The sequence below is a fragment of the Pelophylax lessonae genome (assembly GCF_965119305.1).
Source record: "Pelophylax lessonae genome assembly, chromosome: 12".
NCBI lineage: Eukaryota > Metazoa > Chordata > Amphibia > Anura > Ranidae > Pelophylax > Pelophylax lessonae.
The window spans coordinates 199,639,518-199,700,465 of NC_138779.1; the positions used below are offsets into that span (position 1 = coordinate 199,639,518).

Here is a 60,948-nt window from a genome sequence, read left to right on the forward strand (position 1 = left end):
ATGTATATGTGTGTATGTGTGTGCGTCTATGTATATGCGTGTATGTATGGGTATCTGTCTTGTATAGGTCTGACAGTTTTATTCCCTCTCTCTTTTCTTTTTCTTCATCTCTATTGTCTTTAAAAAAAAAAAAAAAAATGGGGATTTTTTGTCTCTGTCTCTCTGTCTCTCTCTCTCTCTGTCTCTGTCTCTCTCTCTCTCTCTCTCTCTCTCTCTCCCCCTCCTGACCCTGCTGCTCGTAAGCCATCATGAGTCACTCATCTTATGCAAAAGATCCTCACACTTCTGATAGGTATGGGACCAACTTTACGTGAGTATTAAAAAAAAAAAAAAAAAAAGAGAGCATGTGCCTTTGAGTGATGGGAATTTTCCCTCTCTCACCAGCCCTGCCCATTCCAAGAGATCGGAGAAATCTTCAAGATATCGAGATGACGAGAGTCCATATAGATTCCGATCCTCACAACATAGATCTGGAAGATCAAGATCAAGGAGGCGGGACTATTCCCCATCTCCCCCTCCTCATACTTCCAGGAAGAAATGCTGGGCTTGTGGCGCAAATCCCCTCCCGGATAAATTAGTCTGCAAGGACTGCTTGAGAGATTATGCGGCCAATCGGGAGCAGGAAAGCAAACAAGTAGTAGACTTGATCAAACAGACGGTTAAGGATTAAATTTCAGAGCTAGCATTGGCTCCGACCCAATCTGTTTCCGAATCTTCTGCTCATGTTCTAGATACCGAAAGGCCCTGTCCCTCTGCAACTATTACTCCTTTACATCCGGTAGAGCATCCAGCCAGGGAGTCAGACTCGGTGGGATCTTCAGATGAACGGGATCCATCTGGGTTCCAGTATACCTTGGTTCAGCCCTTCATTCAGGCGGTCAAAGAAGCTATTGCCTGGGAGGAGGTAGAAGATCACACTCCTCAAAAATCCAAATCCTATTTTCCATTCCTTAAAAGGAAACAGATCTATTTCCCTTTAATGGGAGAAATTAAGGCGGGACGTCCCAAAGGAGGACATAATCAAAGCCCTGGAAGAGCTCAAGATTTTGGCAGATTTTGTGGGAGAAGCAGCAATTGATACCATCCGCTGCTCAGCCAGAGCTATGCTCCATTCTGTGATGGCAAAAAGAGCTTTATGGCTTAAACCATGGATAGCCGATCCTGCATCCAAACAGAACTGGTGCAAGATTCCATTTGATGAGAAGAATTTGTTTGGGGAACAACTAAATACAGCCATCTCGAGAGTGTCGGGCGGAAAATCGGGTATGCTTCCACAAGACGGAAGGGCTCGCAAGTCAAGGCCATTTACAGCAAGATTCCATCCATCTAATGTGCGGGATTACAGACAGCCAAAACAGGCCAGAGAGGGCAGGAGACCCTGGAGAGGCACTTAAGCTTCCTTCCTAAATTCCAGAAAAAATAAAGTCCTTACCGCTCCCCAAGAGGCGCCAACACCTTTTTGACGCCAACTTAGCCTTGTCCCTCCCAGTGGGGGCCAGGCTAAAACAATTTTTCCAATCTGGGCAAGCCACTGCCAGGATCCTTGGGTTCTATCGACTATTCGTTGGGGCCATTTTTGGAGTTTTTTGGGTCATCCTCCTCAAGATTCGTTCCAACAGACAACGTGGCCGACCTCCCATCAAAAGGCACAAGCACTGTCTCATTTCCTGTCATCTCTCCAGCTTCAGAAAGCGGCAGTTCCTGTTCCCTCGGAAGAGCGCTTCAAGGGATTCTATTCTACCCTTTTTCTGGTCCCAAAGAAAACAGGAGGCTGGAGACCTGTTATAGACCTAAAGAAGCTAAATCGACACATTATTCTCAAAAAGTTCAAAATGGAGTCCCTGCAAACGATTATCCATGCCATCCAGCCAGGGGACTGGATGATCTCTATAGATCTGCAGGATGCGTATTTGCATGTCCCTATTCTCCCCTCTTTCCAAAATACCTGAGAGTCGCAGTGGGACAATTGCACCTCCAATTCCAAGCCCTTCCCTTCGGCTTGTCCACCTCTCCACGAGTTTTCACAAAGATACTGGTCTCATCCCTGGCTCCACTTCGAGAGAGGTCTAAGAGTCTACCACTATTTAGATGATATCTTGCTTCTGGCCTCCAACCCAAACCAGCTCATAGTCCACAAGGAAATGTTAATGCAGGAATTAACGGAAATGGGATGGTTGATAAACCTACAGAAGAACCAGTTAATACCTACTCAAGAGATGATTTATCTGGGCGCCTTATTCAACACGAAACAAAGTTCAGTTTCGTTGCCTCCTCAGAAGAGGGAAGCCATTATTCAGAAAAGGATCCAAGTTCGGCGATGTTCTTTCCTGACAGTATCTCAATGCATGAGTCTAATAGGCACTATGTCGGCCTGCATCCCTTTAGTCCCCTGGTCTCATTGGCATCTGAGGCATTTCCAAGTAGCCTTTCTGGCACAGTGGAAGAGACTACATCTTTCCCAAAAGATCAGTCTGTCAGCGTCAACAATCAGAAGCCTACACTGGTGGACAGACGCAACGAATCTTTCCAAATCGCATCACCTCGGCTCTTCCTCATGGATCACAATTACGTCCGATGCCAGCGGACAGAGCTGGGGAGCCCATTGCGGGGAGACAAGGGTACAGGGAAGGTGGCCTTTCCCTACCAACGGGATTGTGTCAAATATCCTAGAAATCAGAGCGGCTTTTCAAGCATTGTTAGCCTTGACTTCCATCATCAAGGGTCAGAGAGTGTTACTGCATCTGGACAACAGAGCAGCAGTGTCTTATCTTCAGAGACAAGGGGGCACACATAGCAGATCCCTTCTCAGGGAAGTGGAGCCAATACTCTTATGGGCAGAGAAGAATCTCCTCGGCCTGAAAGCTGTGTATCTTCCAGGCACTTTGAATATGGAAGCAGATATGCTGTCCAGGAACTTCACGGACAGCAACGAGTGGTCTCTACACCCCCACATCTTCCAGCAGATAGTCAATCTCTGGGACTATCCTCAGGTAGATTTGTTTGCCTCTCCGAGCAACAACAAGTTGACCCGTTTCTTCTCCTGCTTTCCTCACCCATCGGCCGAAGCAGTGGACGCTCTGGTATGCCCATGGGTCTTCAAGACGGCTTATACCTTTCCACCTCGCCCACTGATTGTGAGTTTTCTCTCAAGACTTCTGAAGGAAGAAGTCCAAGTTTTGGCAATTCTACCCTATTGGCCGAAGAGACCATGGTTCCCTCTAGCCATTTATCTCAGCCTGGAACCGCCGACGAGGATCCCCTCCTTTCCTCACCTGTTATCTCAAGGCAGGATGTTTCACCCGAATCCCCACAAGCTGGACCTTCGGGTTTGGAAGCTGAAAGGCAGAGGCTGCTCTGCAGAGGTCATCTCAACCCTTCTAGGAGCGAGAAAGCCTTCCACAAACACAGTTTACAATAAAATCTGGAACAAGTTTCAAACCTTTGCTTCTGGAAAAGGATTCAACCCGATCTCTCCTTCTACGATTGACGTCCTCAGTTTTTTACAGACGGGTCTAGATTTGGGTCTTGGTCTGAGCTCCCTAAAGGTTCAGGTAGCAGCAATATCGGCCGCATCCAATAGAAGATGGGCAGAAGACCCCTTTAGTAGTGACCTTTCTGAGAGGAGTATTAAAAATCCGCCCTCCAGCCAGGCGCTCCTTTCCAAAATGGGGTTTTTCATTTGTTTTGGAGGTCCTCTCAGATTGCCCCAGTAGAGCAAATTTCACTTGGAATCTTACATTAAAAACGGTCTTCCTCTTAGCCATAACATCTGGAAAGATAATTTTGGAACTCCACTCACTAGGAATTGGTGAGGAACACATTTCCTTTTTCCCGGATAGGGTGGAACTCAGTCCAATTCATGGCTTTGTCCCCAAAGTGGTGTCATCGGCTTTCCTAAGAGAACCCTGGGCATTGCCAGTTTTTACTGACATGGATTCCGATACTTGCCACGAATTAGACATCGCCAGAGTGCTGAAAGCCTACTTGGCTGCCACCAAATCTTTTAGGATATCGGAAAGACTATTCATCATCCCTCACGGGAAAAATAGAGGGAAAGATGCCACTAGCAGAACTCTAGCCTCCTGGGTAGTGAAGCTAATCAAAAAAAAAAAAAAACGTACATATTCAAGAAGTTGGTGCCTCCAACACAGGTGAAAGCTCATTCCACGAGGGCTGTAGCAGCATCTTGGGCAGCTAGAGCCAACGTCTCCTTGGAGACGGTATGCAGGGCAGCATCCTGGTCTTCTTGCCATACTTTCATCAGGCATTACAGAATTGATCCAGGATCCCTTTCAACTGTAAACTTTGGAAGGAAGGCACTAAGCTTGGCCATGTCCTCTTGTCTGAATAAAATTTATTTTTTTGTGTGTGCATTATCCCACCCGTGTCAGCTATTTATTTATCATTGGTATGCTGCCATGGAGGCACCAGGAAAGCGGGAAATTGTATCATACTTACCGTAATTTCCCTTTCCTGGTGCCAATCCATGGCAGCATACGCTCCCACCCTCGGTATTCTAAATTACAGGAGAATGCTGGGGGAAGGGACCTTCTTGTCTTTTATGCTATGCACTAGTCCTGAGGGAGGAGTCGAGGCGGAGCTCTATCATTGGTATGCTGCCATGGATTGGCACCAGGAAAGGGAAATTACGGTAAGTATGATACAATTTCCCGCTTTATTTGTAATGGAATGTTAGTTTAAATCAATGCCTTGTAAAGGTTCTTAAATTCTCTATGCATTTTTATAGTATTTAGAGTGGTTCACGCCCGAATTGCACAGAAACACGGTCTTCGTTCCTGTGTGAGTCCTGTGTGATTTTCAGCCTATTCTCTTCAATGGGTTGAAATCGCACTGGATTGCACAAAATTGAGTGCATGCACCACTTTTCAAAAATGCACCGCACAAAATCGCATGCCACTGCAGTACCATGCAAACCGCTGCAGGAAAACCCACTGCATTTGCAAACTGCATTGGGGTGTCATTAAGAATATATTGACATATGCAGAAGATCACACACAATGCGTTTTAAACACACAAAGAACGCAGGTTTCCCAAGCCATGTTCTGGTGTGAACAAGCCCTTATACTGGTATGATAATAATATTAAATTTTATATTTATTTATACATGAATAATATATAAAATAGTTTTGTGCCTGAAATAAGATTAAAAACTGAAGTATCATTCCTAGAAAACATGACATCAGCTTCAGCACAGGTGGCACTACTAGACCATAGCAGAGACCCAATGGAAACATTTTATGCAAGTTACCGCCCTAGTAAATTTAAGATCTGAACAAGGCTTGTGCGATGACGCCATTGCATTTTTCTAAATGGCCACTAGTTGGCTTTTTTCAAAATTTGACAAGTATATCCCTGTTAGAAGAGTCCAGCTGTCTGCAGCATGTAAATGGCACCAGATATATTCTGCAACATTGATAATCTGATTTTTGAAAAAAAAAAAAAATGAACATTATCTAACTGAATGACATTTTGTTTGCAGACATTAAAAAAGACAAAGTACACAAGTATTTATATTTATAATGGGATGTTATTTTATTTGTCTCAACCTCATACGTTTTATTTTTACATTATCTATGCATTTTGTATTATCCCAGTAAAATAATAATAATAATATATTTTTATAATTAAGTATTTATTTATTCATGGACACTACATTAAAATAGTATAGTACCTGTTCAGTTATAATGGATTAGCCACCATTAAGAAAGACAGAGCACAAGTATTTATTTATATTTGTAATGGAATGTTGTTTTAATTGCCATGTAAAGGTTATTATTAAATTCTCTAGAAATTATAAATTTTCTCTCAGCTTCAACCTCTCATCAGCACAGATGGCGCTAGACCACAGCAGAGACCCAGAAGAAACATAAGGCTTGTGCAATGACGCCACTGCATTTTCCTAAATGGCCACTAGATGCCTATGTTTTAAAAATTGGCAAGTATATCCCTGTTAGACAGAAGAGTCCAGCTATCTGCAGGATGTAAATGGCACCAGATATATTCTGCAACATTGATAATCTGATTTTTGAGAAATATTTTTTTAACATTGTAGGTATGGTGAGGTAAAGTGGCGCTGCCTAGTGGTCTAAAATTACAGTAAATGCGGTTGATTTGCGTGAAAAAGTGCTAAATGTCTTAGAAATATCAGATTAAATAAATATATTAGTGAGGGTGTATTTGAAGTGGTAAAGTGCAGTGTGCAAAAAAATATATATAATATTGATTGAAATCCAAATAATAAATATAAATAAAAACAGTGATCTTATAGTATGAGCTGCAAATATATAAACATAGTGCATTCACAATATTAAATACAAACAACTTTAAAAGGTGCTCATGCAGTGAACCAAATAAAAGCAGTCCAACAGTTGATAAGTTGTTGAGTGAATCCGTGACTAAAATATATAAAATTGATCACCAATAAATGTTCAAGTGAAAATAAAGTGTTTGTAGTGCTCTTTTAGGGAGTGGGGTGGGTGGTGGGCAAAAAGCACGCAGGTGCACCCCTCTTATTCCTCCCGCACTCACCGGAGGTAAGTACCCCTACAGGGGTAATGGACCTTATTGCAGCGTAGTCTGTATGGCTTCCGGGACGCTGTGCGCACCTGATGACGTCAGCTCTGACGAAACGCGTCGTGCGCGATTACGTCACTTCCGCCCTACTGGAACGCAGATCCGGTCGCTGAACCGCACAGCGTCCCGGAAGCGACCGCTAACGAGGAACTCGCGGCCCCTACTGCTTGGATACCTATTGTTTTTACTAGTTATGTGAGTACCTGACTTATTTCTGATTTAATAAAGCATTTTATATTACGGTACATCACTATATCGGCACTTCTTTCTTTTATTACCATCGTACACATCCAAGAGGAGTCTTCTACTACCTGGTCAAAAGTGGGAGTACCCCCTCCCCCCGTCCTTCCATAGGAGCCATACAGACTACGCTGCAATAAGGTCCATTACCCCTGTAGGGGTACTTACCTCCGGTGAGTGCGGGAGGAATAAGAGGGGTGCACCTGCATGCTTTTTGCCCACCACCCACCCCACTCCCTAAAAGAGCACTACAAACACTTTATTTTCACTTAAACATTTATTGGTGATCAATTTTATATATTTTAGTCACGGATTCACTCAACAACTTATCAACTGTTGGACTGCTTTTATTTGGTTCACTGCATGAGCACCTTTTAAAGTTGTTTGTATTTAATATTGTGAATGCACTATGTTTATATATTTGCAGCTCATACTATAAGATCACTGTTTTTATTTATATTTATTATTTGGATTTCAATCAATATTATATATATTTTTTTGCACACTGCACTTTACCACTTCAAAGACACTCTCACTAATATATTTATTTAATCTGATATTTCTAAGACATTTAGCACTTTTTCACGCAAATCAACCGCATTTACTGTAATTTTAGACCACTAGGCAGCGCCACTTTACCTCACCATACCTACATACTCTGATATAGCCTTTGGGCCATATTTTGAGGTAGGCTGCAGCCTTTGCTAATTGTCCACAAGCGCGGATTCCTTTTTTCTATTTTTTTAACATTATCTAACTGAATGACACTTTGTTTGCAGCCATTAAAAAAAAGACAAAGTACACAAGTATTTATATTTGTAACGGGATGTTATTTTATTTGCCTCAACCTCATACATTTTATTTTTAAATTATCTATGCATTTATATATAACTTATTGTGGCAAAATAATAATACTATATTTTAATAGTTATGTTTATTTTTATTCATGGATACTACATAAACATAGTTTTGTCCCATTAAATTTAATGGACTTGCAACCATTAAAAAGACAAAGTACACAATTATTTATATCTGTAATGGAATGTCATTTTAGTTGTCTCAGCCTCATACATTTATTATTAAATTATCTATGCATTTTGTATTATGTTTTCCAGTAAAATAATAATAGTAATAATATATTTTTATAATTAAGTATTTATTTATTCCTGGACACTACATAAAAATAGTTTAGTCCCTGTTTAGGTATAATGGATTGGCCACCAATAAAAAAGACAGAGCACAAGTATTTATTTATATTTGTAATGGAATTTTGTTTTAATTGCCTTGTAAAGGTTATTAATAAATTCTCTAGAAATTATTAATTTTCTCTCAGCTTCAATCTCCCATCAGCACAGATGGCGCTAGACCACAGCAGAGACCCAGAAGAATCATTTTATTCAAGTTACCAGTAAATTTAAGACCTGAACAAGGCTTGTGCAATGACTTCACTGCATTTTCCTAAATGGCCACTAGATGGCTTTGTTTTAAAAATTGGCAAGTATATCCCTGTTAGAAAAGTCCAGCTGTCTGCAGGAAGTAAATGGCACCAGATATATTCTGCAACATTGATAATCTGATTTTTGAGAAATATTTTTTTTTAACATTATCTAACTGAATGCCATTTCGTTTGCAGCCATTAAAAAAGACAAAGTACACAAGTATTTATATTTGTGATGGGATGTTATTTTATTTGCCTCAACCTCATACATTTTATTTTTAAATTATCTATGCATTTATATATAATTTATTGTGGCAAAATAATAATACTATATTTTTATATTTATGTTTTTTTTATTCATGGATACTACATAAAAATAGTTTAGTCCCTGTTCAGGTATAATGGATTGGCCACCAATAAAAAAGACAGAGCACAAGTATGTATTTATATTTGTAATGGAATGTTGTTTTAATTGCCTTGTAAAGGTTATTATTAAATTCTCTAGAAATTATTAATTTTCTCTCAGCTTCAACCTCTCATCAGCACAGATGGCGCTAGACCACAGCAGAGACCCAGAAGAAACATTTTATTCAAGTTACCGTCCCAATAAATTCAAGACCTGAACAAGGCTTGTGCAATGACTCCACTGCATTTTCCTAAATGGCCACTAGATGGCTTTGTTTTTAAAAAAAATAGCACCAGGTACATTCTGCAACATTGATAATCTGATATTTTTTTAATATTATCTAACTGAATGACATTTAGTTTGCTAAAGTACTTAAGTACTTTGCATCATTAAATTGTTTAATTATACTAATTATATATATATATATATATATATATATATATATATATATATATATATAATTTTTTTTATTGTTTTATTTTATTTATTTTTTTAGTCCTTTGTTGCATCCATAGGCATGCACACACCCTAAACACCTTGTGTGCTGCAGATTCCCCCTGTTTAAACCCCTGATATTTCAGCAAAGCCCCCTAAACAGGGCTCCTAAAAAATGTGTAAAAAAAAAATTGTAAAAAAAATAAATAAATAATAATAACTAAAAATGACTGACACCATCCACTGCCCTACTGACACCAATCTCTGCCCTACTGACACCATCCACTGCTCTATTGACACTGTCAGTATACTGTATATACTAATGCTTGTGTTTAAACTTTGAGGTGCACACCCTAATGCAATAGGCTTTGCATACCTGTGGTTACATTTCAGTGATTCTGCTCTTCTTCAGCCTTTTTACAGCCACTTACCATCTACACACACTGTTGTGATGGCTGCAAGGCATTTTTTTTTTTTTGGCAGTTTGCTGTAATTATGTCCTAGGCTGTCCTACTGACACCGTCCACTGTCCTACTGACACCGTCCACTGTCCTACTGACACCGTCCACTGTCCTACTGACATGGTCCACTGTCCTACTGACACCGTCCACTGTCCTACTGACACCGCCCACTGTCCTACTGACACCGTCCTCTGTTCTACTGACATGATCCACTGTCCTACTGACACCATCCACTGTCCTACTGACATGGTCCACTGTCCTACTGATACCATCCACTGTCCTACTGACACTGTCCACTGTCCTACTGACACTGTCCACTGTCCTACTGACACCGTCCTCTGTTCTACTGACATGATCCACTGTCCTACTGACATGGTCCACTGTCCTACTGACAGTATCCACTGTCTTACTGACACCATCCACTGTCCTACTGACATGGTCCACTGTCCTACTGACATGGTCCACAGTCCTACTGACACCACCCACTGTCCTACTGACACCGTCCACTGTCCTACTGACATGGTCCACAGTCCTACTGACACCATCCAATGTCCTACTGACACCGTCCAATGCTCTACTGACACCGTCCACTGTCCTACTGACACCATCCACTGCTCTACTGACACCGTCCACTGTCCTACTGACATGGTTCACTGCTCTGCTGATATACAGGGAGTAGTGAGAGGCTTCCATGCATATTTATCAGATCTTAGCCAATCCCCAGTAGTGGGCTGGCAGGAGGTAGAGCTTACCTCATAAATAGACATGAGCCATGCCAGCAGGGGCAGTCAGGTGGAAGATGGAGAGATAGTGCTGTGGAGGCTGTCGGTGGCCCTCTGGGGTGCCCCAGTCTGGGGGGATGACCTTGGGCTTGGACTCGGGTGCTCGAAGGATCCTGTCAATACACACGGAGGAAGCCCTTCTTGGACGCAAAGGAGCAACAGAGAGGCCAGTGTGAGTAGAGAAGCACTATGGGTGACTTACAAGGGTAGAAACTGCCAATTGCAGCCAGTTCTCCCTGAAGACCATGGTGTGCCAAGACTTCATCCCTTCCCTGGGAGATCTGCAGCCGGGTGGGCTGGTGAAGATTCAGTCAGGTGAACTGGTCTAAAGGGGCAGATGCAGCCAGGTGGATTGGCATTGCCTGGAGATGTGGTGCTGGGCTCAGTGACCACAGGGAGGAAGTAGTGTGAAAGTCTAAGCTGTGTCACTTCTGTGTCCTATTGCCAAGGGACTGCAAGTTCCTGTCTGTAAAGGGCTATTGCTAAGCTAACAGTTAGGCCCTGTCATCTCCCCTAAAGGAGTGAGCCAGCTGGAACCAAGTGTGTGCAGGAGGCTGAAGAAGAGGAGGCTGTATATAGAGACTGTTTGAAGGAAGTTGTTCCTGAAGTTTGTTGAAGTCAAGTAGGCATCCCAGGGGCGTAACTACAGGGGTTGCAATTGCAACCGGCCCCATGCTCTAGGGGGCCTGTACGGCTCCCCTGTACACCTGGATAAGAGGGGCAGCGGGGGCAGCATGTAGAGAAATCACTGTCCTCCTTTTTCCTCCTGTAGCTGTAGTTCACACTTGCGACCGGGCCCTGGCATTCCACCACCATGGGGAAGCCCCAAGATGGCAGGAAGGGCGCCCACTGCAGAACTTGTGAAAGGGTCCTGCTGCGGGACCGTAATAAAGGTCCCCGCAACAAGAGTAAAGGGCCCCACGATCAGTGTGAAGAGCCCCAGGCTTGAAGGGAAGGGCCCTGGCCAGGGGTCCAGGGGGCCCTTCATGGTTTCTTGCACCGGGGCCCTGAAGGTTCTAGGTTCGCCTCTGAGGCATCCCATAATCTCCCATCCCTATCCAAGTTGAAACTCCCTAATAAAGCATAAAAACAAAGCTATGGACTGTTCTCTGTCTCTGGAGTGCTGGGGAAGATTTGATGTGCCTGGCTGCGCAGGAGTGGGGGATTCCTTTAAAATGCAACTCCTACGTAGGGTGTGTTACATGAGCTTATATTGGATTGTCAAACATAACTATAGTTTGTATTCCCTAATCAAATGAACGATTAAGCTAAAAGAACAAAATAATGTGAGCAGTGCAGAACAGAGGTCTGTCACCTAAGATCAACAAAGTCTTATGTGGTAGATACAAAATATGGTTGGCCTGTGGAACAATACCAACCAGTACAAGAGACTGATCAAATAAACAGTCAATAAATTAGTGCAAAAGTGAATACACAATAAATACCTGACCACTTAAATCAGTAAAAACCAACAAAGGAAATACTGGTCAATATGCAGCCAATGAAATATATATGTGCATACACATAAATAAATACAGTTGCGTAAGGTGCATAGTCCAAAAAGTCTGTGGTAAAATAAAACACATTCAATGTGATTCCAAAGTGAGGATACACAGCAACTGGATGTGCGATATACTCCCACCAACGTTAATGGGCTGGCTCCCTTACCAGAGGGAAAAAACAAAAGGGCATGTGAAAGACCAGATCTACGATGGAAGTCTCATGCTGGGGTGAAGGAGAGGATATAGCCAAAATCCCCTCTCCTTACCAGGAATGGGTGGATAAGCCTCTTACTAGATATATACAATGTGAAGGCTGATGTCTTAACTCCACTGTGAATAAATATCCTCCTCTCCTCCTGGCCTTGAGCTGGATCGGTCACCTCTGGTTAATTAGTGTGGATAAGATCCTCACGGTATACCATGTAGGAAAAAGGAATCGACTAATAGTGCATTATCCTATGGACCCGTTTATTATGTAAAAAAGGATAAACTTACAAGGATGGTCACATCAAAAGGCATAAATGCATCCAAAGGTAAATTGAAGACCGTGGCTGCCTGCAGCGCGGACCGCGGCGATGAATGGTGACGATGCGGCGCTCCTCCCTGACGCGTTTCCTCCTAATGCGGACGTCAACTGAGACAGGAGATCTGAAGAGAAGACAGTAAGGAGCTCTCGCACATGTTGGGTGTGGTGCAGCCTTTGGCCACAGCTTCTATTGTGTTATCAACTAAAACAAAAGGAGAATGAAAGCAAATTTAGAAAATAACAATTTGACCTGCAGTCATTTCTACAGAATTTACAGCAGGGATCCTCAAACTACGGCCCTCCAGCTGTTGCAGAACTACACATCCCATGAAGCATTGTAAAACTCTGACATTCACAGACATGACTAGGCACGATGGGAATTGTAGTTCCTGAACAACTGGAGGGCCATAGTTTGAAGACCCCTGATTTACAGTTTATAGGGATATGTACAAATCAGCCCATGCTTGCATAATAAAAATGTATACATACATCAAAAATCCTGTGCAAACGCAATACCGTGTGATCATATAGGAGCATGCTATACTGGAAAAAAATCCTATAACTTGTTGATGGTGAGCTTGTCTACAGATTTACCCATACCCCCTTTGAATACAGAGACAAGGTTTTAGGGCACCCAAGACCACCTAGGTGCTGAGATGGGTGGAGTTTGAACAGCTCCACATACAATGGCCCAGGACATCAAATGACAGCCTCTGCCCACCAGCTACAGGGCTTTTTAATAAATACATTTTGAACCCCTTCACACCGACATAATGCATATATGCAGCCTTCTGTTTCAAGCAATTGTACCAGGGTGATGCCTGCAGCCCCTGACGATGTCAAACATAGGATGAAACGCGTTGGGGGGCCAGACCTGAGGTCACCAAGCTTATTGTTTGTTTCTATTTATTCTATGTCCATCGCTGCAGCTCTCTTTGTTTTTACATGCTTCTTTTTAACATGGATGATGTGAGAGTACTTGTTTTCTCTTAATAAAATTGTTTGTATACAGTATCACAAGCTTTTATATCCTATATATACTTACTTCATCGGGAGTGAAAGTCCAATCTGGAGAATGCGAAGAATAACAGTATCTATGAGCAAGTGTTTGGGAAACCTATCCCTAGGGCTCATTTGGCTTTTCCATTAATTTGGAAGCCAATATGCTTTGATAAGCACCCATTTATTTTAAATGGTGTCAATCTACCAAGAAGTCTTGGGAAGCTGGTTTTTCCTTTTGCATGCAGCTACAAAATCTTTTTCGAATTTCTCAATTCTCATCCTTCTTTCTTTTTTGATTTTTTTCCACCTGTATGGATTTTTTTTAACTGTTTGAACTTATTATTTGGACATATGAATTCATTGCATATTTTGTCACATATATAAATTTTTTTTTTTTTTTTTTTTTGCACTGTGGTGTTGGCACACGGCACTGAGTAAGACCATTTTGTTGCAATTATGGGGTATATCATGTTTGTTGATTAGAGCAGCACTTTGTATACACATATTTTTGGGTTTATCTGTTGGCATGTACTAGCAGCTGTCACATATTTTTTTCATGTATTTAGCGCATATTTTGAACAAAAAATTTTTATTAAAAAAAATTAATATATATATATATATATATATATATATATATATATATATATGTATATATATATATATATATATATATATATATATATATATATATATATATGTATTTATTATTATTATTTTTTTATATATACAGTGCCTTGTGAAAGTATTCGGCCCCTTGAGCTTTTCAACCTTTTGCCACATTTCAGGCTTCAAACATAAAGATATAAAACTGTAATTTTTTGTGAAGAATCAACAACAAGTGGGACACAATCATGAAGTGGAACGACATTTGTTGGATATTTCAAACTTTGTTAATAAATAAAAAACTGAAAAATTGGGCGTGCAAAATTATTCAGCCCCTTTACTTTCAGTGCAGCAAACTCTCCCCAGAAGTTCAGTGAGGATCTCTGAATGATCCAATGTTGACCTAAATGACTAATGATGATAAATAGAATCCACCTGTGTGTAATCAAGTCTCTGTATGAATGCACCTGCACTGTGATAGTCTCAGAGGTCCGTTTAAAGCGCAGAGAGCATCATGAAGAACAAGAAACACACCAGGCAGGTCCGAGATACTGTTGTGGAGAAGTTTAAAGCCAGATTTGGATACAAAAAGATTTCCCAAGCTTTAAACATCCCAAGGAGCACTGTGCAAGCGATAATATTTAAATGGAAGGAGTATCAGACCACTGCAAATCTACGAAGACCTGGCCGTCCCTCTAAACTTTCAGCTCATACAAGGAGAAGACTGATCAGAGATGCAGCCAAGAGGCCCATGATCACTCTGGATGAACTGCAGAGATCTACAGCTGAGGTGGGAGACTCTGTCCATAGGACAACAATCAGTCGTATACTGCACAAATCTGGCCTTTATGGAAGAGTGGCAAGAAGAAAGCCATTTCTTAAAGATATCCATAAAAAGTGTTGTTTAAAGTTTGCCACAAGCCACCTGGGAGACACCAAACATGTGGAAGAAGGTGCTCTGGTCAGATGAAACCAAAATTGAACTTTTTGGCAACAATGCAAAACGTTATGTTTGGCGTAAAAGCAACACAGCTCATCACCCTGAACACACCATCCCCACTGTCAAACATGGTGGTGGCAGCATCATGGTTTGGGCCTGCTTTTCTTCAGCAGGGACAGGGAAGATGGTTAAAATTGATGGGAAGATGGATGGAGCCAAATACAGGACCATTGTGGAAGAAAACCTGATGGAGTCGGAGATTTGTCTTCCAACAAGACAATGATCCAAAACATAAAGCAAAATCTACAATGGAATGGTTCACAAATAAACATATCCAGGTGTTAGAATGGCCAAGTCAAAGTCCAGACCTGAATCCAATCGAGAATCTGTGGAAAGAACTGAAAACTGCTGTTCACAAACGCTCCCCATCCAACCTCACTGAACTCGGGCTGTTTTGCAAGGAGAAATGGGCAAAAATTTTAGTCTCTCGATGTGCAAAACTGATAGAGACATACCCTAAGCGACTTACAGCTGTAAGGTGGCACTACAAAGCATTAACTTAAGGGGGCTGAATAATTTTGCACGTCCAATTTTTTTAAAAATTTTGTTAAAAAAGTTTGAAATATCCAACAAATGTCGTTCCACTTCATGATTGGGTCCCACTTGTTGTTGATTCTTCACAAAAAATTACAGTTTTATATCTTTATGTTTGAAGCCTGAAATGTGGCAAAAGGTCGAAAAGTTCAAGGGGGCTGAATACTTTTGCAAGGCACTGTGTATATATATATATATATATATATATATATATATATATATATATAATGTTTTTTTTAATATGTATAATGTTTGGGGGTTCATTTTCTAGCAAAAAGAAAAATTATTTTAACCTGTAAGCAATAAGCGTCAGAAAAAGGCCTCGTCTTCAAGTGGTTATTGTGAAGAATAAATAAACTCAAATTGAAAGAGGAACTTCACCCAGGTTCGGGAAAATTAGTCAGCACCTCAGTGCAGCCCGATGTGGCAGGAGTCAACTTAAGGGGGCCCGTGGAACCCAGCTTCCCTTCGAAAGGTCGAGAAATCCCTCTCTCAGCTCCCTAGGCCCCTCTTATGTGTAAGTCACCTTGTGTCTATTAGGGACACAGGGTGACCAATGAAATGATGGACAGCTACTTAATGGACCCTGAGAATATGGTTTGGATTACTCAAATGGGACAGTAATATTTGTCAACATCATATCTCAAGGAATATATTCTTCCAGTGAGCTGCCTCAGCTCTGATAAGTGTCAGAAATGTGCACCAGCCCATTCCTGGCACTCATTTGAGCTGAAGAACCTACCTGGATGAATAGCACACCATCTTCACCATGACTGAGGCTTTGCAGATGCTGAGGCTGACTTACCTTTCGAAACTCAAGGCCATAAATATATGTACAATCGCAAACCAGCTGTATCTTCCATAAACTTCAATATTAAGGCACCCAGCTGCTACTACTCCCCCTTGGGGGCAATTTACTATCAACATACCCAGGGGCAGGCTGGCAACTTTCAACCCAGGGGGCAAGTACAAACCAGAGGCCCATGGTGCAGTGACAATGCCCCCCTCCCACTCTCCCTCTTCTCATCTTCCATCTGACCCCAAGCAGGGGGATGAAGCCAGCATCCAGTCTAGAAGCACTCCAGGAACGGTAGCCTCTTGAAGCTTGCAGATCCAGCCCCTCAAAAAGACCCTCTCTCCAGGTCTCCAGACTATTTATAAGCCTCTCAGCCACCATCTGGTCACATGTCCCCAGGGATTGGCTAGGCCCTGCTCAATATTCAGGCTGATCATTTAAATTTTCCCTCCCAAAGCTCTAGAAACTTCCTCTGGAGGCAAGGGGAAGCAATCAAACTCCTAGTCTGTGAAGCCCAGAACAGACCAGACCAAACAATTACCGCTCCTCTGATTACAGAAGGAGACAAAAACTAAAATTTCCTAGCAGCCTTACAAGGAGGGTGCTATACTAATAATGCACACAGTGTAGGGAAACATAATAGTCCTTGCATGTAAAAGTGACTCTATAAGATGCTACAAGAGGAAGGAGCCACCCTTAAACAGGAAACCTGGGGCAGTGGTCTTGTTGGTTGATTTGTGTGTATTGTTTTTTTTTTTCTCTGTTGGTTTAACTGGGTGGACTTGTGTCTTTTTTCAACCAGATGCAAACCCAGTAAGTGATTAAATCACTTGAATGACATGAAATTAATTGAATTAAATAAAAGTGATTAAGGGTTTAATTTCACTTTGAATTTGAAAAGTAGTTATCAATGTTTGAAGTGGTGGAAAAATGCAACTGGTTCATCCAGCTTTACAAACCACAATATGCTACTGGATGGTCATGGTCATATTTTTTTTTTTGCATATAGTGAACATGCATTGTAGTACAATATGTTGGTGGGCAATATAATACTAAATAAATAACTTACCTGCTGCAACAAAAGCCATGAGACTGAGAAGTATGTCAGACCTCTGTATTCGGTGTTACCAAATGAGGCACAAAATGACCTTCAAATATGAGTCCCTTCACCTTATGTCACATATTAGTCACTTAAGTATCACCACTCCCTGTTCTTCTGCTGAGTGACAATATAATGAAAGGAGCAATTAATTATATGAAAAGCTGCTTTGTCTGGACTGTCTTTTATGAGAATATTGCCAAGTGAAATAGATCCACATTTACCATAATGCATTAGTATCCCTAAACATGTTTTTACCTGCAAACAATAGAATATCAGATTGTTACTATTCAGCAATTATTTAAAGCGGAGTTCCACCCAAAAGTGGAACTTCCGCTTTAGGGAGTCCTGACCCCCCGACATGCCACATTTGGCATGTCATTTTTTGGGGGGGGAGCGGGTACCTAGTTTTGACAGGTACCCGCTCCCACTTCCGCTCGGAGCGCCGCGGCGCCCTGAGCGGAAGTTCTCCTCTCCCCCTCCCTCCCTGCAATCTTCTGGGACACGTCAGAGGTCCCAGAAGATTGCCGGCCAATCACGGCACGCAGCGCGACTCGCGCATGCGCAGTGGGTACCCGGCTGTGAAGCCGCAAACTGTAACAGCCGGGTGCCCACGCAGTGATGCCGGTGCCGAGGGAGAGGATCGAGGCTTCCGGCGGCTGCATCGCTGGACCGTTGGACAGGTGAGTAAATGGCTGGAACTCCGCTTTAAGGATAGCACTCCAACTGACAGCATCAATCTACACCTGGGGTCTCCAAACTTTCAGGACTAAGGGCCAGTTTACAGTTGAAGGTTTTTTTTTTAAACTAGGTGTTGGGGGTAGGGTTCGGAGGAATCGACAGCTGGCAGTGAGCAAAAGACAGAGGGTAATAGTGGTGTCAGTAGTGATAATATAGCCGTAACACCTAATCCCAGGGTGAATGAGTGGACAAATCATAAAACAAAGCCCGATAACACATAAGGATAAATTTATATTCACACATACAACACAGCATATTCACAAATGCCAGGAGCCTAGCTATCAAAATAGATGAACTGGAGCTGCCTATTCCTCGAAGGAGGATGTAGACTTTGTGGGAATAACAGAAACTTGGTTTGACAGCTCACACGACTGGCTAGCAAATATTCAGGGGTATTCCTTGTTTCGGAAGGACAGGGAAGGTGCAAGAGGGGGGAGGGGTGTGTCTATATATCAAAAATGATGTAATGGTGGTAGAGAGGAGTGACATTGTCAATGGAGGGCTTCAATTATCCTGATATTGACTGGGCCAAGGGGACAGCTCACTCATTAAAGGCCCTTCATTTCATTAATGTCTTACAGGACAACTCAATTGGGGGATTCCCCGACTAGAAAGAATGCATTGCTAGATCTATTAATTCCGAAAGATCCAAGTCTGATTTCATGTGTGACAATACTGGACAACTTGGGATCTAGAGATCACAGGATGATAACATTTAGCGTTGGCTTTGTCGATCTGAACCACATCAGTGGCCCGGGACTCCCTCCGGGCACCCTTCCTCTCCCGCATAACCCCCCCCCCCACTGTTTTGCCCTTCCTCTCCCCCCCGTCCTTCTTGCCCCCCTTACTCCCTTCTTTTTCTCCCCCCCCCCTTGTTGCCTCGAGTTGGCCGCTACCTAATTTGTTTCCCTATTGTGGCTGGACCACAAACTTTTGCTGCACTACGGCCTCCCTTTTTGCCCTACCCCCAGCCGCCCCTGTGCACTGTGTTTATCCCTTGTACCTGTATTCCGGGCGCCCAGCTTGCCCCTTTCCTATTCCTTAACCTGATTGTTATGCTACTACTTGCTGTTCATGATGTCATTTTGACGTGTATTCATCTGTTATGCACCACTGTTACCTATTGGTATTGTTTTGTACTACATTCCTTCTGCCTTAAAAAAAAACCGTTTGAACAGATAACATTTAGCGTAAATCATGGGAAAAGGAGGCACGAGGGTAGCAGAAGAACTCTTCTGGACTGTGCTCAATACTAACAGACATCAATTTGGACCAAATCCTAGAAACATTAAACATGGAAGAAAAATGGGAATGCTTTAGGAACATAATAAACTAAGGTATGACACAGTGCATTCCAATGGGAAAGAAATATAGAAAGCGTAATGTAAAAAGTCTTATTAAAGAGAAAAAAAAGGGCATTTAAAAAATTTAAAGTGTAGGGGGCATTGTCAGCATTCCAACATTACAAGGAATGCAATAAGAAGTGTAAGAACAAAATCAGGGCAGCTAAAAAAGACTACAAAAGACACATAGTGAAGCACACCAGGAAATTCCCCAAAGGGGCCAATGCAGTGGCAAAACTACCAGGGTTGCAAAGGTTGCACTTGTGACCGGGACCTGGTGTTCCGCCACTGCCGGGTCCCCAGCCTCCTCTTGCTGTCTTGCCTATGCTATTAAAAGCACTGATCTGGCTTCTCTGTCTCTACGCCAGTGTTGGCAGTCTATTAGGATCCAGTGCTGGTTACATTATGAGGCTGATGGGTGCATGCCGGGGAGAGCTTGCACTATTGGTTGTAGACAGCTGAGCCCCCCCCGCCTGTCACCTAACAGGGGTAATGTTGCAAAGCCTTCTCTGTTGACATGCCAATCGGGATGTGATCCAGGTGATTCTCCCAGTTGGATCTACTAAACACAGTATTTATTTGCATCAAGAATACAATCACGCATATATCAACCATATGTTCAGCAGCCATGTGTGCTGGCCCTCCTGCACTTGTGCCCATCAGCCCCATAAAGTAACCAGCACTGGGTCTTAATTCTGCTGCCGCCTTAGCCACGGCAACAGGGACCAGCGCTGCTGAATAGCAGAGACAGGACAGCAAGAGGAGGCTGGCAACCCCAATTATAATGGAACCTTTCTGATCCTGATAGTTCTGCCATAGTGGGAGGATGCCCTCATCCACCTGGAATGGGTAGATGGGGAAATTAGATTTTTTTATTGTTTTTGTTCAATCTAAGGCCCCTTTAAGATTGGGCAGACCGCATCCAGCGGATCCACCTGCTCAGCGGGGATCCCTCCACTGATTCCCACTGAGCAGGTGGATGAAAGGTCCATGTCCACTCCACTATGCAGAGTGGACATAGACACAGCCTGTTATTCTCTGTGGGGCAGTCAGATGGATTGGACCGCCTGTCCGTTTCCATCTATATGTCATCTGAATCGGGAATGGATCCCCACCCGTCTGTTTTTAGCAGATTGGACCAGATTGGATGCTGGTGGGTGTCAGCAGACACATGTCCACTGACATCTGCGGCTGCATAAAGAACAATGGATGGTATGGTCGGGTCTGCCTAAAAAACTGACAGGCAGACCCGATTGGTCCGTTGGTGTAAAAGGGGCCTGATGGTTAAATGAAAAAAAAAAAAAGGCAATAAATGTATTTGCTGCCTAAGTGCTAAAAAGTGAAGTTTGGGAAGCTCCTGGAGGAACTGAGAGGGGGAGGGAGACAGATAGGGGAGGAAAGGAAGGGAGATAGGGACAGCTCACTCCAGTGATCACAAAGCAGAGATCACTCACCCAGGAGGCTGGTAGCTGAGCATTGACAAAGCTGGGAATGTGTAGCAGGCTGTTTTTCATATTTCCCACCCACACATCCTCGTTTGCTCAGGCACAGGGCATAGGCGAGTGGGCAGGCCAGGCAGAGACAGGAGAAACAGGGGCGGGAGGAGGAGGTTGTATTCCTCTCTTCTCTCCTGTCCCTGAGGGGAGGGGGAGTGTGCTTGCTGGGCTGTCACACACACTCGGCCTAGCTGCAGCCACTGGGCTCTTTATATACAGGCTGATTCTTCTGTCCTATGAATGGAAGAAATCAGGCTGTTATTGGTGGGAGGTTGGCAACACTGCTTGGGCTCCCCCGCCCCCCCCCCCCCCAGTGGTGGAACTCCAGGGCCTAGTCACAAATGCAACTTTTGCAACCCTAGTAGTTCCGCCACTGGCATATTGCCCACATAAAAGACGATGATGGGAGGATGGTTACAGACGCACAGGCACATTACAATTAATGGGCTGTATTTTAGCTCAGAAAAAAAAAAAAAAAAGTGCACTGAGCTTTTTCAAGCTGCGAGATGCTCAAACAGGAGTATCGTGTGCAAGAGGACTTAGAGTTTACTGACTTGCAAGTTCTTTTATTGCCTCAATTATTTTGTACATCTTTGCTGTGAGTCTGCAATAATTGGAATGAATAATGTGCTTACACAACAGTGCATTAGAGCTGGAATTGTGCTATTATGTAATGAACTGCCTTATTCCAGTTGAACTGCCATGTGATTTCTTGGAATTCTTTTTTCTTAATTAGGTATTTAATGTTCTGCGCAGTAGCATTTGGTGTTCTTTTTTGGTTTGTTTTGTAATAGTGGATGAAACTGAAAGGAAGAGTATATCGTTGGGGAAAGAGAATAGTGGGATTCCAAATCCAGATGGGTAAGCATATTGGAAAGTTAATGGACTTTAACTCATAATGTGGGCCTTACACATATACACTATATTGTCAAAAGTAATGGACGTCTGCCTTTACACGCACCTGAACTTTAATGGCATCCCAGCCTTAGTCTGTAGGGTTCAATATTGAGTTGGCCCACCCTTTGCAGCTATAACAGCTTCAACTCTTCTGGGAAGGCTGTCCACAAGGTTTAGGAGTGTGTCTATGGGAATGTTTGACCATTCTTCTAGAAGCGCATTTGCGAGGTCAGGAACGGATGTTGGACAAGAAGGGCTTGCTTGCAGTCTCCGCTAGAATTCAACCCAAAGGTGTTCTATCGGGTTAAGGTCAAGACTCAGTAAAATTGCGCAGGCCAGTAAAATTCCTCCATCCCAAACTCGCTCATCCACCTTTGGGATAGATTAGAGCAGAGATTGCGAGCCAGGCTTTCTCGTCCAACACCAGTGCATGACCTCACAAATGTTCTTCTGGAAGAATGGTCAAACATTCCCATAGATACACTCCTAAACATTGTGGACGGCCTTCTCAGAAGAGTGGAGACTGTTATAGCCTCAAAGGGTGGGCCAACTTAATATTGAACCCTACAGATTAAGACTGGATTGCCATTAAAGTTCATGTGCATGTAAAGGTAGGCGTCCCAATACTTTTAACAATATAGTGTTTGTGTACAGTCGATATCGCTGTGACCACGCTGTCACCAAAAGCTCCTGATTACTGTTGACAATCGGGAACTGGTAGGATGGGCACTCGATCACGTGATCACCGTGAAAGCCAATCACAGTACATATCATTAGTAAGACCTCATTTGGAATATGCAGTTCAGTTTTGGACAACAGTTCTCAAAAAGGATATCGGGGAACTGGAGAAAGTGCAGAGAAGGGCAACCAAACTGATAAGAGGCATGGAGGAGCTCAGCTATGAGGAAAGATTAGAGGAACTGAATTTATTCTCTCTTGAGAAGAGGAGATTAGGGGGAATATGATCAAGGGGTCCATATTGTGAACTTGGTATTGAGTTATTCACTTTAAGGTCATCACGGACGACAAGGGGGCACTCTTTACGTCTAGAAGAAAACAGATTTCATCTCCAAATATGGAAAGGCTGTAAAAGCTGTGAAAAAAAGGAGACTAGACTCCCTCCAGGGGTTGTTCTGGCCAGCTCAGTAGATTGCTTTTAAAAAAAGGCCTGAATTATTTCCTAGGTGTACACAATATAAATGGGTATTAATATTTATTGGTAAAGTTGATCCAGGGAATAATCGATTGCCTCTCGGGGGTTCAGGAAGGAATGTTTCCTCGGCTTAAGCAATTTTTTTCCTGCTTTGCTGGGGTTTTTCACCTTCCTCTGGATCAACTGTGGGTATAGGATTGTGTATATGGGATTGTATGGTTGTTTTTTCATTTTTTTTTTAATTGGTTGAACTAGATGGACTTGTGTCTTTTTTCAACCTAACTATGTAACTATGTAACCATCACATGTGGAATAGACTCCCTCCAGAGGTGGTTCTGGCCAGCTCACTAGATTGCTTTAAAAAAGGCCTGGATTCTTTCCTATGTGTACTTAATATAAATGGTTACTAATATTTATAGGTAAAGTTGATCCAGGGAATATCCGATTGCCTCTCGGGGGATCAGGAAGGAATTTTTCTCCCCTGCTGTAGTAAATTGGATCATGCTTTGCTGGGGTTTTTCGCCTTCCTCTGGATCAACTGCGGTTTGTGTATATGGGATTGTATGGTTGGGTAGGATTGTGTATATGGGATTGTATGGTTGGGTTTTCTTTACTGTTTTTTATTGGTTGAGGCAGATGGACTTGTGTCTTTTTTCAACCTGACTAACTATGTTACCCAATAACAGTGATCACATCTGTTTTCCAAAGACAACCTCTGGATATGACGCTGAGCACGAGCACTCAACTTCTTTAGTCGACAATGGCGAGGCCTGTTCTGAGTGGAACCTGTCCTGTTAAACCGCTGTATGGTCTTGGCCATCATGGTGCAGCTCAGTTTCGGGGTCTTGGCAATATTCTTATAGCCTAGGCCATCTTTATCTTGAACAACAATTTTTTTTTTTTCAGATCCTCAGAGAGTTTTTTGTTATGAGGTGCCATGTTGAACTTCCAGTGACCAGTATGAGAGAGTGAGAGCGATAACACCAAATTTAACACCCCCTGCTCCCCATTCACCTGAGACCTTGTAACACTAACGAGTCACTTGACACCGGGGAGGGAAAATGGCTAATTAGGCCCAATTTGGACATTGTCACTTAGGGGTGTACTCACTTTTGTTGCCAGCGGTTTGTTGAGTTATTTTGAGGGGGACAGCAAATTTACACTGTTATACAAGTTGTACACTCACTACTTTATATTGTAGCAAAGTGTCATTTCTTCAGTGTTGTCACATGAAAAGATACAATAAAATATTTACAAAAATGTGAGGGGTGTACTCACTTTTGTGAGATACTGTACATGTGGAAAAAAATCTATATAAAGGCTTGTGAAAAAAGGAATTCATATACTGAATACTATTTTTACAGCTATTACCCACTTAACAGTCTCCAGAATACAATATTTTTCTAAATAATGGCCTTTTTAATAGCAGCTAGAATCACATTATCTTCATGGCATCCCCATATATATACACACATATATTTATATATATATATATAAACATACACACATATATATATATATATATATATATATATATATATATATATATATATATATATATATATATATATATATATGTACCCCTATACAGAAGTTCAGATGTCATGCCTGCCTCCAAAGACGCCCAAAAACGCCCAATAAACGCCTGAAACAAAAACGCCCAAATTCTAAGAAAAATTATCTTTTTTTTCTGGTTCTGGGCATGCTACAGAGCTGAAACTTCACAGGTACCCTTTTTAGACCCCCCAGACACTAAATCCAAAGAAATCTTTTTTTTTTTTTTCAATATTTTTTTCAATAATTGGCTCTCTATCAAAAACGACAATTTTTAAGAACTTTTTTTTGTGTGATTAATAGTCCCTGGGGCATGACCCAGAACCCTAGGCACTTTTTAGGGTTTTAGGGCTTCAAAATTGTGTTATTCCAGAAGTTCGGGTCCCATTGATTTCAATGGGGTTCTGGAATCCGAAGCGAACTTTCGAGAAATTAGGGTGTTCTGGTTGAACCAAACTTTTCAAAAGTTCGATCATCCCAAATGATCAGCATCCACACTGAGCAGTGGGAAAGAATGAGAGGGGAGGGGGGGGGGGGTGGAAGGAGGCAGACCAGAGCTCAAACACAAAAGATGTGTTTAGTTATTTCCAAAAAGAAACACTCTTAGATTTTTGAGAATTTGTGCCCTCTAAGGATAACCCAAAGGTAAGATCAATGGATTGAACCATGTTCGAAGGTAAGGTAAACTCATTTGTTTAATTTATTTAAAGCCTAACTCTAGGTTGGGCACTCCTCAGACCTCTGCCCCTTGCAGAGCTTTCCTCCCCTCCTCACCACATCTTGGTGTATAAACCAACTGTCTTCTATCTGGTCACATGCAATTCTGGGTTCTCCAGGGGTAGATGGTTCCAAACGCTGCAGAGAAAGTTGATCAGGTTAGAGCAGTGGTCCTCAACCCTGGCCTACAGGGCCCACTAACAGGCCAGATTGTAGGTATTACCTTGGGGAGATGCAGACTGGAGTACTGCAATCACTGAGCAGCAAATGATATCACCTGGGATGTATTTAAGTTATCTTGAAAATCTGGCCTGTTAGTGGGCCCTGTAGACCAGGGTTGAGGACCACTGGGTTAGAGAACTCTGTAGCATTCCCCTGTGAGCCTAGGCCAAATTGATGATAAACCACCAAGTGGTGTTTCTGATGCTCTGGGCTCATAGGAAATGGGTTAAACGACACTGGGGGTCTTACAATCCAGAAGATAACCAGCAGAACTGGACAGAAGAGGTTAATTTTAATTTTTATTTGAATCTAGGCTTCAAATTTTATTATTGAGGTAATTGATTACAACTAAGCTTTCAAATAAGTTACACACATTCTCAAGTAGTACACATACATATTTTATTTCAAAAGCCAACTGCAATTATATATACTGTATATATTCTTATATGTTTTCGGAAAGCGTAAAAAAATAACTTCTGTATACAAGGTCTACAAGACATAAACTTTACATTTCAAGATGTATAATGTACCAAACCTTAGTAGAAAAGGGTAGGGGAATCTTTATTTTTTTTTACATATACTACAATGTTCTCATTTTTATTACAGGGTGGCATCTGAATTGTGAAGACTGTGTTGGGCATCATTTAGATAACATTGATAGTCAACACAAATAGACATGGCTTCCAAGATACATACAAATTACATTACAGAAACAAAATAACTTAATAAAATTCTCCTAAATTGATCTTTACTGTCCATCACTTCAGTTCAATTACATACAGCAAAATAATTATGAGGATAACAGGCAAGATTCCGGCTTTGCTTCTCAAAGAGGGGGCACCATTGTTAGCTGTATCAGTATCTTTTCCAGAAAGAGTTGTGTTTAGGTTAGAGGTGCCGTTATTCCCAACATTACCATAATGGGTGTTGTTTCCAAAACCTGACCCTGGAGGCATCATGTTGTGATTAAACCCACCAGTATTGGTATTAGTTAGATTGGTATCTATGCCAAAAATTTCTTTTCTGAATTCAGGGGGTAACCTATAAAGATCAAAGTCAGGTAAACTAAATAATAGAGCGGTCAGATTTCCTTGGTTGCCTTTATTTAACCCGTTCAATTTTTGGGAGAGGACAGCTATGCTAACATTAGTCATATTGGACAGAGCCTTAAGAAAATAGCTGTTGTTGGCTAAATTTGAGATATTCCAGTTTGAAGGATGCTTGTAGTTGTTATACCCAGTGGTATTATAAAATGTATGGCTCACATTGTTATTGTAGCCAAAAATTGCTGTTTTAAGAGCAGGGGGAAACCGGTTAGGATCAAGGCCAGGGATACTAGATAATACAGCAGCCAAATTGCCAGGTTTATTCAGATCTACTCCTTTCAATCTTTGAGAGAAGACTGTTGGGCTTAAGCCAGTGGCATTGGACAGTATTTTAATTAGATCGCTGTAATTGCCAGTAGTGGACCCATTTAGTCCAGGTAGAAGATTATAAGGGATGTTGCTTCCTAAATTGCTATTGTGACCTGGTATTGCTGGTGGTGGCATGTTAGGGTAACTGTCCCAGTATGGACTATTTGAATTGTTGTGATTACTATTTGACTCTCCGTGACCGTTTCCTCCCGGCGGCATGAAAATATTTCCATTACTAGTTCCCTCTGCGCCATACATGCTGTAATTACTGTCATGACTATTTCCAGGAAAAAATCCCTCTGGTGGCCCATTCATTACTGGTGGTAACATATTAGGGTCATAGTTCCAGTATGAACTACTATTTCCATCTGTGCCATGAATGCCAAAATTATTTCCCTCTGGTGGCATCATGTTTGAATTATGGAAATTGCCACCGGTGGTAATATTAGGATTACTGCCATTGAGAGTGTTGTTATTGTGATAGCCTCCAGGGGGCATTATATGTGTGTTATGACTACTAGAATTACCCCCGTAATTGCCAAAGTAACTGCCATTGCTATGAACAGTTCCTGTAGACATTGGATATGAGCCATTGTGGGTTGATGAGTTACTACGACTAGTGCCATTACCAAGGTAAAGCCCATTTTCTGTAGAGTTTGGCTTTGGGTTAGAATTAGGGAAATTGCCACCTCCACTGGTACTGTTAGGATTACTGGAACCAACATAACTATGCCCACTATTATTGAAATTGTTGTTGTGGCCATAGGATCCATTATAGCCATTCGGATTTGCACCAAGAGTGCTGTGGTTGCTACTGGAAGACCCATTATAGCGTCCTCCTGCAGAAGTCATACCTAGGTTACTACTACTTGAATAGGTCCCATTACTGGATCCATTATTATGTACCACAGATGGCATTGAACTTGAAATGAGTCCATTGTTGTGGGTCGAAGAGTTGCTGTTACTGTTGCCATTACCATGGTAAAGTCCATTTTCTGTAGAATTATGGTTGCCAACTGGAGGCTTCTGCCCTGAGTTATTAGCAATGCTGGCATTGCCAGACCCGCTTCCATTCCCATATCCATACCCATTATCTTTTGGCATAGAATGGGAGCCGTTGGTATTTCCATGCCATCCTGGTGGGGAGGACCCTAACAAGACATTGCTTGAATTGGCTCTGTTTCCTCCAGCATGGTATCCCGTTGAGGAGGTTGAATTTCCATGACCATTCACGTTACCTGGTAAAGCAGAACTCATGTTATGAACATTAGTATATCCTGAGCTTTGGACAACACCATGAGAACTTTGTTGCGTCTGTGATGTTACAGGTGACTTTTGAACATTGTTACTATTAACAAAATAAGCACTGCTAGTGGTCATGGGGATTTTGCCAGACCCGGTGTTTGGAACCGATGATGCAGAATTTGAGTTAGAAGCATTCTTACCCACTCCTGAATGGCTACTGACCCCTTGACCATGAGAAACAAAGTTATTTGCTGTCACAGCAGAACCAGACCCATTAGAATGACCCTGACTCTGGGTACTATTAACACTTGGACGACTTCCTCCTATAAAGCTAGAACCATTATATTGACTTGGTGTAGTTTTGTTAGGGGTGTTTGCATGTGACCCGCTGGCTCCATATTCACCAGATGAGAAGTTGGGTATGCTTTGAACGCTACTAATATTACTGTTACTGTTATTACTTGACAACAAAGTTGCATTGCCACCTGGTTTTTGTGTTTGACTACTGAGATTGCTGTTGACTCCTGCAGGGTAGTTGCCAGCACTGTGCACAGGGTAATTATCACTGCTAGGATTATTTGTAAATGTCTCACCATCTGATAAAAGATTAGTGTCATCAAATGTAGTTTCGTCCTGTTGAGAAAAATAATCATAGTCTTGCCCTGGATTAAGTTGTGTGGTTGAACTTGAATCTAATGAGGCAGAAACGTTACTGTTATTCCCATAAGAAGATTCCAATGCATCATCACTGTCCCAAGAGCCCTCAAGACTTGTTGGCCCTTGGAAGGTTGTAGTGACATTGTCATCTTCTACCGAGAAAATTTCAATATTATAGAACGTTTCACTTTCATTAGCACCTAAGGAAACATTCCCGTCTGTAGTTTCCTGATCATCTGAATTTTGATCATAATAATCAATTGAATTTTGGTTCAATTGACTTAAGGTATCATTACCAGTGCTTGGAGTTTTTGCAGTGGTTAGATTTTGGTTGCTTAAAGAGCCTGAAGGTGCGCTGTTTAGGCCAACAGAAAGAGGAGAATTGGCATTAGTCTCACTGCCGAAGCTATTATTGTCCAAAGAACCAAGAAGTTTGGTTGACCCTTCGGAGGTTGTAGTGAGATTGCTCTCATAGTCTAATATCATAATATCAATAACAGAGAATATATCTACAAAAACATTCCCATCTGTAATGTCTGAATATAGATCACTGTCATCAGTTTCATTTTGGTTCTTATCTACGTTATCATAAAGAGTGCCTGGAACTTTTACAGTGGATGGATTTGCATTGCTTACAGACCCAGGACTGGAGCCATTAGGTCCACCATAGAGTGAAAAAGTAGGATTAGCACCACCACCCTTGATATCGTTGTTCCAAGAGTCCCCCTTGACATTGTCTTGTTTACCACCAGGAGTCTTGGAAGAAACAATGGGGACATCAAGCACAGAAAAAGAGTTAATCCCCCCGTTGTTCATATTATTATTGTCCTTGCTGTCCTTATTAATATTTGGGGATGATACAAAGGTGCCACTAGAACCGTTGTTGTTAAAAGCATGCCCTGTTTTGACTGGGTTGTAAAAGTACTGAGGCCTTTTGACACCACTGTCTTGTCCACTATAGGTAGCTTGAACTTTAGGGTCATTTTGGATACCTGTTTCAGGAAAGTAACCGCTGGCTTGGAGAATGTCCTTTGTAAAGTTATTGTTGCAAAGACTTCCATTGCAGCATCGGATTCTTGAACCTCTCAGGTTTGCTAACAACGGCAGGACCAAGCTGTCACACATGTTGGGGGTAGCACAGCCTTTAAGCAAAACGGGTGTTGGTTTACCGTCTGGAGAATAAAAACAGCAAGTTGGAAGAGTTTAAGGAAACAGAACATTTTTTTTTGCATTTTTAGCAACTTGTTTTTGGAAACAAACATGTCATTGGATTTGCTTTAGACCAAGTCAAAAGCTGGCCCGTCTCTAACTGAACTATGTGTGGCTGAAATTACTATAGAATACAATACTATATACAAAGGCTATGCATAGCCAAAACCTCTTCTTTAGTTTTGAATAGAGTAGGGAAAAGTTAAAACCCATGTAATTTTTTTGTTGCTGTCTGCGTCCCTTTGGGGAGATTTTCCTTCACTTCTTGTCCTAGAGATGCAAAAGAAAATGAGAGGAAATCTCTAAAAAGTGAAGGAAATTACTCATTAGACCACTGTCACCTGAATAGGTGTCCAAATATGAAGATTTTCCCTGTTCTGGTGGCAACTGTAAAATGTTGGATCGCCCATCACATTCTCAGTGGGGTTGAGCCAAGCTGCCCTGGGTTCAGTTAGAGGAGGGCTCGGCGAGCTTCAAAAAAGTCCCACCCCGAAGCCCATTGAAATGAATGGGATCCAATACTGTCAAATCAAAAATGCCCAATTTCTAGTCTAAAAGGGTTCCAAAAAAAATAAAAAAATGGGAGGAATGGCATGTCCCTCAGTGTAAATCCATCAGTCCAGTAAGATGCCTGAACCTTTACCTACTTGCCAAAATTAAAAACCTGATGGACCTGGCACATGCGACCAATCCCAACCATACTCATAGCCACATGACAGTTCTCCGAGGTATATAAGGGAAGGGACAGGGATGGGTAGTGACATCATTGGCTAATGACCATAATGACCACATTTGGGCAGTGATGTCACTGCTATCCCCACATCCCCCTATAGGCAATTGACGGTGGGAAGGTGGTTGCATTATCCTGACTTGCCGTCATATGACGGCGTGCAGGATAATGCGCTCTGCGTGCCCCCGGGGGCGCGAAGAGCGGCAATCGGTGCTGCGGTGTGTCACTCTGACTCACCGCATCTCCAATCTCGGTAAAGAGCCTACTGACTTAGGCTCTTTACCATGTGACCAGCTGTGTCCATTCACAGCTGGTCACATAGTAAATAGGAAGAGCTTTTAATCGGCTTTCCTCAGTTCGTGCCTGACAGGCACGAGTAGAGGAGAGCTGATCTGCGGCTCTCCTGACAGGGGGGGGGGGTCTGTGCTGGTAATCAGAGCATTGATTACCAGTGCAGACCCTTGGGGGGGTGCCACTAGAGCCACCAGAGATGACCACCCATGGCCACCAGGGATGCCCACCCATGGCCACCAGGGATGCCCACCATGGCTAACAGGGATGGCAATCAGGGCTCAGGGAGCCTACCAGTGGTGCCCTCTCCATCAGTGCTGCCCACCATTGCCATCTATCAGTGCTGACCACCAGTGCCCATGATTGCCATCTATCAGTGCCGCCCACCAGTGCCACCTATCAGTGTCCATCAGTGTTCATCAGTGCCGCCCATCAGTGTCGATGAGTGACACCTATCAGTGCCCATCAGTGCCACCTATCAGTGCCCACCAATGCTGCAAATCAGTGCTACCTATCAGTGCCACATATCAGTGCCGCCTATCAGTGCCCATCAGTGCTGCATATTAGTGCCACCGCATCAGTGCCACCCCATCAGTGCCTCCTCATCAGTGCCTGTCAGTGCGGCCTCATCAGTGCTCATCAGTGCAGGAAAAAACGTATCAATTTACAAAATTTTATAACATAAACAAAAAAACTTTTTTTTTTTTTTCAGACTTTTCGGTCTTTTTTTATTTGTGTAGCAAAAAAGAAAAAACCTTGCGGTGATCAAATACCACCAAAAGAAATCTCTATTTATGGGGAAAAAAAATGACATAAATTTGGTTTAGGTACAGTGTTGCATGACCACGCAATTGTCATTCAAAATGCAACAGCGCTAAAAGGTGAAAATTGGCCTGGGCAGGAAGGGGGTGTATTGAAGTGGTTAAATTATCTTTGGCTTAACAAAAAACAGCATTATTTCGAAATGGTACACTAATACCACACACGATCTTTGATTTCAACAATATGTTTACAGTTCGAAAACATCGAATGGAATTCGATGTAAAATTCAAATCAAATTTCAGAAATTTCGACAAATTTCTTTTCGCCGCTCGGAGAATTTGGTGAAATTTGTTTCTATTGCAATTCGGGGATTCGGATATATCCGAATCTCCGAAAACCGAAAAGTTTGTCCGAATATTCCTTCGGAACAAAACGAAACGAACCGCATATGTCTAAATTATATGGAAATCCCTCCTACAGGACACAGACAGCAATCCATTCCATATACTTTTAAATGTGATCCTTCTAAGAAAGTCCGGGCTCAGGCACTTTCTGTTTTGTGGTGACAACTATCTCTCAGTTGTGCTTCTGCGCTGTCACATGACCTGTAGATGGGGAATACAAGCAGTCATACTGACACAGGAATGCTGAAGCATTGCCACTACAGGTATCAGGATATCTGCCTGGAGGGGGTGAATGTAGAGGGGGGGCAGAGGACAGTCAACTATGCTGTGTTCAGGTGCTAACAAGAAGCATGCTAATAGAAGGAGAGAGTAGAGTGTCAGAGAGATGAGCTTATCGGTATCCTGCTTTTCCTTTTAATGTCCTATCATATGCTGGGGGCGGGACAAGACCTATACGTGCTCCTGAAATGCAATAGTGAAAAATCAGGTCTCATGCCCAGAGAGACAGTACTGTGCTGTGTAGTAGAGCTTTGTAAATCTCAGGACTGGTGAGACAGAAATATCAATCCTATTACCAATACGTATATCAATACGTATATTACCTGTGTGTTCAACTGTTTGACTGGCATTCATCTTTAAAAAAACAATTAATGGCTCTATAAATGGAGATGGAACTCCCAGCGACAATACTTATGAGCACAAATTTCAAGTTTTTTCTAGCTACTCCATTCATACCTTCCATGCTAACTCCTGCGAGTTCATAACAAGCTGTTAGGGGTCCGTAGCACTGGGTCGTAGTGTTGGTACTGTTAAGCGGTGAACAGCTGTCACCTTCAAACGTGCTGCAGCTTATGCATGATAAACCATTGGGTGTCTGGTCCGGCGGTTTAAACCCTGGAAAAAATATTTAAAAAGATAGCAGACATAAATTTTTGTAAAATTATCATTGTATTCCATCTTATTTCTGTCTTTATTATTGCTGGAAAAAGTTAAAAGACTTCAAATGTAAGCTAAACTATTATAATTCTGCCATTTTTTTCTTTACCAGTTAGGGATGAGGGTCGGATTCGCTGAATCTTGCTTTGCAACGCATCTACAGGGTTCGAAATATGCCAGTCCATTTCTCTGAATTTTGCCTGGGAAAACTTTTTACCGCTAATGCTTTGCACAGCCTTTAAGCCATGGCCAGCAGGTTTGGAATGGCCAATAATGGAGGCTTTTAGATATGCCAGTCAGCTCTCGTTAAAAGGGAAGGAGGGGGCTCAGTGGAAATTAGTGATCGACCAATATCAGTTTTTTATTGTCGATACTGATACCAATATTTTGGCTAATGCATATCGGTAACGGCCGATATTGGCCGAAATTTTCATGCATTTAAATTTTTATTTTATTTTTTATTCTTATCACTTGACAGGTACTCTTGTGGAGGGATCTGGGGGTCTAAAAGACCCCAAATCCCTCCTCTGCACTTAAAAGCATTCAAAATGCCAAGTTTGGCTGTTTTGAATGCTGTCATTTTTTTAAAATCTATCGCAGAGTACCTGGAAGTGATGTCATGACATCACTTCTGGGTTTTTACATGGAGACCCGGTCAGAGACGAATGCGGGTTTGATCGGGTCTTCGGCCGCTGTGCAGGCTGGTTGCCCGGGTCTCCCGCTGGGATGGGAGACTCGGGCGAGCCGCGGAAGGTGGCGGAAGGGGGGAGGGACGTCCCCTCCTGCTCCTTGTAATGACAGCCGAGCAGCTTCTCAGCCACATCGGTTGTTATCACAAGACAGCCGGCCGTCGGCTATGGACGCCGGTACCGGGGTGATACCTCTAGCTGCAGGCATCACTCCGGTACAAGCACTTTCCCGAAATATTGGCAATATCGGTCACCTTGGTGGCTGATTCCGATATATCAGGGAAAGTGCTGATCGACCCTCAATATATCGGCTTTGCCAATAATCGGTCAATAACTAGTGGAAATATTGCGTTAGTGTTCTGGAATATGTTGTAGAGAGAGGATATGGAGAGATTACAAACTGCATAGAAGAGATTAGATGAGTTTGGGTCCAAAGTAGGTCTGAACCCAATTAGCACGAGCCCGTGGGAAGCTATCACGTGATCACATCCTCACAATGCACAAGGCCACTTGCACCTCTATTAATAAGTCCGTGGGAGGGTGAAATGCATAAGAAGAGAGAGGCATTGTGAGCTGCCTTGAACTAAATCAAATGAAAAACAGCCTAACTATAAAAACATGAAAGCACAATGTAACTCCCACCTCTATGATTAAGCCTGTGGGAGGGTGAAACGCGTTAGAGGAGCATGGCCTCAGGGGAGACAGGCTGAAGCTGTTCCTTTACATCAGGATTGGGCTGCCTTTGGTGTGCGACATTCTGTCTTTGACATTGAGTGTTGTAGGAAGCTTGGTCGTTTATCAATCTAAACCCCAATGATGGAAGAATGTTAACCTCGGAACACGTTGGATACCTTTTATCCCCCTGTGTTTTATTTTTACCACCAGTGAAGGTTTTGATTTCCAAAGACCATTGTTTGGCGTTCTTCTTGTCGATTTTTTATAGTTTTCTCAGTTGTGGAGGCCATTACTCCTTGGAGAGCATATGCATTGTGGTAGAGCTGTCAAACTTAGGTCATCAAACCCAACCAACCCTTGATTGGGCACCTTTTACTTGCTTAACATTTACTTTGACAATCCTGTAAGAATGTGGTGCTGGCGACTCATAGTACCTATTTCACTGTTACAGAAATTCTCATTACAACACTTCATAATCACGGAGGACTTTCGATTGGTGTACATCAGATTCCCAGAACAATTCAGCTCTCCACATCCTTTCAAGTTGGTGTTTGAAACGTCACCTTGTAAGAGAATGAGAAACAAAAAATTGCATTATTTAAAGTTGAGCAAACCCTAATAAGGCCCTTTGTACTCAAACCACTACTCCAGGCAAAACTTTATTTGGACAGAGAGGGAAGGGTAACAACCTCAGTCAAGTTTCTATTGCTGTTTCTGTGGCCGTTATGTACAGTTTGGTCAACAAAGCAGAAATTAAGGGAAATCTCTCCAAAAAAAGCACAGATAGTAGTCATTTTTATTTTTAAAATGAGAGTGGTACAACATGTGAAGCAATGTCAGGTTTGCATTCCCATGTGTTGGGGAGATCTTCTCACCATGTGGTCACCAAGACAGGAAGTAAGAAGAAGACTTCTCAACAGACCGAAATTGAAATCCAGAATTGAAGCACCACACCATAAGTCAATAAGTCCAGTTGCAAACTTATTTCAAAGACAGTTTTTGTAGGCAGCCAATGCATTTCCGGGGCTATACTCCCTGTTCATCAGGGCTTGAAGAAAATGAAACAATGAAGCAATGTTTGTACGACTCAAAGTTTACTATATAGTTGGTGTTATGACAGTGGATGGATTTGTACAGCATCCATCAGAAGCTGGTTTAAGCAGGCTGCATAAACCAACTGCTTACAGACTCTGCAAAAACCTATCCTCTGCATGGGCAATACATTGGAAGCATGAGCAATGGTCTCTTTGCCAGACCATTATAAAGTGATGCTAAAGTCTCTGTTTTTTTTTTGTTTAAAAATAACAAAAATGTCATGCTTACCTGCTCTGTGCAGTGGTTTTGCACAGAGCAGCCGGGATCCTCCTCTTCTCAGGTCCCTTGCTGGCACTGGTCCCTCCCCCCTGGCAAGTGCCCCCCCCCCCCCCCCACAACAAGCAGTTTGCTATGGAGGCACCCAAGCCGAGCCGCTGCCCTGTGTGTCCAATCCGAAAAGGAGCCGCAGCCCAGCCCTGCCCCCTCTGTCTCCTGATTAGCTCAATGACTTTTAATTGGCAGCAGCGGGTGTTTCAGTCAACCAGGAGGGGGGGTACTGGACAACCGAGGCTCTCGTGCAACATCGCTGGATAGAGATGGGATCAGGTAATTATTAGGAGGGCTAAGAGGGGCTACGATTCCATGCTGTGGGGGTATTCTGCAGGATGGAGGGGCAAGGAGCGCTGGCGGGGGACCCGAGAGGAGGTAAAACCACTGCACAGAGCAGGTAAGTATGAAATGTTTGAAAAAGACTTTAGTATCACTTTAACATTGCAGTCTATGGCACTCAAATCGTACCAAACTCATAGAAAAGTAGTGCAGGAATCTTTTTTTTTTTTTGTGGCTTGAGTCACATTGATTAAGATGGTCCCCTTTGAAATTAATTGGTTTTGACTTGTAATGTGACTTTATGTGTCGCATGATACGGAATGTGAACTGGGGCTTATAAAGGTCCCAGCTATGGGAGTAAAATGCCCTGGGATCAGTGGGAAGGGCCCTGGGCCAGGAGGTAAGTGCCCCGGGCTTGGAAGGAAGGGCCTAGGGACCGATGGCAAGAGCCCCGGTAATCATGATTTATTGCACCAGGACCCTGAAGGTTTCAGTTAAGCCTGTGATTCTTACCTAATTTTCCAAGCACCCAAGCATCCAGACACGTGTTCTGTTGTCCACGGCATTTTAAGTTCTTTATAGTGTCACTGTTACAGTCTTTTTTTTCAGGTGATATACATGAGTAGCAGTTCAATTCATTTTCTTTGGCCTCAGACTCTGGAAGAAAAAGAATAATAATGAATAAACACATAAATAGCAAAACCGTTGATATAGAAGACCATCAAAATCTTCTTCTGTGCATATCTTATCCAGAATGCAATGCTGTGATGAGTCAAATCGATTTGTCTGGTGGACACGACCACATAAAGAAAAGGGAACACTTCCAGTTTTAACTACAATACAAGAAGTAAGGGGAAAAACTGTATCTCAATTGGGACACAGATGGCAATAAAAAGCCAAATAGGGGTTTTTATCCATAAAGTAAAATAAATAAAAAATTGACTTGATGAACGTTAGCCCTTTCCTACCTGCGATCGCTTTATTGTCTTTGCTCAGCTAGAGATACATTAATAAGCGTTATCCCCTTTGAGAGCCAACCACTGACATTTTGCATGGGTGCTGTCTCTCAACCCTGGCTGTCACTGATGACCGGGAACCAATCAGAGATGTTTCCTGATCATGTGATCACTGGTTGCTAAGTCATATTTAATTATTAGGTACCACTGGCTTATCAAGAGTGTAGATTACAGTGTACGTCAGGTTTTGGTTAAAATGGGGAACAATGGTGTGTGGCCACACGGCTTCCCCTCAAACAGATGTCTATCACACTGGGAATCCTCCCAAAAGTTATTACATAACTGGTACTACACTCCTGAAAAACTGGCTAACCATCTACCCAGGTTAATCCCCACAATGCTGGAAAAACTGTAGACAGGATCAGACCTACACATCTGGTGGTCCAGAGAGGCCTGAAGCAAAATAAAAAAATGAAAACAGAATAAATTTAGCAGGGATAAAACACGTGGAGATAGTGATTGGGGGAAAGTAAAGTGTGGGTGGGGCAACATATGCAGGTAGTGGGAACGTGAAGCCTGAAGGGACACTCGAGGATCGGATAAAGAAGAAGTTTCCCACCCTCCCCCCCTGTTGATGGAGTTCGTATTGGATGGTCATAGTGGTCTGGTGGTTGAGGTCCTTGGAGGCGTCCAAAATTTTCTGAGTAATATCAGAGTAAGGACCCATCTATGGTATGGCATCCTATGGTTAATCCAAGTTAACGGTGGGTTAACAGGAATTTGTGGAAATGGAGGTGTCTGCAGGAAATTTGGTATTTTCTTCGAGCCAGTGTTCTGTGGCTGAGGGCCCTTAAGTGGTCCCGCAGATACAATTTTGTGTTGGTTCGGTAGTGCCCCACAGGATTGGCAGCCTAGGGGGTCATTACTGTTATTGTTCTATATTTCTGTTCTAAGGAATGTTGTTATGTTGTTTTTGGTTAATAAATGACCGATGCGGCCAATTTTCACTCCAAAAGGTGTGTCGGTTGTATCATTTTAGGTATAAGTGGGATGTGGGGTTAATATTGGCCATTGCGGTATACTGGAGCATAGTGGGCAATACCTCTGGTATGCCCTAGTCATGCCCCCATATTACTGCTTTCTGGTCCTTTGTTTTTGGCTAGGCCTCCTCCACCATCAAATCCAATCCAGCCAGACCCAAAACTGGCTCTACTAGGAATTGGCATAGATTTCCACATCGTCCTCGCTCATATCTTTGTAGCAGCCAAACTTTCCATAACTAGGAACTGGAAACAAGCAACTCCCCCTGCTTTTACAACCACCACACGCATCCTGAACAAAGTTTCTTTGAACTAATGTTTGCTATAGCCTATCTTCTCCAATGTTTGCTATAGCCTATCTTCTCCAAGACAAATTCATCAACTCCTGGCTTCCATGGATCTCAAAGGGGCAAAGGTTTAAAAGTAATATGAGGAAGTATTACTTTACTGAGAGAGTAGTGGATGCATGGAATAACCTTCCTGCAGAAGTGGTAGCTGCAAATACAGTGAAGGAGTTTAAGCATGCATGGGATAGGCATAAGGCTATCCTTCATATAAGATAGGGCCAGGGACTATTCATAGGATTCAGATATATTGGGCAGACTAGATGGGCCAAATGGTTCTTATCTGCCGACACATTCTATGTTTCTATGTTTCTATCTCACATCCCTCCTGCACCATACCATTACCATAGTCCTGTGAAATAACCAGAGATGTATAGTACCTAAGTAGAACTACTTCACTACTGTACTTAAGTACCGAAAGGCGGTATCTGTACTTTCCTGGAGTAGAATTTTTTTCTCCTACTTCCACTTTTACTTCACTACATTTTTTCGATGATTCCAATACTTCTACTCCGATATTTTTTTTTTTGTGCTGCATAGTTACTCGTTACTATTATAAAAATGACCACTGCCAGAACAGAAGATGGCAGGTTTCATGAAGCTCAAAAAAATGTGTGTAATGTCATGTGTACTTTTGACTTCTTTCTTTAATAACTTTAACTTTAATAACTTTAATAAACGTTTGACTTCTTTCTTTAATAACTACATAACACAGTTCTTGTACTTTTACTTTCAGTACTTGAGTAGCAAATTTTTTTAAAAAAACTACTTGCAATACTTAAGTACAAAAAATGTTGAATACTTTAGTACTTCTACTCAAGTCACTTTTTGATCGAGCACTTCCAATTCTACTCAAGTCACTTTTTGATCGAGCACTTGTACTTTTACTCAAGTATGGGTTTCGAGTACTTTATACAACTCTGGTTCCTGCTTAGCAGAAACACAAGATCTCCATCTTGCCCTCTCACAGAATGGCGGTCTGCCTTTTTTACATAGGCAAACTACCATTCTTTCTCTCTCCTGAATGGTCACGTGGTGACGACGAACATTGGGTCCGCTGGACCCGCTGATTGACTCCCTCTGTGTCCAATCACAGTGGCAGCAGGTCGCCCAAGACCTAGGGCTTCCCTGCCACAGTATATCTGCGTGGGTTTGTCCATAACTGGTTAGGGGTGCTTAAACAATGCACAACTTCTACTTCTTAGATCAGTAACCACTGACATCAGTTCTTTTTTTTTAACTATTTGTAATGAGGGAATTCTTCCCAATGACCACAAATGTAAGGAGCCTTCTTCCCATGGACCTTCACACCAATGTACCATGAGCTGTAGATAAAGAATTATAAGCTGCGGTTCCCTGAACCTGGAAAGTTTTTTCAAGGGTTCTTCCATGTTCGAGAAGCCGAGAAAGGCTGCTGTAGTGAAACTAAGAAGACCTCATTAATGAAATATCAAGAAATTATTCACGCACGTCTATTTGCCAGGCAAAGCCCTGAGTAAAGGTCAAAGAGGTCCACCTTAACTCAAAAAAGGTCTTCTTTGATAGTCAGAATACAACCACCATGTTATTGCTTTATACAAGCTTTCCAGCTATGGCTGTCCGCCCACACCTGGCCTCCCAGCCACAGTTTGCCGCAAAATACTTGTTGCTCCATGGTCAAATTGGGCCCTTTGAATGAGACCCAACTGAACAACATGTCATTACCTTGGATGGTTTCTTTGTTACAAAGATCCGTGCCACATGTCTTCTCTTCAAGGGACAATTGGACTATTTCATTCGGTGATATGGATATTCTTCTTTGGGGTGTCTTGGAACTCACACAGCCCTTTGTAACCGAATCTACTTTAAAAGGAACTTCAAAGGAAATAAAAATAAGAATTACACAATTGTAAAAAAATAAGGAAAATAGCTTATAGTATACCTAAAGACAAAACTTTTTTGTTTAGTTGAGTTTTGGAGTGGAGAGGGATTAGAACATTTATCAACTCTTATTGCTGTCTGTGCTCCCATTAGGGAGATTCTCCGTCTCTATGTGTCCTGTTAACCATTATCATTGAAAGTGAACGTAAAGGAAAACCTCAAATTTTGGGTTGTCCCCAGAAAAGTATTATATGGGAAATCTTCCAATGGTGACTCTCTTTCTGGTGTCCTGGGGGGCACCAAAGAGTTCCCTTAAAGTGGAAGTATACCGCTTTTTGCCACTTTTAACTACAGGTAACCCTATAATAAGGCTTACCTGTAGGTACAATTAATATCTCCTAAACCGACACGGTTTAGGAGATATTTGCACTGCATGCATGCAGCCGCTCACGCGATCAGCGCATGTGCTCTGAAGGTCCGGCGGACCTTCAGCTTTCCTTGCCGGGAGCTTGCCGGAAAATGCGATGCATACTAGCTCATTATGCCTTTGTCTTGCAGGGTTTTTTTTTTATTTTTTTTATTTTTTAAGTTTACAACCGCTTTAATTTGCAGGGATTTCGTCTCACTTCCTGTTTGGCTATGGGACAGGAAGTTAAGGGAAATCCCCTGCCACCTTTTTTTCTCTTGGTGTCAGGAAAACAGAAGTCAGACATGATTTATGCTGATAGAAGAATGAGGCAGTAGACAGAAATGACACTTAGTTCTCTGGACTGAGACAAGTACATGCTATGGAGTGATATGCTTTCTTCATATTTCATGTCTGAGGTTTACAGCCACTTTAATACTGATGTAAGCTTCCTGGTGTTATTTGCACCTGCCAAGATTATATTTGAGGATTTTGAATATAATATAAATAACAGTGAACACTTACAAGACTTCACCACCATAAGGGAGCTTCCACATGTATCATTGCTCCCAGGACATGTGACTTCTGTTAATTTGCATTCCTTTAGAGTTCCCAAGCAGGAGTGGCACTTCAGGGCCTTGGCTAAATAAGAGAGAAATAAAAGAGGATGTTTTATTGGTCTAAGAAAAGAAAACTGTAAAATAAATATACATAATTAATGTTGGCTATAGGTGTACAACTATACAATGGGGACATAGAGATCTAATTATTACCCTACAGCTGTCCTTCAACATCTAGAGGTGATACCTTCACCGGTTCTCCCGTCTCATCCTTCATCCAGGATTGTGACCAACCCTTCCTATTTTACCTGTGCACCCGCCCTGTCTTCACCACCTGCACCCCTATATTAGTCACCTGCCCCCTTTCTGTATTTATATGCATGCATTTATATATATATGTTTGTTTAATAATTGGCTTTTTAAAACCATTTGTTATTGTTGGGCTGCCAAATAAGTAGATCTTCAATTTGCCATTGAAGGTCCACTTTAAGGGTTTTACCAGATTGGTTATTTTTTTATAAAGAAATCCACCAAAACATGCAGTCTTGTCTTGAAAGGTCCCACTAAATGTGCATACTCCTTCTTAAGCTTAGTTGGGGGGTTATACAATGGGGACATAGAGATCTAATTATTACCCTACAGCTGTCCTTCAACATACGGAGATGATACCTTCACCAGTGCTCCGCACCAGTTGCAATAAAAAGTCATTGGAAAGATGGTTGAAGTTGGACCCTGGGAAACAACTTATTTTTTACATTTGCTACATAAAAATAAGTGACTTTGAAACTGGTAAGATTTTTTATTTTTAGGTGTAATATCAGGAGAGTCATGTTTTGTTGCTACAAAACAGCATTTAGCCCTGATAGTACTAATAATAACAATAATTATAGTCTGAGATAACGATTACTTTCTCCCGTCTCATCCTTCATCCAGGATTGTGACCAATCCTTCCTATTTTACCTGTGCACCCGCCCTGTCTTCACCACCTGCACCCATATATTAGTCACCTGCCCCTATCTGTATTTAAATGCATGCATTTATATATATATGTTTGTTTATTAATTGGCTTTTTAAAACCATTTGTGTCGGGCGGGGGACTCCAAAATAAGTAGATCTTCAATTTGCCATGGAAGGTCCACTTTAAGGGTTTTACCAGATTGGTTATTTTTTATAAAGAAATCATCCAAAACATGGAGTCTTGTCTTGAAAGGTCCCACTAACTGTGCATACTCCTTCTTAAGCTTAGTTGGTGGGTTATACAATGGGGACATAGAGATCTAATTATTACCCTACAGCTGTCCTTCAACATCTAGAGGTGATACCTTCACCAGTTCTCCCATCTCATCCTTCATCCAGGATTGTGACCAACCCTTCCTATTTTACCTGTGCACCCGCCCTGTCTTCACCACCTGCACCCATATATTAGTCACCTTACCCCTTTCTGTATTTATGTGCATGCATTAATATATCTGTTTGTTTATTAATTGGCGTTTTAAAACCATTTGTTATTGGGGGGCTGCCAAATAAGTAGATCTTCAATTTGCCATGGAAGGTCCACTTTAAGGGTTTTACCAGATTGGTTATCTTTTATAAAGAAATCAACCAAAACATGGAGTCTTGTCTTGAAAGGTCCCACTAACTGTGCATACTCCTTCTTAAGCTTAGTTGGTGGGTTATACAATGGGGACATAGAGATCTAATTATTACCCTACAGCTGTCCTTCAACATACGGAGATGATACCTTCACCAGTGCTCTGCACCAGTTGCAATAAAAAGTCATTGGAAAGATGGTTAAAGTTGAACTCTGGGAAACAACTTATTTTTTTACATTTGCTACATAAAAATAAGTGACTTTGAAACGGGTAAGATTTTTTCATTTTTAGGTGTAATATCAGGAGAGTCATGTTTTGTTGCTACAAAACAGCATTCAGCCCTGATAGTACTAATAATAACAATAATTATAGTCTGAGATAACGATTCCTTTCTCCCGTCTCATCCTTCATCCAGGATTGTGACCAATCCTTCCTATTTTACCTGTGCACCCGCCCTGTCTTCACCACCTGCACCCATATATTAGTCACCTTACCCCTTTCTGTATTTCTGTACATGCATTTATACATATATATATATGTATAAAATATTCATTTCAGGCTTTTCCCATCCTGCCCAACACATGCTAGTTATTATCTACAATTTAAATAATGAGTATTCCACCTACTCGCCCATTGTATTCCTGAAACTCCCAGCTTGATTTTCCAGGGCTGTGATTATGCAGTTTACATAATCATAGAACTTAAAACAGGTATGTATATGTTGGGTACGTTGAGGTGGGGTCTAATGGGTCAATAGCCAATAATGTTGGCTGTGTGTCATCTGGTGGTCCCCAGACCACGGGGAGATCCTACAACCTGTTATAAACATCATTTTTGGAATGGATAACTTTTTGGATACATTTTTGGAATGGATACCCTTTGAAATGCTAACTTATCTATTACCATGAGGTATATAGAAAGTTTTCAAAAATATGCTTCCTTATTTTTCACTTTTTTATCTCCTTTGAGTTCTCTACCAAGATCATATCTAACATGAATGTCAATTTCCCTTAATTTTCTCTCTCAAAGACAGAAAAAAAAGGAGATGAACTATCTCCAAAGTAAAGGGAAATCCCTCTCTAGAATAGGTGTCCCAGTTGATATCTTTCCCCTTAAGCTCCATACACACGCACAGCAACGTCCGATCTGCCGATTGTAGGCTTGTTAGTATGATGCTTCCGACAACCAACTGCGAATTTTCGGCCGAAAAAAATCAGGTGTGCATGCTATAAAATTTTTGTTGGCCAGCAAAGAACGGCCAATTGTTCCTCAGTCAGTACAGATTTTGGCAGACAAAAATCAGATGAGAAAGACTGGGCATGCTCAGAGAAGAAAAAACACACTGAAAGTCAACCAGAACATGACTTCACTTCTGAAGTTGGTTTTTGTTGGCCAACAAAGGTCCAGTGCAAGTCTAGAGCACATTTCAACCAACAAACACTGGACAAAAGTTGGCCGATCAGTTGGCTAATAATCTGTGCGTGTGTACAGGACTTTACTTTCTGTTTTGGCGAAAATTTGGATTTCCTATCTTTTTCCCTTAAACAAAGGTCAACAGGACAAATAGAGCAAATCTCCCCAGCAGGAACAAAGCTATAAAACCTAATTCTTTAACACCTACCCGCATCTAGATTTTTTTTTATAAAGCAGACTCTCCATGGCAAATAGAAGGTCCACTTTTTGCCAGCCCTCTGCAACCCCCCCCCCCTTTAAATAAAAATGGCTTTAACAAGCTATTTGTTGGCAAACTGACCCCCCCCCCCCCAAAAAAAAAAAAAAAAAAAGAAACAGTACTTACCTTGGAGACAGCCTCCAACACTTCTGGGAATGCCTCCAGCAGGAGCTAGGCATTCCACAGAATGTACTTTTCCAATGTGCTAGAGAGCATTCTAGTGGGATTTCGGGCTCTCAGTCATGTGTGTCTCCCAAATACGTTGGAGGCTGAGATAGAGGTAGTCTTTTTTTTTTTTTTTTTTTTTTTTATGGACATCTGTTTTTTTATTAATTGGCTTTTTAAAACCATTTGTGTTATGGGGCAGGGGGGCTGCCAAATAAGTAGATCTTCAATTTGCCATGAAAGGTCCACTTTAATGGGTTTTACCAGATTGTTTTTTATAGAGAAATCAACCAAAACATGGAGTCTTGTCTTGAAAGGTCCCACTAGATGTATATACCCCTTCTCGAGCTTAGTTGGTGGGGATAAGCATGGAAGAATGTATTCCTAAACTGATGCTGCAGTTGATTTCCCCCTATTTATTGCCTTTTGAATTGCCTTCCAGGCAGATATATAGATAGCAACAAGAAAAGTCCATCTTGTCACCCTTGATACATTCACATTGCCTTGGTGAATCAAGTCTTTCTATTCAGATATAACAAATCTCCTAATGCACCATGATATGGATAGCCAGCAGGAACACCACTGAAGGTAAGACCCGAGATGGTGCCAGTGGTGTCCATTTATACTATAAAGTTGCACCTCCTTTTTACCCATAAATTGTTATTTGTACTTTTTTTCATATAAACATGTAATTACATCTGTTTCATAGGCTTGACCTCACCAACAGGCTGGATCAAGAGACCTTTTTATGATTACAGACCCCCCCAGATCCTTCCCCATAATCCCCATTGGGTTCCCAAACCCTCAGGGGATACCTCCAGTTTGGATTACTTGGGACAGTTCAAATATATTAGTTTAAGTTTTTGAAGTAAAAATGCTAGACCCATTATGGAAAAGGCACTAGACCCATTGTATTAACATGCTAGACCCATATCATTACAGGTGCTAGACCATGGGTGTCCAACCTTTTGGCTTCTCTGGGCCACATTGAGTGTAGAGAAATTTTCTCGGGCCGCATATAAAATATATACTATAGTTAAGGTATATAAGTAATACAATGCTACTGCGCCCTTCCCGCGCCCCCGACAAAAATTTAACACAACTAGAGGATGATCAAATGAAATGTAATCAGTATACATAGGTTTACGTATTCTGAGAGATATTAAAGGAACACTCTAACCACCATGACCACTTCAGTGATTTGAAGTGGTCATGGTGGTAGGAGTCAGAAACACTGCACATGCTCGCCTCCCCCCTCCCCTGCGAGGCAGCCTCTGCCTACCGTTAGTTGGAAGCTGCTGTGGCTGTGCCCCCGACCTGACTTCCTTCCTCCCCAGTAAAAAAAAAAAAATTGGCAGGGGGTAGTGGGCTGCATTGCCTGCGGTTCCGGGCCACATGCGGCCCCCGGGCCGCAGGTTGGACATGCCTGTGCTAGACCATCTACAGTGAACATGCTAGACCCATTGCAATAAAGGCACTAGACCCATTGCAGTATGGGCTTTAGACCCATTACAGAAAAGGTGCTACACCCATTGCAGTGAATACACTAGACCCATTACAGAAGAGGTGCTAGACCAATTTCAGTGAACACGCTAGACCCTTTGCAGTAAAGGCACTAGACCCATTGCAGTAAGGGTGCTAGACCAATTTCAGTGAACACACTAGACCCATTACAGAAGAGGTGCTAGACCAATTTCAGTGAACACGCTAGACCCTTTGCAGTAAAGGCACTAGACCCATTGCAGTAAGGGTGCTAGACCAATTGCAGTGAACACACTAGACCCATTACAGAAGAGGTGCTAGACCCATTTCAGTGAACACGCTAGACCCTTTGCAGTAAAGGCACTAGACCCATTGCAGTAAGGGTGCTAGAACAATTGCAGTGAACACACTAGACCCATTACAGAAGAGGTGCTAGACCCATTTCAGTGAACACGCTAGACCCTTTGCAGTAAAGGCACTAGACCCATTGCAGTAAGGGTGCTAGACCAATCGCAGTGAACACACTAGACCCACTACATAAGAGGTTCTAAACCCTTTTCAGTGAACACGCTAGACCTATTACAGAAAAGGCGCTAGACCAATTGCAGTGAACATGCTAGGCCCATTACAGAAAAGGTGCTAGACCCATTGCATTATCATGCTAGACCCATTACAAAAAAAAGGCTGTAGACCCATTTTCTTTTTAACATGCTAGACCAAATACAAAAGAAGGTGCTACACCCATGTCAGTAAACAAAATCTATATTTTGTTCTGATTTTAGAATGTTAGAAAATCTGAAATACATGTTAGTAAGTCTGCAGTACAGAAGAGAGTTGGTTCTTACCTGGGACAATAAAAACCACAAGACAAAGCAATAAGAGGCCCCTTTCCGCTACGTATGTAGCCATCTTCTGTGTGCCCATGGTAGCAGAAATGAAGGCACAAAGTGATGCTTAAATATATATGGCATCAGTTTTCATCATATATGAGAAACGCCTATGAGCTCCTCCCCTGCATCTCTTAGGATGAGTAACACACAAAAACCAGCACAAGGAGTAATTAATATTTTGGGACAGAGAATGATTATGTACATGGAAACTACTACAAACAGACCTAGGGCAATGAACATGTGTGAGTTTATCTGTACGTTTACAGAACACCGCTGAGGTCAGTGAAAAGAAGGAGAGTGCTTCAAAATAGGAAGTGATTTAAATCAATGGTTATAGGTTATGTTCATACTAGGGATGGATGCAGCAGAACTTGTTGTCTCAGCCCCCTTTGCTACTGTTGTTACCTGAGAAAGGGGCCAGCTGAAGAAAACCATTGCAGAGATAGTGTTGCTGGCAGTGTTCAGTTTGGCATGACACGATGCAGGGGAGGACTGGGCCAGGGGGCAGGGGGGCAATTGCTGTAAAAAGGCTGCACTGCTTCTGCCACAGACATTCCTAAAGGATTCTTGGTGAAAAGAAGTAAAAAGTCCCTGCCACTGACCTACTGAGTGCTGGATGAAGACAAGGACAGAGCGCAGGCTTCCCTGCCCAGCATGAATGGTGTAAACAGTGTCCGAGCAAAGGCCAGTACCCCACATGCCGCACATGAGACTCTCCACCCCTGGTCAGCCACAACCGGGATATCCCAGCTCCCCCCAACCGCCCCCTACTGGCCAGGTTGGGAACCCGGATTCAGCCGGTGAGTAGAGAGTACCTGGAGCAGGGCTTCAGCCTGAAATGGAGGTCAGGAGTAGCACAGAAATAGGGAGAGTGGGAGGGCGGCCCGAGTCGCTGCCCCATGGGCCTCTGGTTAGTACTTGCCCCGTGGGCTGAAAGTTTCCAGTCTGCCCCTGACATGATGCCATGTTTGGAGAACTTGGAGGTGCCTGCTGAGATGTTTGACTCAGTGGTTAGAAGGTACTTGGCAGATGTTCAAAACACCTACCTTCTAGTCTTCTTTTAAACCTTTACAACACTTGCAAAAAGAAAGTCCAGGTTTTTCTCAGTAGCCTTTGTCAACCTTTTAACACAGAGGACCCTTAAAATACCTTTCCAGTCTCAGGGAACCCCTGCTAAAAATAACTATATTTACAACTCATGATACATTAGTGTGATGGTCAGTGGGAAGAACTTCCCCCTTACAGAAAGCTAAAAACATCAATAGTGTCATTGGGAACCTATCTGAGAGGCAGAAATTGCTAATTGCTCTAGAAACCCCTAGCAACCTTTGGAGGAATCCTAGGATTCCATGGAACCCTGGTTGAGAAACCCTGAAGTAGAGGCATGAATTTTAGTATGCTTCCTACCATAAAAACAATAATACTGTATATAGAAGGGCCATATTCACGACAGGTACACCCTACAGGGGACAGAACTGCTGGCCTTGTGTTCTGGTAAAACAAAAGTTACATCATAATACTAAAAGGCAACTCTGATTTCCACCAGCAATAAAAGTTAAAAAACAAAAAACAGTGTTATAACCAATCAAGTAATCACACAGTATATAAAACAAATTCAAACTGGTAAGAACAAAGATTAGGATGAACAAACTGTGCATGTATAAAATTGCATGTCCCTTTAATTGCAGAAATATTCTGATTAGTGCTCAGAAAAAGTCCCAAAACACCAGTAAGAGTCCAGTATGGTAGTTATATAAATACTTCACTGTGCACCACTTATCACAACGCACACTCTCTCACTGTGAAGCGCTCCACCCTGCCCCGGATATAAAAAAAATTCTTACCCCTGAAGAAGTCAGCATTTGAAAAAACAAATAGGTACGTGGCCTAGGCGCCGTGACGTCATCACGTATGGCAGACTTTGCCGATCTATGCTGGATACCAGCCAAGACCTTGTCCTGGACATAAATAAAATGCTTACCAAAACCCCATGACCCTCTGAGAATGGTCATGGTACGCATGTGCATATCAACCAACTGGCTCAGCTCCTCTTCAGCATCAACCATCCCAGCTCCAGGATGTTGTCAGGATGCATCTACATTAAAAATAAATATGCCCGCTATAGTGTACAATCATTAAAATGATTGAAATGTTAAGATCACTCGCATTAGAGCAATGTTTAGCGCCCTACAATGTCTCGGCCAGCATGCAGCATACATCGGCAAAGTCCGTCGTACGTGATGACGTACTGTGCTCAGGCCACACCTTTCTTCAAATGCTGGTCTCTTCGGAGGTACGGTAGAACTCTTCACAGTGCAAGAGTGTGTGTGTTAAGTGGTCCACAGTGAAGCAATTATATCACTACCATACTGGACTCTTACTGGTGTATAAGGACTTTTTCTGAGCACTAATCAGAATATTATGAATACAGTATCTCACAAAAGTGAGTACACCCCTCACATTTTTGTAAATATTTTATTATAACTTTTCATGTGACAACACTGAAGAAATGACACTTTGCTACAATGTAAAGTAGTGAGTGTACAGCTTGTATAACAGTGTAAATTTGCTGCCCCCTCAAATTAACTCAACACACAGCCATTAATATCTAAACCACTGGCAACAAAAGTGAGTACACCCCTAAGTCAAAATGTCCAAATTGGGCCTAAAGTGTCAATATTTTGTGTGGCCACCATTATTTTCCAGCACTGCCTTAACCCTCTTGGGCGTGAAGTTCATCAAAACTTCACAGAATGCCACTGGAGTCCTCTTCCACTCCTACATGATGACATCTGAGCTGGTGGATGTTACAGACTTTGCTCTCCTCCAGCTTCCGTTTGAGGATGCCCCACAGATGCTAAATAGGGTTTGGGTCTAGAGACATGCTTGGCCAGTCCATCACCTTTACCCTCAGCTTCTTTAGCAAGGCAGTGTTCAACTTGGAGGTGTGTTTGGAGTCGTTATCATGTTGGAATACTGCCCTGCGGCCCAGTCTCGGAAGGGAGGGGATCATGTTCTACTTCAGTATGTCACAGTACACGTTGGCATTCATGAGTCCCTCAATGAACTGTAGCTCCCCAGTGCCAGCAGCATTCGTGCAGCCCCACACCATGACACTCCCACCACAATGCTTGACTGTAGGCAAGATACACTTGTCTTTGTACTCCTCACCTGGTTGCCTCCACACACGCTTGACACCATTTGAACCAAATAGGTTTATCTTGGTCTCATCAGACCACAAGAAATGGTTCCAGTAATCCATGTCCTTAGTCTGCTTGTCTTCAGCAAACTATTTGCGGGCTTTCTTGTGCATTATCTTTAGATGAGGCTTCCTTCTGGGACGACAGCCATGCAGACCAATTTGATGCAGTGTGCGGCGTATGGTCTGAGCACTGACAGGCTGACCCGCCACCCCTTCAACCTCTGCAGCAATGCTGGCAGCACTCATACGTCTATTTCCCAAAGACAACCTCTGGATATGACGCTGAGCATGTGCACTCAACTTCTTTGGTCAACCATGGCGAGGCCTGTTTTGAGTGGAACCTGTCCTGTTAAATCGCTCAGATCCTCAGAGAGTTCTTTGCCATGAGGTGCCATGTTGAACTTCCAGTGACCAGTATGAGAGAGTGAGAGTGATAACACCAAATTTAACACACCTGAGACCTTGTAACACTAATGAGTCACATGACATCAGGGAGGAAAAATTGCTAATTGGGGCCAATATGGACATTTTCACTTAGGGTGTACTCACTTTTGTTGCCAGCAGTTTAGACATTGATGGCTGTGTGTTGAGTTATTTTGAGGGGACAGCAAATTTACACTGTTATATAAGCTGTACACTCACTACTTTACATTGTAGCAAAGTGTAATTTCTTCAGTGTTGTCACATGAAAAGATATAATAAAATATTTACAAAAATGTGAGGGGTGTACTCACTTTTTTGGGATACTGTATTATAACACTTGTGATTGGTTATAACTATGTTTTTTTTTTTTTTAAATAACCACTTTTATTGCTGGTGGGACTCAACTCTTCCTTTTATCCTTTTAATATCATGCTTCTTAATATATGTCTTAGACACAGCTGAACAATAGACATGTCCGCAATAGAAAAATGTGTTTGGTTTTGTTGCGGATCTATTCGTTAAGTGAATAATTTTGTTTCGTCATATTCGTTATGTTAGAACGATTCGTTTTCTAAATTCGTTTTGTATATTCGGATTCAGTTAGTATAATCGTTGTTTTCAAATTGATTTAAATTTCGTAAGATAGTTATATTCGTTTTATTCAATTCTATTCTTTTCTATTCTATCATCATCTTATTTCACTTTTATACCTTACTGTATTTATTGCAATATGTTTCCATTTCAAATTCAAATTCGTTTTCAAATTAATTTTCACTTTTTTCATTCAAAATAATTTTCAAATTTTCCAAATTCAAATTCATTATTTAATATTCTTTTCTATTCTATAATCATCTTGTTTCACTTTTATACCTTACTGTATTTATTGCAATATGTTTCCATTTCAAATTCAAATTAGTTTTTAAATAAATTTTCACTTTTTTAATTCAAAATAATTTTCTAATTTTCCAAATTCAAATTCATTATTTAATTTTGTTATCTATTTTTTTTTTTTTTTTTTTGGTTAGTTGAAATTCACTACTACTGTGAGTAGGAAATTCAGATGCGTTAGAATCTCCAAAAACAATATTAATGTCTGAAAAACATTCTGGTTGACTGGAAAATAGTGAACCTAAGGTTAGAGGCTTTCCAAGGCTCTACAAAACCTCTGGGCTCCAAAACCCAATCCAGGATTTACGGATCCTGGGGAAAACGGCAAAGCCAATTTTCTTAACTTAGAACAGACATCCCATAGCCTCTCAGCCTGCATGTGTGAGAACTCTGGGTAAATCTAGACTCTTCTGACACCAAGGCAAAGCACATGACTGTCACATTGGGATTACATCTACTGTTCTCATTTCATCTTTTGAAAATTACTTTTCGTGTATGGACTGGCATAGACACAGAAGAGTTTTTCATCAACTGCCAGGAGATCTTCATTTTATTACCACGCCAAGATGGTATGGTCTGATATCATATAATATTATGTTATATCCCAAAACAGAAACCAGAGTCTTATGATTTATTGTCTAATGACCTGTGATTCATTCTGCTGATGCTGAACTGGGTGTGGCCGGTCATCATCTCCATGTTCTCTTCTTTAACAATAAACTATAATATTATTTAATTTGTAGATTTGTATGACTGTCCATGGAATCCCAGCATTGACCTTTTCTATGAAGCCTAGGGATGGTGGATAGTTGCAGATGATGCCATGACCTGAGTATACAGTGTGGAAAATAATTATTTGATCCCCTGCAGATTTTGTAAGTTTGCTCACCTACACCTATGATAAAAAAAATTATAGACCCTTAATTTCTTTGTATTTTAAATGATAGAGACAGAATATCAACCAAAAATCCAGAAAAAAACACATGTTATAAATTGCAGTTCAGTGAGTAAAATAAGTATTTGATCCTTAAGCAAAACATTACTTAGTACTTTGTTGAGAAACCCTTGTTGGCAAGCACAGAGGTAAGACGTTACTTGTAGATGGTTACCAGGTTTGCACACATCTCGGGAGGGATTATGGTCCACTCTTCTTTACAGATCTTCTCTAAATCCTTAATGGTTCTTGGCTGTCGCTTGGCAACTTAAAGTTTCAGCTCCCTCCATACATCTTCTATGGGATTAAGGACTGGCTAGGCCACTCCATGACCTTAATGTGTTTATTCTTGAGCCACTTCTTTGTTGCCTTGGCGGTATGTTTTAGGTCATTGTCATGCTGGAAGACCCATCCACGATCCATCTTCAGTGTTCTGGCTGAGGGAAGAAGGTTCTCATCCAAGATTTCTTAATACATGGTGTCATGTACTTGTTGGAGACTGAGGTGCTGAGAGGGCTCCCCTTGTGGCTAAGTGCAGCGCACCCCTGTAGATGGTACAGGGAGAGCACTGCCCAAAGAAGCACAGTTTGCCAGAGGCTGTAGTCCGAAGAGCTGATCACCAGAAGGTAGCTTTAACAGAGAGGATGCACTAAAAGACAGGCATGCTGATGTACTTTGTAAAAGTGTAAACCAAGAGCGGAACCAAGAGCCAGGTCAAAGGTCATACATGGTGGATCAGTCGGGCAGCAGAACTGGAACAAGTTGGGGTCATACACTGTAGGCAGGAAGAAGCAGAGTCGATAAACAAAGCTAAGGTCAATGACAGTGGAGCAAGCAGAAGCAGAGTCAGAAGTACAAATCAGAGGTCAAACAGGAGATCAAGAAGCAGGTCAGGGCAAGCGGGAGGTCCAAGGATGAGGAAATACAGAAACATAGGGAACACAGGGAAGCTGACCATAATCCAGCAATCTTGAGGTTTCAGCAGCAGGTTTATATAGGCCAGAGGGTGCCAGCATCTGTCACGCATCTACGTGTGCCGGTTCGCTCTGCGGGCGCCAATGCGCATGGACGTCTGCCAGATGCGGCCATAATGAGTGCTGGTAATATTGCCAGTTGTTCGGCCATTTCCTTGACACATGGCTCTGTTTATTGGTCACTCAATGCGAAAAAGTCAGCCTGTACTTTAGTAGAGTAACAGCCCCAAAGCATAATGTTTCCACCTCTGTGCTTGACTGTAGGGATTGTGTTGATAGGGTCATAGTCAGCATTTTTCTTCCTTTTTCTTCTTTTTCTTAGCGGCAATGGAACCGTTCTAATTGGGTCACTCCAACTTAAAAGGTTCCTGCACTACTTTTGGTCTAAACTAACTGGCTTTTTGTGCTGCCTCTTGCTCTCACTCTCCAGCTATGCTCTACTAATGCCTCGTTTCCACTGAGCGGTACGGTTCAGTTCGGGTTTGGTACAGTTCAGTGCGGTTCGGAATGGTACACCTTGATCAGGCTTGCGTTTCCACCGCCAACAGTACCCTTAAATGATAGGAGGGGTGTAGCCGGAAAGTAGTGATCAACGTCACTTGATAGGCGTCGTAAAAGGCCAATCAACCAATCAACGTTCTGCAGAGTGTAGCTCCATCCTGTTGGTACAGTACGATTGTGCTTGGTACCCCAACGAAAAGGTCCTAAAAAAGTGGTACGGTTCGGAATTTGGGTACAATTCACAACTTTTAAAAATGGAAACGGCAAAAATTACGTACAGTACCGAACCAAACCGTACCGCTCAGTGGAAACCTGGCTGACCTGTATGCTGGACTTAAAAATGCCGCTCAAAGCCAGGAGTAACATTCCTGAGATCCGCAGGTATAGGAGAGCAGGCTGTCAACAATACCCTAAGATTAAGCCCTGGTGGGCAGGACGAAACGCATTAGGGGGTGTAGCCTGTTGGCAGAAACTTGTAGACTAAAGCCAATTAGATTTTTTCACCATGCTGGCTGGCTGGGAGAGTGGCATCTTTTTCATATGCCCTAAAGAGGTTGACACCAGGTCAAATTCATGTACTTACACTGCTTGTATTGAAAAAAAAAAATGCATTTAATGATGTATTAATGATTACAGAGCATTATTCATTTGTGTCCTTTATAAGCAGTATTAAAGTGTATAAAAAGTTACTAATCCCATACTTCCTCAGAATGCTTTTACAGATTTCACTATTCTGAATTACCGTGCGATGAATGAAATTTGTAGTATATATAAATGAATGGCAGTGATGGATCCAAATAAAAGGTGAAGGATGACTCATAGCAACATATGTAATATTTCAAACAGGACATGCATACACGCGATGTTACACCCAGATTATAAACATCTAAACTAGAACAAAAATATATATTGTCACTCCAGTTCAGTAAAATCTCACCAACGTATGTTGAAAAACAAATTTACAGTATGAGTTATATGAGGACAGCTAAAAGAGAGAACTGTAAATGCGGAACTATAGTAATTAATTTATTCAACATCACCATGTTAAAAATAATAAATAAGGGTCTTCTGGTAGGTCTGGTGACATCACAGATCCTTGCTCTTGCCCTCCTGCAGTAGCAGCAGATGGTTCCTATTTGCGTACTTAATGGTGATCATGTAAGGACGCGCGGACGCGGTTCTGTCCAGGAGTACTTTGAGCCAAGGCTGCGTAATGACAAACCCCCAAGGGGTGGGTTCATGACAGTCTGGGCTCTCAAGAAGTGCGTTGCATGACCCTGGCTGTCATTTAACCACAAAGACTGATGACATCTAGTGGTGTAGATGAGTATCTGCGGAAGGCAGCTCCAGACTGAATGTGATTACTGCAGAAAAATCAGCTTTTTACCTTTTTAATACTGCTGGCCTGTGATTTCATTAATACAAACTGGAGGTCTACTTTAAAGAGGAAGTAAACCCTCCTCTGCAAGTTGTACCTATAGGTAAGCCTATGATAAGGCTTACCTATAGGTACTGTAAATATCTCCTAAACGGTACATGTTTAGGAGATATTTACAGTACCTATAGGTAAGGTATATTTACCTTACATGCGGCCAGTGACATCACTGGCGCATGCACTCTGAAGGAACGGCCGCTGGTGCCGTTCCTTCAGAGCCCCATGCCGTGACCGTCGACTCCTGCGTGCGTGCGCGGGAGTGACGTCACCGCGGCTCCGGCCAATCCGATGGCCGGATGCCGCGATTCCAGAAGACGGGCGACTGAACATGTCGCCCGTCATAGAGATAAGCGGGCGGCACGGCGGGGGCTCGTTCTAAGGTAAGTATTTCATAATGAGCTAGTATGCGATGCATACTAGCTCATTATGGGTTTCTCTTTCAGGTTGAAAAAAAAAAAAATGAATTTGGGTTTACAACCTCTTTAACCCTTTTCATGTGTAGAGGTAATTAAACCTTCAAAACCTGCCCACTTTTTTTTTTTAAGTTTTGATTCTGGTAAACTTTTATACCACAAATATTTTCACCCTGGTTTTTTAATCACAATTTTAAAAACATTTTATACAATAAGCAGATAAATAGGTAAAATGATTGAAAATATGTTATTTTAGTTTTCTTTATGGCATCAAACATTTTAAATTAACTACTATACTATACAGGAGGAGAAAGTACACATAGGTTTTGTTACATAGGCCAGTGCTGTTTAGTCAATAAGTAAGTGCATATATTGTTCAGCAAACTGATGATTATATATATATATATATATATATATATATATATATATATATATATATAAATATATTAGGGATCGAACCGATTATCAGCCAAGCCGATATATCGAGGGCCGGTCTGCACTTTCCCCGAGATTATTAGTGCCGGTCCATTATCAACGCCTCTCATAATCCAGCCCCCCGTTCAGCTTACTATATAGACCTACAACGGTAATGCTTGGGTATGTAAGTCAGGCTTTAGCTGGCATGTGTTAAGATTATAATCTTTTACTGATTGATAGCGGCGTCTCGTCTATATCCATTTCTGGGCTAGAGGGCTCCTTACTTTATTGTATTGCTCAGCTTCCTTTGAATAACTCTTTATAAATATCTTATTATTATATCACCCCCGCACTCGTCCAGGGGAACATCTATGCTTTGCATGCTCCTTCCATTAAGGCTGGAACCATCTGTCGGTAGTATGTGGCATGGGGAATCCAACTGGAGTGAATTACTCAATGTTAAAATAAAATATTGATGTATGATAACTAATATTGCTTTTCATAATGTATTATAGATGATGAAGGACTTTCTCTACCAATATCTGCCCCTGAAGAAGCATATAGTGAAACATGGCAGACATGGATTTAGGTGTCAGCCTCAATGGCCCACCTGGTAGAATGTAATAATGAGAAGTTCTAAATATTTGTTGTTATCTTCATTACCATATATATATATATATATATATATAGTTATATTAGGGATCGACCGATTATCAGCCAAGCCGATATATCGTGGGCCGGTCTGCACTTTCCCCGAGATTATTAGTGCCGGTCCATTATCAACGCCTCTCATAATCCAGCCCCCCGTTCAGCTTACTATATAGACCTACAACAGTAATGCTTGGGTATGTAAGTCAGGCTTTAGCAGACATGTCTTAAGATTATTATAATATTTTACTGATTGATAGCGGTGTCTCGTCTATATCTATTTCTGGGCTAGAGGGCTCCTTACTTTATTGTATTACTCAGCTTCCTTTGAATAACTCTTTATAAATATCTTATTATTATATCACCCCCGCACTCGTCCAGGGGAACATCTATGCTTTGCATGCTCCTTCCATTAAGGCTGGCACCATCTGTCGGTAGTATGTGGCATGTGGGCATTGCACCGCTGGCATCGGGAATCCAACTGGAGTGAAATACTGAATGTTAAAATAAAATAAAATATTGATGTATGATAACTAATATTGCTTTTCATAATGTATTATAGATGACGAAGGACTTTCTCTACCAATATCTGCCCCTGTAGAAGCATATAGCGAAACATGGCGGGCATGGATTTAGGTGTTAGCCTCAATGGCCCACCTGGTAGAATGTAATAATGAGAAGTTCTAAATATTTGTTGTTATCTTCATTACCATATATTGTTTAAAGTAAATTGTGTTGTGTGTGTGTGTATAACAATTTTTATATGTGGTGGCACAGTGGTATAGTGGTTAGCACTTTCACCTAGCAGCAAGAGAGTCCCTGGTTTGAATCCCAACCATGACACTACCTGCCGGGAGTTTGCATGTTCTCCCTGTGCCTGCGTGGGTTTCCTCCGGGTACTCAAATTTCCTCCCACACTCAAAAGACATGCTGGTAGGTTAATTGGATCCTGTATATAAAAAAAAAAAAAAAAAAAAATTGGCCCTACTGTGTATGTATGTGAGTTAGGGACCTTAGATTGTAAGCTCCTTGAGGGCAGGGACTGATGTGAATGTAAAATGTATATGTAAAGCGCTGCGTAAATTGACAGCGCTATATAAGTACCTGAAATAAATAAATATGGAAAAAACAAATAAAGAATTTGTAATACTTTTTTAAACAAACATATGGTGGTATATATTTGAATACGATACCATACAATATTTTTTTTCTTTAGAGTTCCACACTTTGTATCACATATGTACAGTGGCTGCTTTGCACATATTTACTAATTTCGAGTAGTCTAGCATAGATATTTTTTTGTTTTTATTAATGGTATATGAGATGACTAGAGACTGCAAACATCACACAGGAGATGGTAAGAAGCTGTAGACATGGTACAGGAGATGGTCAGAGGCTGCGGACATGGTACAGGAGATGGTCAGAGGCTGCAAATATGGTACAGGAGATGGGCAGAGGCTGCGGAGATGGTACAGGAGATGGTCAGAGGCTGCAGAGATGGTACAGAAGATGATCAGAGGCTGCGGATATTGTACAGGAGATGGTCAGAGGGTGTGGACATGGTACAGGAGATGGTCAGAGGGTGTGGACATGGTACAGGAGATGGTCAGAGGGTGTGGACATGGTACAGGAGATGGTCAGAGGGTGTGGACATGGTACAGAAGATGGTCAGAGGCTGTGGACATGACCTTAGATTGTAAGCTCCTTGAGGGCAGGGACCGATGTGAATGTACAATGTATATGTAAAGCGCTGCGTAAATTGACAGCGCTATATAAGTACCTGGAATAAATAAATAAATAAATAAATAAATAAATATGTAAAAAACGAATAAAGAATTTGTAATACTTTTTTAAACAAACATATGGTGGTATATATTTGAATACGATACCAATAAAGTCCCCATCTAGCCCTCAGTCACCAATCTCCCTATTTGGGTTTTTGGTTCAGAACCTTTTGTGAATAAATTGGGATGTAGGTATTATAATACTATATATTATCAAACACAATCTTTAAATTAAATAATTAAAATAAACTGAAAAGAACAAGAAAACAATAGCAAAATGATAACTAGGCAACAATAGCATGGAGACCTTAAAAGAAAAGTCCTATCATATATCAGTTCACACAATTTTTCAGAAATCCATCTCACCCCTGGTTGGCCTTTGTTTTTGCTTTGTTTTTTGGTAACTGTACAAAGGTTATTATCAAGGAGACTTGAGCAATCTTTCATTATGCTTAATATATTGCCAACTGCACCCATTTGGGTGATTTGCTGTTGCCCCATCAATATGTTAATTATGGAGTCCTGTCCAGTAATATTACATCAAAAGGATCAGCATCCATATTTTAACATATTCCTTATGTACTGGAACATAATGAAGATGCAAGTTACTGAGAGCAGTAATTTAGTTATGTAATGCAATTAGTAGTTGTGACCAGGGTTGGTCAGACAGATGAGCTGAAGCTTCTTGTCTAATGGAGCTCTTTACTAATTCCCTGATCAATCTTAATAATTCATGCAGCATATTGAAGATCCATGAAGGACAATTGATGCTACAAATAAAGGACAGTAGAGGGTCTGAATGCAGGGTGCAGTGCAGATTATTCTCCTAATGTAACTCAAGTTAATGTGTGGTTAATATGGATTGCAGGCTATATAAAAATTTACAACCTAAACAACTGTAAATTTTCTTGTTATGGGAGGCCGCAAGTGCGACCCCCGACAGCCGAAAAAAGGGCCACATATAAAATTCAGTGGATATTCAGTGTCAGAGACAGCAAAAACATGACAGAATATAGTCAAAGACCATGGGCATGATACAAGAGATGCTCAAAGACTGCAGACATGATACAAGAGATGATCAGAGACTGTGCACACGGTACAGGAGATGATCAGAGACTGCGGACATAGTATATGAGATGGTCAGAGACTGCTGACATGGCAAATGAGATGGTCAGAGACTGCAGACATGGCCTATTAGCAGAGATGTATAGTAACTAAGTAGAACTACTTCCCTACTGTACTTAAGTACGGAAAGGCGGTATCTGTACTTTCCTAGAGTATAATTTTTTTCTCCTACTTCCACTTTTACTTCACTACATTTTTTCAATGATTTCAATACTTCTACTCCGATATTTTTTTTTTGTGTTGCATAGTTACTCGTTACTATTATAAAAATTACCACTGCCAGAACAGTAGATGGCAGGTTTCATGAAGCTCAAAACATGTGTATTATCAGCGCATACGAAAATAAATGCTACTGTATGTATAAATAAAAGCTGCATTTGAAATAATAAAAGACAATATGATGTTCAAACTTTTGACTTCTTTCTTTAATAACTACATAACACAGTACTTGTACTTTTACTTTCAGTACTTGAGTAGCACAATTTTTTTAAAAACTACTTGCAATCCCTAAGTACAAAAAATGTTGAATATTTTAGTACTTCTACTCAAGTCACTTTTTGAACGAGCACTTCCACTTCTACTCAAGTCACTTTTTGATCGAGCACTTGTACTTTTACTCAAGTATGGGTTTTCGAGTACTTTATACAACTCTGCATATTAGATAGTCAGAGACAGCCTATATGGTATATGAGATGGTCAGAGACTGCTGATATGATATATGAGATGTCAGAGACTGCAGTAAGGGTATATGAGAAGGTCAGAAACTCTTGACATGGTATATGATATACTGTAGTCGGGGACTGTGGAAACAAGGTATATGAGAAGGTCAGAGACTGCTGACAGGTTATATGAGAAGTTCAATAACTGCAGACATGGAATATGAGATGGTCAGGGACTGTGGAGACAGGGTATATGAGATGGTCAGAGACTGTGGAGACATGTTATATGAGATGGTCAGAAACTGTGAACATTGTATATGAGATGGTCAGAGACTGCTGACAGGTTATATGAGAAGGTCAGTAACTGCAGACATGGAATA

At 41.7% G+C, this 60,948-nt stretch overlaps 1 protein-coding gene across 1 annotated transcript; it reads right to left on the bottom strand.

Moving 5' to 3' along the window:
- Positions 1 to 25,923: 25,923 nt before the first annotated feature.
- On the bottom strand, positions 25,924 to 47,246 carry LOC309568969 (uncharacterized protein). Its single transcript, XM_082274733.1, has 7 exons — positions 47,121 to 47,246; positions 41,330 to 41,446; positions 40,243 to 40,392; positions 36,712 to 36,855; positions 34,989 to 35,117; positions 32,990 to 33,148; positions 25,924 to 30,030 (listed from the first exon to the last, which is right to left on the bottom strand). Exons 1-7 carry the CDS (start codon positions 47,197 to 47,199, stop codon positions 26,300 to 26,302), a joined length of 4,509 nt encoding a protein of 1,502 aa, XP_082130859.1. The 5' UTR covers positions 47,200 to 47,246; the 3' UTR covers positions 25,924 to 26,299.
- Between the last annotated feature and the right edge of the window lie 13,702 nt (positions 47,247 to 60,948).

Excerpts from the sequence above, each read along its gene's own strand:
- LOC309568969 (XM_082274733.1), bottom strand. The coding sequence starts at position 47,199 with ATGGGCACACAGAAGATGGCTACATACGTAGCGGAAAGGGGCCTCTTA. Across the intron at positions 40,393-41,329 it reads CCTTATGGTGGTGAAGTCTT|TTCCTTTTAAAGTAGATTCG; the intron begins GTAAGTGTTCAC and ends TTTCCTTTGAAG. Across the intron at positions 30,031-32,989 it reads CGCAGGAGTTAGCATGGAAG|ACGGTAAACCAACACCCGTT; the intron begins GTATGAATGGAG and ends TTTATTCTCCAG.